Source organism: Primulina eburnea, chromosome 6 (assembly GCF_022965805.1).
Source record: "Primulina eburnea isolate SZY01 chromosome 6, ASM2296580v1, whole genome shotgun sequence".
Lineage (NCBI taxonomy): Eukaryota > Viridiplantae > Streptophyta > Magnoliopsida > Lamiales > Gesneriaceae > Primulina > Primulina eburnea.
Window position 1 is genome coordinate 17,462,010 of NC_133106.1, and position 72,089 is coordinate 17,534,098.

At 35.5% G+C, this 72,089-nt stretch overlaps 1 protein-coding gene and 1 long non-coding RNA gene across 4 annotated transcripts; both read right to left on the reverse strand.

Moving 5' to 3' along the window:
• Positions 1-34,615: 34,615 nt before the first annotated feature.
• On the reverse strand, positions 34,616-39,035 carry LOC140833833 (vacuole membrane protein KMS1-like). Of its 2 annotated transcripts, none has more exons than XM_073198274.1 (8): positions 38,598-39,035; positions 37,090-37,248; positions 36,851-36,929; positions 36,170-36,472; positions 35,621-35,778; positions 35,419-35,535; positions 35,138-35,317; positions 34,616-35,058 (listed from the first exon to the last, which is right to left on the reverse strand). In XM_073198274.1, exons 2-8 carry the CDS (start codon positions 37,156-37,158, stop codon positions 34,867-34,869), a joined length of 1,098 nt encoding a protein of 365 aa, XP_073054375.1. In that variant the 5' UTR covers positions 37,159-37,248; positions 38,598-39,035; the 3' UTR covers positions 34,616-34,866. The 2 variants fall into 2 exon arrangements, with proteins under 2 accessions (XP_073054375.1, XP_073054374.1); XM_073198273.1 differs by having other exon boundaries at positions 37,090-37,301.
• Positions 39,036-40,165: 1,130 nt separating this feature from the next.
• Positions 40,166-43,147, reverse strand: LOC140833834 (uncharacterized). 2 transcript variants are annotated; one of them, XR_012118581.1, is made up of 4 exons: positions 42,523-43,147; positions 41,310-41,415; positions 41,086-41,227; positions 40,166-40,422 (listed from the first exon to the last, which is right to left on the reverse strand). It is a non-coding gene; the product is annotated as an uncharacterized lncRNA (long non-coding RNA). The 2 variants fall into 2 exon arrangements; XR_012118582.1 differs by having other exon boundaries at positions 41,310-41,378; positions 42,523-43,146.
• Between the last annotated feature and the right edge of the window lie 28,942 nt (positions 43,148-72,089).

Here is a 72,089-nt window from a genome sequence, read left to right on the forward strand (position 1 = left end):
GTGCTAGCCATGCCATCTGGGCATGGAGATTTTGTGTTGTATACCGATGCATCTAAGCTCGGGTTAGGCGCAGTGTTGATGCAGCAGGGTCGGGTTATAGATTATGCTTCCAGGCAGTTGAAAGTGCATGAGAAGAATTATCCGACGCATGATCTTGAATTAGCCGCAGTCGTATTTGCGTTGAAGATTTGGAGACACTACTTGTATGGTGAGAAGTGTCAGATTTTTACTGACCACAAAAGTTTGAAATATTTCTTCACGCAGAAGGAGCTGAACATGAGGCAGAGACGGTGGTTGGAACTAGTGAAAGACTACGATTGCGAGATTAGCTACCATCCGTGAAAAGTTAATGTTGTGGCAGATGCCTTGAGCAGAAAGGTTGCAATCATAGCTCAAATAACAGTGCAGAGACCTCTTCAGTCTGAGATTTAGGGGTTTGGTTTGGAAGTTTATCGTATGGGCAGAGCACCAAGGCTGTCGAATCTGACAGTCCAGTCTTCTCTGCTAGACCGTATCCGGGCAGGTCAGCCTTCAGATGAGCAGTTACAGAAATGGAGGCTGAAGGATGAATCCAAGGGAAGTGTTCTCTACACATTGTCAGATGGTATTGTGAGATACAGAGGCAGAATGTGGGTGCCTAATGTTGAGTCGATCAGACAGGATATTCTGACAGAGGCACACGCATCTTCGTATTCTATTCACCCTGGAGGTACCAAGATGTATAAGGACCTACAGATTCTGTATTGGTGGCAAGGAATGAAGAGAGACATCCCCAGGTTTGTGTCCGAATGTCTCACTTTTCAGCAGGTGAAGGCAGAGCATCAGAGGCCAGCAGGATTCGTTAAGCCACTCCCCATCCCAGAGTGGAAATGGGAGAATGTTACCATGGACTTTGTGGTTGGATTACCGAGGTCAGTCAGAGGATTTAATTCTATTTGGGTTATCGTGGATCGACTCACGACGTCAGCGCACTTTTTTCCAGTGAAGACGAATTTCTCCATGATGCAGTATGCGGAGCTTTACATCAGGGAGATAGTCCGTTTACATGGGTTCCCAGTTTCGATTGTGTCCGCCAGGGACCCGAGGTTTACGTCATCCTTCTGGAAAAGCTTACATGCAGCCATGGGGACGAAGTTGCTTTTCAGTACAGCTTTTCACCCGCAGACAGATGGCCAGTCTGAGCGAGTGATTCAAATTTTGGAGGATTTACTGCGGGCCTGTATGATCGATTTCCAGGGAACTTGGGAATCAAATTTACCTCTAGTGGAGTTTACCTATAACAACAGTTTCCAATCATCTATAGGCATGGCCCCCTACGAGGCGTTGTACGGACGGAAGTGCAGATCACCAGTTCATTGGGATGAGGTTGGTCAAAGAGCAGAACTTGGTCCGGAGATAGTTCAGCAGACTGCAGATGTGGTGGTCAAGATTCGAGACAGAATGAAGACCGCCCAGAGTCGCCAAAAGAGCTATGCTGATAAGAGAAGGAGGGATCTCGAGTTTGCCGTTGGCGATCACGTATTCGTCAAGATAGCACCTATGAAGGGTGTAATGAGATTTGAGAAGAGAGGCAAGCTGAGTCCGAGGTTTATTGGGCGGTTTGAGGTTTTGGACAGAGTTGGGACATTAGCTTACCGTGTAGCCCTTCCGTCGAATCTGGCCGGGGTACACAATGTGTTCCACGTTTCTATGCTGAGGAAGTATCTAGCCAATCCTTCGCATATTCTGAGTTACGAGCCGTTGCAGCTTGCTCCAGACCATTCATATGAGGAGCGACCGATTCAAATTCTAGACAGGCAGGAGCGCAGACTCCGGAACAAGTTGACTAAGCTAGTCAAAGTCCAGTGGCTAAACCAATCAGTGGAAGAGGCCACCTGGGAGTCAGAGACAAATATGAGACTTCGCTACACGGAGTTGTTTGGTAAGATTTAATTTCGAGGATAATTTTTATAAGTGGGGAAGGAACTGTAGTGCACAAATTCGTTACACGTATAATCCATGTATTTGTTTAATTATTAAATCATTTAATTAATTTTAAATGAGTTTTAGCCATGCATAATTTATGAAAATGCATTTATTTAATTATTAAATCATTTATTTAATTTTAAAATGAGTCCTAGTAGTTCATGAATTATTTAAAAGCGTTATTTTAAATTAATTATGTTTATGCGATGCACGTTAAAATGTTTTTCGAGTTTCATGTTTCAGGCGATTATTCGAGTCGGGATCGAGGAAAAGACCGGGGACGATTCTTGGCAATTTGAAATGCGGTATTTTATCTTAAAATCTAGGAAGAGTCATTTTAAATAATTTATTTAGTTTATCATTCTAAAGCCTTATTTATGTGTTTAGTTATTTAAAAGTTTAAAACTTTTAAAATTAGCATTTTTGTGTGCATTATTTTAATTGATGGATTTTAGTAAAGTTTAAAGAGTGTTAGTATTTTAAATAGTTTTATTTATTATTTAATTAAGCAATTTTTTTCCCTAAATTACTAATCACACACACACTCTTTTACACACACCTAGAACCGATCAAAACACACACACACACACACACACACACACTTATTTCATTCAGTTTTATTACTTTTGAGAGGAGAATTACTAGGGTTCTTACTCCTAGAAGCAACCGCCCCATCCCTCTATATTTCCTAGCGAGTTTTCGTTGGTTTTCTTCAAGATTTTTAGCGCCACGTTCGTCCCGGATCAGTCCTCATGTCATCTCTGCTTCGGTATCGTCGTCACGGTATTTTTGAATATCAAAAGGCACATATAATCTCTCTTTTGCTGCGTCGATCATGTCATATTATGCGTTACGTTATTTTATGCGTAAAATTCATGTATGATATTCATAGTTTGTGCGGATAATTGACTGGATCGATTTTGGAGGAAAATTTTTAGATCTAAGTCACGCTTTTACTGTTCTTCTTAAAACTGAGAATTTTCGGCCATGAATCTGAGAAAACTTTCTACGTGAAAATTGTATAACTTTTTGATATCTTCGATTTGATATAAAATTCAAAACATTTGGATAAAAATTGAGTGACTTATGACGCTTTTCGTGGGACTGCTCAAACTGTGTTTTCAGAAAATTATGTATTGATGTGTTCTCGAGATTTTATTGTTGCAGGTTTCGTTGGGAATCGACAGGCGATTGTTGCTGCGTCTAGGTATGCCTAGTATGATGATGGGTTGTTATTTGACGTGTCGCTTAGTGTCGATAGGCACTCGAATACACTAGAAGCTGCAGGAAGTGTTTTGATGTTGAAATTTGAGTTTACGAATTTGTTGCTTTAGGTTGCGTTGATGTTTGAGACATTCTATGGTGTCGAGTATGGATCATAGTGTTCTAGGATGAGTTTCGAGGCGTTGATCACGGCAGGTGTAATCAAAATTTGGAGAGTATAAGTTTATGCGTCGCGGAGTCCAGTTTACTCGGCGCCCGAGCAGTAACTTTTTGCCGCCCGAGCGCCATTCTTTCTGTCCGAGTGTTTTTCACCGTAACCTCGGCGCTCGAGCGGAAGTTTTTTACCGCCCGAGCGCGGACCCTGGCGCCCGAGCGTTATAGTTTCACCGTCCGAGCGCCACCCCTTTTGTCCAAATATTTTGTTCCTGCTTCTTTTCTAGATTTAATAGTAAGTGTATGCCTTTTATTTTTAGTAAGAGCAGCATAAGAACCGGCTTTTGCTAATATTACCTTTGCCACGATATCAGCTAACAACTGAATTTCTGGTTTCAGTTCCTTCTTTGGATCGGAAACCTTGATTTTCCGTCCATCAGCAGATAATTGAGACTGCATTTCTTCAATGTCCTGAGTTTTTACTTCAGAAAAGCTGACATAACCATCAGTTGGCAAAGAGAATATTTCTCCGAAAGCTTCTTCAGAAAGGAGTAGCAACTGATCATTGATAGTCACAGAGATAGTGTCATTAGCAGTGATAAATCCCTTCCGATAGAATTCATTGACCTCCTTGAGGTATATCTTCTAAGAAGATTGTCCTAAGAACATCCTGAGACCTGCCGACTCAAGCTTTAGAAATACATTCTTAACGTCTGCTTCTTGAATCGATAGAACTGAGTTAAAATCGATGACCATCGCATTCAAAATATGGGCTGGGATCTGGTTTGCCATTTCGGAAAGTGTAGTGATCTGCAAATTGGCAAAATGCTTTTGTTCGTGACTGTTCAAATTCTGGACACGTGTCAGCCCGGGAAAAATTTTGAATAAAAATGTGTGCACGTGTGCTGTAATCGTGTGTATATAATAATGAGCGGTTTTAAAATATGCCACGTCATAAAAATTTAGTCACGTCATTTGATTTGGAATATAATAAGTTTTTTAATTGGTTAACTTATGTGAGAAGATTTGTAAAATTTTCAAACTGAACGATCAGTTGGGAAACTGATTCAAGTCAGTTGAGAATTCACAAACGATTGTCTTCTCAGTTAACTTCTTTAAAAACTGACATTCCCCCTAGATTGGTGCATATAATAATTAAAGTAGTGCTACAAAATAATTTTAAGAGTCAGAGAGGTTATTGGTTTGCTGAAACGTTGACGACTCTTCAGCTTTCTTGATATTCTGCTATAAATAGAAATGGCTCAATTACTTTTAGACATATAATCCAAAATATTAAAAAAATGTCTGATACGGGTGACTCAAGTCTTTCTCCCTTTTCTGTGGAGGCCAGGAAGGCTGAGATAGAAGACGAAGTCTTCTATGAAAGTCTGCATTACTGGGAGTGATTGCAGGAGCTTGAGCTTTTATACAACTCTGGGGAGGCCACCACTCCTGAATTGGTGGCAGAACTGAATCAAGTGCGAAAGCACATGAATATTGCTGTGTGGGTGGACGTCTTCAAGGACGGTCACATGTATCAGCTGATGCTCCGCAAGGAATTGAAGATCCTGAGGTGCATAGCTCATTCTCACAGCTTTCTCATGACTGCTCCTTCTTCTCTATCTGTTTGGCTGAAATTTTGGATAATTGTTGTGGAGAAGAAGTATGATGATGTAATCCAGACCAACATTTATAAGTAATGAAATATTTATCTGGTTTTAACTCTGTTTTTCTGCAAATGATATATTTCATCAGTTGTGATATGTAAACAAATGAACTGATGAGAGACTAACTGTCATAAGTTGATCATGAACTGGGACTATTTAAATAACTATTAATAGAATTCAAATGGTGTCAATTGACAATGAACAACTGATAACTTAAAGTCCTTGGTAAATGTGAAAGACGCTTTGATTGACTTGAGACTCTTCAGCTTCTCCAACGTCATTTTCCTATAAATAAGATGATAGTGATAAAAATGTGATGCAATATCAGTTCAAAAATATTTCAATATGTCTGATTCTGATGCATGCAGCAGCATTCATGTTCATATTACTGAGCAGTCAACCCCTCGTTTAAAAGATATCAAGAGAAAGATGGAGATATATGTTTTTCAGAAGGTGATGTCAACATGGGAAAAGATTCATGAGTTGAAGAGGGTGAGTGACAGTGGTGCTATTCCTACTCGTGCTCAGGAGGCAAGAGCACTGAAATACTTTGAACGTTTTGAAGTTAGGCATGTTAGGGATTTGGTTGAAGACAAATGTCTTTTGGAGGCGATGCTATGGAAGGAGTGGCATGTTGTTGATAAGATTTCAAAATCTAGGGCATTTGATAGAGTTCAAATTTATGAGTTAAATGATTGGGTTAGGGCATGGCTAGATTCAGTTGATTCCATGATATCTTCTGTAAAATGGGAACGTTGGTATTCTTAATGAAGTGTTATTTTCAATTTGTTGTGTTCTTATTTTCTGCATATAAATTCTGTTAATGAAGCAATATTACTAATAATTTCTAAGATAAATCAATTAAACCAAGAATATTTCGAAAGTAAGAAAACTTAGCCTCGGGTAATGGTTTTGTGAAGATGTCAGCTGCTTGCTGTTCAGTTGAAATATATTCTAGTCGAATATCCTTCTTTAACGCATGATCCCTAATGAAGTGATGCCTGACATCTATATGCTTGGTCCTTGAGTGAAGAACTGGATTATAAGTGATGGCAATTGTGCTGGTTTTATCACAAAATATGGGCGATTCAGTTGACGTTACTCCATAATCCTTCAGTTGTTGCTGAACCCAGATCAGTTGTGCACAACAGCTACCAGCAGCAAGATATTCTGCTTCTGTTGTTGAGGTAGCTATGGATGTCTGCTTCTTACTGAACCAAGAGATCAGTCTGTCTCCTAAGAACTGACAAGGTCCACTTGTACTTTTGCGATCAAGCTTACATCCTACATAATCTGCGTCTGAATATCCAACTAAATTGAAGGTGGAGTCTTTGGAATACCATAGCCCAACATTTTTCGTGTCCTTAAGATATCTCAGAATTCTTTTAGCAGCTGAGAAATGTGATTGTTTAGGATTTGCTTAAAATCTGGCACCCATACAGACAGCAAAAACAATATCAGGTCGACTGGCTGTTAGGTACAACAATGAACCTATTAATCCTCTATATAATGTCGCCTCTACTGATATTCCCCCTTCGTCAGTATCTAGTTTAACTGATGAGCTCATGGGAGTAGTTGCAGCTGAGCATGATTCCATACCAAATTTCTTTAGCAACTCCTTTTTATATTTTGTTTGACTTATGAATATACCAGTTTCCAGTTGCTTCACTTGCAGTCCAAGAAAAAATGTCAGTTCACCCATCATGCTCATTTCAAACTTGTTCTGCATTAACTTAGCAAACTTTTCGCACAATTTGGGGTTAGTTGACCCAAATATTATATCATCAACATAAATTTGAACTAATAGAATATGATTATTTTTAGTAAATTTGAACAAGGTCTTATCAACTGATCCGACTGTAAAGTCATGATCAGTTAGGAATTTTGAAAGAGTTTCGTACCAAGCCCTGGGAGCTTGTTTAAGACCATATAATGCTTTGTTCAAATAGTATACATGATCAGGAAGTTTGTGATTTACAAAACCTGGAGGTTGTTCAACATATACTTCTTCTTGTAATTGACCGTTTAGGAATGTACTCTTCACATCCATCTGGTAAACTTTCAAGTTTTTGTGAGATGCATAAGCAAGAAATATTCTGATTGCTTCCAATCTTGCAACTGGAGCATACGTCTCATCATAGTCAATTCCTTCTTCTTGCCTATATCTTTGTGCTACTAGTCTTGCTTTGTTGCGTATAACTGAACCGTCCTCGTTTAGTTTATTCCTGTACACCCATTTTGTACCTATAATGGTTTTTGAAGTTGGTCTTGGAACTAAGTTCCAGACGTTATTGTGAGTGAACTGATTCAGCTCTTCTTGCATAGCATTTACCCAGTTAGGATCAGCAAGAGCTTCATCAGTTTTCTTTGGTTCCATTTGTGAGACAAAGGCTGAATGAATAAATAAATTTGACATTTGATTGCGAGTTCTTACTAGATCAGATGGATTTCCTATTACCAGTTGTGGTGGATGTGATTTTCTCCATCTGTAAGCTGCATTTGTTGCATCAGCAACTTCTTCAAATGGTAACTGAATGCAGTTTTCAGCTTCAGTTGATGTCTCGTCAACTGGTATTTGAATGTTATCAGTTTGCTTTAATAACTGATTGTCAGCATTGACTTCCTGCTCATTTAATTGATCTAATATATCTGGTTCTGGTGTTTGAAAGATGTTTTGATTATTATGACTTTCATCTTTGTCATCATCTTCCAAACTGATATCTGTAAATCGATCAGCTAGCTCAACTTGATCAGTTGGCTTATCAGTCAGTACAGTTTCATCAAAATCAACATTCGCAGATTCTTCAACATTTAAAGTTTTCTTATTAAAGACTCTATAAGCTATACTAACTGATGAATATCCAAAGAATATTCCTTCTGCAGATTTGGCATTGAATGCTTTTAAGTAATTTTTACCATTATCATGAATAAAACATCTACAGTCGAATATTTTGAAATAAGTGATTATACTTTTTCTTCCATGCCAGATCTCATATGGTGTTTTCATATGATTCTTATTAATCATTGATATGTTCTGAGTATAACATGCAGTGTTTACTGCCTCTGCCCAAAATCTTTGAGAAACACCAGAATCAGCAAGCATTGTTCTAGCAGCTTCTTTAAGGGTTCGATTTCTTCTCTCATCTACACCGTTTTGCTGAGGAGTTCTTGCTGCTGAGAGCTCATGCTTGATTCCAGCATTTTCTAGAAAGCTTGAAAGTGTTTGATTGATGAATTCAGTTCCTCGATCAGATCTGATTCGATCAATCCCAACTGATTTTTCATTTAAAAGTCTTTTAAAGAGTCTAATCAGTTGTGCAGCCGTATGGTCTTTGGATTTGAGAAATATAACCCAAATAAATCTTGAAAAATCATCTACGACCACCAAGGTGTATTTCATTCCCCCTAAGCTCATGACTGGTATTGGACCGAAGAGATCTATGTGCAATAGTTCTGATCATCAGGATGAAGATTTACAGCCCTTGTTTTTGAAAGAAGATCGTACTTGTTTTCCATACTGACATGCTGAGCAAAGTTTTTCTTTTGAAAAATTTATTTTGGGCAAACTAGTTACAAGTTCATGTTTACTCAGATAGGCAATGGATTTAAAGTTTAAATGATTTAACCTTTTATGCCACAACCAATTTTGAGATGATTTTGAAGCAATAAAGCAGACTGGTGCATGAGGTTGTTCATTCCAACTGACTTTATATGTGTTTCCACATCATTTGCCAGTTAGTATGATTTCATCAGTTGATGTTTTAACTGAGCATGAGTTTTTATCAAATTGTACCGAGAATCCATTGTCGCATAACTGAATGATGCTAATCAATTTATACTTCAGATTCTCTACTAATAAAACATCTTTAATAGTAAAGTTACCATGGATAAGCTTACCCTTACCCACGGTTTTACCTTTGGAATTATCTCCGAAACTGATGTTTGGACCATTATATTTGGTCAGTTGAGATTGCATACTTGCATCTCCTGTCACATGTCGTGAGCAGCCGCTGTCCAAATACCATATTGAATTTTTATCTGTATCTGTTACCTGCAAGCACACACATAATATGATTTGGTACCCATATCTATTTGGGTCCAAAACTTATTAGTCCCTTTGGAACCCATACTTGGATTAGTCAAACTGACTTTCCAGTAGCTGTATTCCAAATGGCTTTTCTCGGCTTTTGTGTGCTTGGTGAGTAGTGTACAGATGATACAGTATGTGTTTTAGTCTTATTCAACTGATTGTTCAATCTGTATCTCTTCTGAACTGGCTTGCAGTTATAGTAATTGACATAGCCATTCGAATAGTTTTTGTGAAATCTTTTTGATGACCCGCTTTGTGAATCAGTTGAAAGCTTTTGGATATAGCCAATCCCATATCTTCTAGCCTTGTTCAACTTCTCAGTAGGTTGTTCAATCAGTTTACTGGGCTCAATTTGTTCTTGTACCACTGCTGATTTGACAAAGTGAATGTACTTCCCTTTGTTCATTGTCAGCTTTGGTTGAGTATCATTTGAAAACGTTTCTCCTTGATTACTGAACCCTAAACCAGTTTTATCAGAAACTGATTTTTGTGAATTCTGCATCTCATTCAGTGCAGTAGACGACTTATTCCAAGATTGAATGAGTTCAGTCTGTTTTGAATTTTCAAGGATCAATTTCTGGATCAGTGACTGATCTTTCTTTCTCTCTGCTTTTAACTCAGCAATTTCCCTTTTTAGACTCAACCCATCAACTGATTCATCAGTTTTGGTCTTATTGTCCATGGGATCATTTTGCTTTGACTTCATTTCCTCAAATGATGATGCAAGTTTCTGGTACTCATTTACCATTTCATGCAATGTTAAAATGAGTTCTTCTCGTGTAAAATCAGTTGAACTAAAATCAAATACCTGTTGACTTGTAGATTCTGCTTCTGTATGATTGGCCATTAGACATTTGACTTCCTCTTCATCACTTGAGCTATATGAGCTTTCTGGTTCTGATTCGTCACTATCAGTTTCTGCCCATTTGGATTTATTCTCTTCAGCTAATAGAACCTCATGTTTCTTTCTGTAGGTTTTCTTATCATCTCTGGGTCTTCTCTTATGCTCATATGATTTCTTTCTTCTGTCAGTTGATCCTTGACTGTCCTTTTTAGGTTTAGGACAGTCAGCAATATAATGACCTGTTTTGCCACAATTGTAGCAAGCATTTATTTCTTCTTTGGAATTGTTTTTCTGGTATTGCTTCTGAAAGTTTCCTTGGTTCTTTCTCATGAACCTCCCAAACTTTTTGATGAATAATGACATAGCATCATTGCTTAACTGATCGGCAGATTTCTCGACTGAACTAGTTGATTCAGTTCTTACAGTTGCTAGAGCAGTTGTAGCTGTAGGAGTAAATGGTTCTCCTTCTCTGCTCTGCAATTCAAATTCATAGGCCTTTAAATCAGCAAATAGTTCATGAAGTTCGATCTGGTTCAAGTCTTTATATTCTCTCATAGCCATAGTTTTGGCATCCCATTCCTTTGGAAGACCTCTCATCACTTTTAGTGCAACCTCTTTGTTAGTAAACACTTTTCCGAGTGCATTTAATTCATTTACAATACTGCTCACCCTTTCATCATACTCATTCATTGATTCTCCAACCTTCATTTTGATATTGTCAAATTTCTGGACAGCAACAGAGAGTTTATTTTCTTTTGTTTGGTCATTTCCTTCATATAATTGAATCAACTTTTCCCAAATTTCTTTTGCTGTTTTGCACTTCTTTATTTTGTTGAATGTTGCTTTGTCCAGTGTTTTGTATAGAGTATCTTTGGCCACATTGTCAAGATTGGCTTTTCTTTTGTTCTCAGTTGTCCACTCTTCTCTAGGCTTTTGAATTCTCTGTGGTGCCCCTTCAGTTATGGCAATTGCTGTATTTGATTTTAGAATCTTCATGGGTCCGTCTGTTATGACATACCACATGTCATCATCTTGTGCAGCTAAGTGAGCCTGCATTCTGATTTTCCAGTCATCGAAATCTTCTCTTGAGAACATAGGAATTTTATTGAATGAAGTCATGCTAGCAGATTTATAGATCAGAAGTATTCAAGAACAAGATTCAACTGCTCTGATACCACTTAATAGTATCGATTGACGTGTCAAGAGTGTTTAGAAGAGGGGGGTTGAATAAACACTCTCAATTAATATTGGTCTTTTCGAATTTTTTGAGTTCAGTTTGGTGAAAAACTGATTCTCGGAATCTTGTTGGTCAATATCAATCAGTTAAACTGAGGTAATTGCGGAAGGTAACTGACTGACAGATAGAATACAGAACTGAAATAAAATACGCAAGGATTGTTTCTGGATGTTCGGAGAATTCAATTACTCCTACGTCACCCCTTCTATCACAAGGATAGGATTTCCACTGAAAGACTTTGATCCAATACAACACTTGTACAGACCCACTTCAGTTAGGACTTACCCACTGCCTAAACTGAAACTCTTAGTATTACAAAGTGATCTCTGTGCGTAACTGATCTTAGCACTATCAAATTAACAAATATTACAGAGTGCTAGTTTGCTCAACTTGTAGCCTTGATTGCTACGAATAAATCAAGTAAGAGTGAGCTGAGATTTTGACAGAGTAATAGCAAGTTTTGAATGGTGTATCGTTACTTCTTCTTTTTTTTCTGCCATATTTATACTCTTCTTTTCCAACGGTAATCTTGAGATAAATTTGAATCTTTGTATCCGTTGGTTTCCACTTGATTATTCCTTCGATATTTTTTGCTTCATTTATTGTAATTCGGCGTCTTAATTGCTTTGTCCGGAATGCGTTGTTTTAAGTAGTCTTGGTTGTTGTGCGGCGCTCTTGTAATCTGTTATGTCTTCTTTGTTCTTTACTGAGACATCTTCAGTTGAGAGACTTTAAGGCATTCGGCTGAATGTTTTAACTGATCAGTTTACTCTGTATCATTGTATCAGCTGATTTCAGTTGATAAGTTCAGTTGCCGAATTTGCTTGCGCGTATCAGTTGATTCATATTTTGTTAATCGATTGATTCATGTTTTTTCAAACTCCAGAATCTAGTTTCCAACAGCACGTCTATGTATGTATGCAAGTTCAATTTCATTTCAAAGCCAAGCTTCAAGTATGTATGTCATATTTTAAAGTTGCATGTGGTTTTATTATGTAGTACTCGTTACTTCCAGTTTATACGTGTTGAGTCTTTAGACTCACTAGACTTGATCGATGCAGGTGAGGATGTCTATGAGGAGACAGGAGGTGGCGACCAAGGATCAGGCTTGGACTGAGCAGAAGGCTAGACCCGAGGACCGCCCACGTTATTTTAAGATTTTTAGCATGAAAATATTAATACTCTGATTTTATGTTTTGTTGCGAGATGTGTTGAGCAAGCTTTTCTTTTAGCAAAAATTTTATTGGTGATGTTTGATTTCAAATATTCTTTTTATGAACGATGAGTGACGATCGTATGGATTTTTATTTTCGTATTCAAGAAATTTTTAATTTTTACGCAAATTTTAAGTATGAAAAGTATAGTACGTTACATTTGTGTTCCTTGATAAACTCTAGCTCAAGAATCTATTGACCAGGTTCTTTTCCTGAAATTCTTTTGATATTGTATCTCCTTTATCCGAGCTACTACAAAACAGACTAATAAACATCGAAAATTTAAATTTGATAACAACAATTAAACAACGAAAACCAAATAACTTAATCATCTTACAATCCAAACGAAAACATAACAATAATTTCAGTGTTAAACGTTTATACAACTATATCGAAAACATAATTCTACACGAAATATTAGAAATCATATAAAACCTCCACTGGATCACCACCGAAATTCCAAGTTCTCTAGCCATTGTCCTACCAGTTCGAACCGTCCAACCTAAGACATGTCCTGTGGAATGGAGGCTCAAGATGAAAACAAGGACGTGATCGACAATCGCTCAATACGAGAATATACGAGTATACAATCTAATATAATGCATGTGAAATGAAATATGCTCGGATATCACGAATCAAGTCAAGAATCTCATGCTCATTCTAGAGATGTCTGAGTGTGTGGTCTCTGATTTGCCCTAGGTATGTTTTAACTCCCACACTCATCATCAAGATGTGGACCTACAATGTCCATGGTCATCAGATCCCACGGGTCATGTTGGACACTATAGCTCTCAATGCCCAATCGTCTACAATACAGAACAGGGCTGAGCGGGCCCAACAAACGAGATATATCTCAAAAGATATCAGACCCAACGTGATATTTCATGCATAGTATACAAAAGTAGTAAAATATATATCATGAAACAACTAAATATGCAGTATTTGATTGTCTATACTATGCTTGGATATCACAGTCAGTATAGCACGTACCTCACTAAAACAATCTGACAGAAAGTGTACTCGTCTGAACCTAGACAGTGGTAATGTAATGAAATCACTATCAATCCAAATCTTAAATTACCAAAGAGGTTTAGTACTAGTTAAGCTTCCATTTATAGGCTGCATCCATACTAGTTCAGAAGATTCAAAATCAATCCTATCTGCCACGTGTTATAATCTCATTCGTCTAGTTGGATTTCTCGGGATAATTTAATCTGAAGTAGATTGGGTGGTCTATTTTAAATTTAATGGATCCCACAGGTTGATGAAGAATTATTAATTCCTTAATAATACTTAATTAACAACTCTTTAATTATCTCTTAATTAGTACTTCATTCAAAATGAGTATTCGAATCATTACTTCCTCCCATCCTTACAAAGATTGTCCTCGAAATCATAACTAGAGTACATAGACTACTGAATAAAATACAATTTAGAACAAAAGCGGATACTTTGAGCACATATGACTCTCTAACTCCCAAGTATACTCTGCAGTACCTCGACGTTGCCTTTGCAATAGAACAAGTGGAATTACCTTGTTTCTGAGCTTCTTCTCTTTTCTACCTTGGATTAAGAGCGGTTGCTCGACATAAGTCAAATCTTCTTCAAGTTGAACATTTGTTGGTGTCTACGCTTGGTATTCGCATAACTCGATTGATGATCTTGTGCAGTTTTAATTCTCTTCTTGATCAGTTCCACTTGGTCAATCGCTTGTTGCACTAATTTATGTCCTTGTACTTTTCGTTATCCTACTTCGTCCCAAAACAATGGAGTATGGCAACGTGTACCATACAATGCTTTGAACAGAGCCATATCGATGTTGTTTCGGTAGCTATTGTTATATGCAAACTCCACAAGTGGCACATGATCATGTCATGATGGTCCAAAATCCATATCACAAGCACGTAACACGTCCTTGAGTAATTGAATAGTCCTCTCAGATTGACCAACGGTCTCTGGACAATAGACAGTACTCAGACTCAATATCGTTCCCAAACTTCCTAGAACCTTGAGGTAAAGTTTGAGTCTCTGACACTGATTGTACTTGTTGGACCCCGTGCCCGGGTCCGTGTATGAGTCCGTGTAGGTGCGCAAAAGAATGTTTGGAATGAAGTAGGGACACGGACCCCTTGCTAGGGTCCGTCTAAGGGTCTGTGTAGACTCTGTTTGTTGACACTTCGGGGAAAACTAAGGCACGGACCCCGTGTAAGGGTCCGTGTAGCCCCGGTAGGAGAAAACCCCACTAACCACATGCATGCATGAAAAATGTATTTGAAATTTATTTAAATGAGTGATCTATAAGCATGTTTAAGTATTGGCATGATTTATTGGTTATTTAACCGAATGTTATGAATGTAAACTTTCTACATTTGAATAAACGATGTACGGCAAAAGGCGAGAGAACCGGGGACGATTTTGATAAGGTTTCTATTTTTAGAAACTTGGGACTCAGTAATCCAAATTAGAAAAGTGGCAAGTTTATTTATAGTAAGGGACAAACTTAATCGGTAGCAAACTTTTGCTATAAAATAAGAAGTTTCGGATTTACGATGATAGAAACAAGTGGCACCAAATATTTTAAATATTGTTGGGACTTTTTAGTGGATTAATAATTAATTCCTTATGGGCCTGGATTAGTAAGGATTTAGTTAAAATAAATAAGGTCCTTAACTATACCTAAAGTCCACTTAGCAACCTAATAACTTAATTAAATAAAACCTACCCACCCCTACTCCATAAAATCATGCCACTTTCACCTTCATCATACACAACTCGCACACACTAGGACTCTAGGGGGCCGAGCTCTTGAAGAAGGAAGGAAAGGGAGAAAGCTTTGTCTCCCCTTGGTCTCCCGTAGCACCGTCTTTTTTATTTCGTAAGAATAAAGGAACAAGACATGTTTTCAAACCTTTTTTCATGCACCATTCAATCCATAATATTTCATGTATGCTGATTTTGTGTGAAAAGCTTGCAAGGATGATGGTTTCCAATTTCATCTTAACGTTTTGTGAATTTTTGAAGGAGGGATGCAAACCAAGGTATTAAAGGGCTGGTATAGATGTTTAAGAAGAGGATTGAAAGGAGAAAAAGATGAACCAAGGAGACGCATCAGGCTGTCCAGCCTTGCACGCAAACGCATGCAGGGGTCGGCTTGGGTTATATTGGCCATGGGGGCAGTATGGGACCCTATCCGTGGTCCTGAGGGAAGGATACATGTCCTAGGATGGTCTAGGGAGGGTTCGGTCAGGGCTTGGTTAGGTTGGTTGAGTGCTAGAACCGAAACTCCACAAACATGCAATTGTGGGTTGTTTTGAAGCGTGAGTTTCCTAGGGCTTAGGGGTCGGTGAAAGGGCTAGACCAGGGGCTGCAAAAATGCCTTAGGGTCCTGCTGAGGTGCTGGAGTGAGCCAAGGGCCAAGCCAATGGCTGCAACAGCTGCAGGTGTGTGTAAGGGCCGGGGCTGTGCAAGGGTGCATACAACGTGCTGTCGGTGCATAGATTCTAGGGCTTAGGTCGTTGGGTTTGTGTCAAGGGCCTGGCCATGGTATTTTTTATGGTCTAAGGAAGGGGTCTAGGGCCCGGTTCGGGGTCATTTCAAGACGTGGTCCGTTCGGAGTCGTAAATTGCCGGAACGTGTCAAAAAAAGGGCGAATTGAGCATAGGTTAAAAATGTAATCCATGTTTCGGTTTTGGCTGGGGTTTGGGACTTCCAACAGCTTATTTTGAGTTTTGGGATCTTACTAAAGGTCTGGTCTCGGGTTGGTTCGAGACATAAGGGAAGTTTGGTAATTTGTTTAATAGAAAATGCAAAAACGGTGGTAAACGAGTCATCTGGTAAGCGAATTGAGTTGTTTTTGAAACTTAGGTCCTAAGATTGAATTTCTATCAAGCTACGGGATATTTTTGGTGTTTTCAAAGTTTTAAAATTGAGTCGTTTTCGTTAAGTCAAGGTCCGGGGTCGTTCGGGTACGTATAACGTTGAATCGTGTGTAGTCGGTTCGAAGAAAGTCGAGGGCGGTTGGAAACTTCCTAAAACAATTCCACATAATGTAAAAGGTTATTTTTAGAAGTTAAAGAATATGCATTATATATGCTGTTTTTATAAGTTTTAACGTATGTGCACGTATATGCTATTTTTAACAATTTCGACGTATACGAATGATATGAGCCATTTTTGGAAATTTTAAAGAATATGGAAATTTATGAATGTTTTATGAAATATTAAAGTAAAGAAAATATTTTTTAGGAATGTGAATCGATCGTGACGTAAAAGTAGCAAGGGATCTGTTGAAAATAGGGACAATGAATTTGCAATGACAAAGGGAGTGAACCGTAAAAAACGGGGTTATGAATCTCAATGTAATGGATCCGTTGAAAAAGAACGGTGAAGTTATTTTTATGATATTCGGTGGAATCGTCGAAGAAGTGGGCGTTAAACCCGACGACCTAGTACTATGGTTTATAGATTGATCAATCGAATGAATGTTGTCACTTTCGAGGATCAGACTTCACCTAAAAATTATAATTTTAAATGGAAAATGTTAATATCTATGCATGATTTCAAAAGTTGCATATTTTGAATGTTTCATGTTTGCTTGAAAGAGACTATTTTTAGTAAAAGTAAATTTTATGCTTGTGATTGTATATGTATGTACTTTCTATATTAGGTTTGAGCATGCTGAGTCATTTGGCGTACTAAGTTTGATTGGTTGCAGTGATGAAGAATTTGAGTCGTGAGGTGCAGTCTATCGAGTCATCCGGGAGGCGCAGTGCATACACGAGACCTAGAAATTCCGCATATGTTAAATACTTTTGATGATTTTATGGATTTTCGTTTTTATTTATAAACTTTTAAGATGCTAGGATTTATTGAGTTGAATTTTAGACTTTTATTGCTTTATTTACTTATTTGGATGAATGATTTTGTATATTATGGAATTCATTTATTGGATTATTTATTCTAGTTTAGTTATGATGAATTAATTATGCATGTCTAGAAAAAAACTAGTGTAAATTAAATGAATTTAGAAGTAGGGTCGTTTCATGGGGTGCCAAGATGAAAACAAGGACATTGGTGATAACCTCCCAATACGAGAATGTACGAGTATACAAATTGATATGATGCATTTGAAATGCAATATGCTCGGATATTAAGGATCAAGTCAAGAATCTCATGTCAGTCCAGAGGCGCTGAGTGTGTAGTATCTTATCTGTCCTAGGCATGTTTTGGCTCTCACACTCATCATCAAGACATGGACCTATAATGTCCAAGGTCATCAGATCCCACGGGTCCATCGGATATTGTAGCTCTCAATGCCCAACCATCCACAATACAGAACAGGGCTGAGCGGCCCCAAAAAACGAGATATATTTGAAAAGATATCAGGCCCAACGTAATATGTCACGCATAGTATGCAAAAGAAGTAAAACATGTATCATGCAACAGAAAAATATGCTGCATATAAGTGTGTTTACTACGCTTGGATATCTCTGTTAGTACATCATGTCTCTCACAAAAACAATCTGACAGAAAGTTTACTCGTCTGAACCTAGACAATATCAACATAATGAAATCACTATTAAGCCAGATCCTAAAATAACAAATATGCTTCGAATTTCTTCCTATTGATCCTTAAATCACTATTTAAGGCTTTAGGATTATACATGTACTCGTCGTCAACCCGATGATGTTGTATCGATTTGTGTGTCACAGTTCACCGACCCCTCCTCGAGTGAAACTAGCACCAAAGCTTCCCATTATTAAACTACCCTAGAAACTGGCTAGGAGACCTAAGGTATAGGGCTAGAATTGAAGAGAGAGTAGCTAAGAGAAAGCGGTGTAGGAAACATATGAAATCAACTTATATTTATAGGCTGCATCCAGAATAGCTCTGTTAGGATTTGTTAATGATGATGATGTGTTTAGAAGGGGAGTTTAATAAACAATTCGATTTTGAAAGCTTTTTCGGGTATAAATCAATTTTTAAGGAACTAATTTAGGAATCTTGTATGTCGATATCAATAAGTTAACAAATAGTAGAAGTGAGAAAATAAACTGAAAGATAGATTGAATATATTTAGATAAGGTATTGATAACGTAATGAATAGAATGATGAACACAAAGAATTTTCGGATGTTTGGAGTCTTCAACTGCTCATACGTCATCTCTTCTATCTCAAAGATAGGATTTCAGTAAAATACTTTGATTGATTACAAAGATTTGTAATAACCCACTTTAGTTGGACTCATCTCTGCTTAGACTGCCGACCAATTAATTGATGATTTGGAAGCTTTTGTTCATAATCATGATCCGATGATAACAAAGATCAATTGGTCGCAATCAAGCAGTAAGAAAAGAAAGTTAGATCATTGATTCAAAAGTCATGTATTGGTTTGCATTTGTTTCAGTTTGTTATCTTCAATAAAATTTCAGGTGATATCTCTTTCATTATGTACTCTTTATTAATAGTATTTTGACATTAGGAACAATGTCATATTCTGATTAGGGGAGGGGGGTGGAGAACAAATTTATTAAAAAAATTATAAAAAATAATAATATTATTATTATTTTAAAATAAAACTATGTTTATTGTTTATATCTTAGTAATTTTTGCAAAAATAACATACATTACATGTTTGAAATATTTTAATTATAAAATGTATTAATATATCTAAGGATTACTTTTTTTTGAAAAAAAAGTCAACTTTAATATTCTGATCACTATAAAAATATGATTTATGAAATCTTTTTGAATGATTAATCATTGTGATAAAATCAGTTATTAAAGTATATGGCCCAAGATATATCTGATAAAAATGTCTAAAATTTTTAAACTCATACATATTTTTTGAGTGAGTAGAGAGGATTGAGAAAACAACTTACGAGCCTTTATTGATCATGAGAGATGCTATCTATTGTTTAGATCTTGAGTTCTTATTTTGAAAAAAAAAATGATATTTCCTGAAAACAAAACGAGAAAAAAAAAAGAAATATTTGGAGATCTATGTAATTTTAAAATGCTACGATCCATTTATCTATCACATAAAAATGCTACGATCCATTTATCTATTATATAAAAAAAGAAGAAGAAAAAGAGAAAAAAAATTAGAAAGAGAGAAATTTATTGTACAAATTAAATAAACATGTGATCAAGGAGTTTAAACTTAGTCTGATTCCGTGATATTATGAAAAAAGAAGATCAGGAAAAAAAATATATAATAAGAATAACTAGATTTTGAGTCAATGGATTTCCTATCTTTTGATTAATTTGGCTCGTTTGTCTGTCTGCATTATGTAAACCATTTTCCTGAGCATTTATCTGTATTCCAACTCCACGAGAGAAATCGTTCCCATGAATTGAAACATTTATTAACCTGTGAGGATATGAAGTTGAGACTCTTACTAGGAATTTTTGAAGGTCGTGTATATTTAATTACCTGAAAATAAGCTTTGAATTGATCATCTCAGATTATTTCATAAATCATAATTATGATGATCTTAATATAACTTTGACATTTTTGAAATTTAAGTTAAACACTTGTATAATTCCGATTACATTTATATTTAAATTAATCAATATGTTTTGTATTGCTATTAACGCTTAAATTGCTAGGGACTAGTAATAAGCTGGTTGGGGGTGTGATAAACATAAAAATTGTACATTAATTAAATGTTTTATAATATAAATTTGTAGCTTTTGTTTTATTAAATGTCTAAATATTATATGTTTTATATTAAAGTATATAAAAAATAAGTTGTTGTGTAATTATAAGTTTTTACTGTTTTTACAGGTTCGATAAAACAATAATAACATTAGCATTGCAAATGATATTAAGATGATTCTTGGACCTGTAGAAAGTTGATTTTAATATCTACAATATTGGTGGCAAGCATGAGATAAAAATCTTCTTACAACTGGGATCAAATTAATCAACAAATAAAGTTACCAAAGAAGTTGAAGAGACTACTGAGCTGGTAGTCAAGATTCGTGAGAGAATGAAGACTGCACAAAGCCGACAAAAGAGTTATGCGGACAAGATACGAAGAGACTTAAAGTTTGCAGTGGGAGATCATGTATTTGTGAAAATAGCACATATGAAAGGTGTTATTCGATTTGGTAAGAAGGGAAAGCTTAGTCCAAGATTTATTGGTCCATTTGAGATATTGGAGAGGATTGGACTCTAGCTTATAAAGTGGCGTTGCCACCAATGCTTTCTGGAGTTCACAATGTGTTCTATATTTTGATGCTGCGGAAGTACATGTCGAATCCATCACATGTGCTAAATTATGAACCTCTACAATTGACTCCAAATATGACATGAAGAAAGACCTGTCCAAATCTTGGCAAGACAAGAAAGGAGACTGCGAAACAAAGTCATTCCAATGGTCAAGGTCAAGTGGCTGAATAACTCGGAAGAAGAAGCTACTTGGGAAACCGAGAGGGACTTGAAGAGTCGCTATCCAGAATTATTCGGTAAGTTCTAATTTCGAGGACGAAATTTTATTTAAGGGGGGAGGAATTGTAAGGTCCAAAAATTAAGACAGCGTAACCCAACTGCATGCAAATCTAGGAAATATGAAAAATAAGTAATTAATTGATTTAATTTCTTAATTGATTATGTGACACGCATGATTATATGTTAAATAGGATTTAATTGTCATTATGCATAAAACTGTATTTTTAAAGGATTATTCGAGTTGCTATCGAGGAATAGAGACCGATGGCTGAAAAACGTAAAATATTTTTTATTAAATAATTGTTTTTAATTATTTAAAACATGGTTGATAGTTTTTCATATTTTTGAAAATAAGGGGTTTTGAGGTGATTTTATACGACGGGACGTAAATTTTATCGATTTCAACAAAAATACGAACTTTTTTTGGCAACCCGGCTAATAAATTGGCAAACTTATTTTGACAAAAACAATTTTAATATTTTAATTAAATCCTAATCAAGACTAATGGGCCTAAATTGTTAGCTTAATAGGTCTAAGCCTTATTTAGAGATTTAGTTAGTATATAATATATGTAAACCACCCCAAACCCTCAGCAATTTCCCACGCCACTTTTCTGAAAAATTGGACACCATATTCACGGCACTTACACACCAAGTTGAAGGAAAAGTCGAGATTTTTCAAGGATTTCAAGCCAAGGTTCTTGCCCCGTTCTCCACCATCGTCAACGGATAATCATGCGTTAAATACGCAAAAGCACGCCTATTCTTTCCTTCAAACATCATCAAACCATATTATGATTTACTGCATGTTTTGAATGAAAAATCAAAGGCCATGATAATTATTTTCGAAATTGCATGCACATGGGTTCTAAACTTGAGTTTTTGTTTACCAAAATCATGTATTTGTATTGGGTAAGGGGTTGCCATGATATAGGGTATGATCAAACAATGTTTTACATGATTTTAGAGCCTTAGAATATGACTAAAAACACTGCTCATTATCAAGGGATACAAGATGTACACGTTTCTGTCATGGTGAGTTGGAAGGGTTCGGTTTTGATCTTGATGGCTTGGCTTGGCTTGGCTTGGCTTGGTCTTGGCTTGGTTCCAGAGCTAGCCAGAGCCATGGGGGAGTCAAGGGTAGGGTCCTAGCTAGGCTAGGATTTGAGATAAGTGGGCTGGGAAGAGTTATATCCATCAAGGACTCCTACCCTAGAAGTGCAGCAAGTCGCGCACAGGTCCAAGCAGGCGTGCAGGGAGTCAAGGTCTTGGCCTGGGGTTCAAGGGCTGGGCTAGGGCACGTCCTTAGGGTCCTAGGTGAGTGCACAATATGTTGGTTCAGGGGCTAGGTCGGTTGGCTAAGTCCTAAGAAAGCATGAAGAGTCTTACATCTAAGGGAGTTCTCGGCCATGCTCATAGCTGTGTTTAGGTCTTCGTTCTTGAGTTAGGTTCGGTTTATTTGGTTGCCTAGGGTCCAGTGGGGTGCCTAAGGGTTTTGGTCAGGGTTTGGTTCAACATGGCTCGAGGTTGGCTCGAGGAATTCGAGACATGGCTAGGTGGAACCTTCAAGGGTCAAGTTAGGATTTTAATTGCTAATTTAAGCGAAACACGGCTCACGGGGGTCGAGTCATGGTTTACAAGGGTTAAAATAATATAAAAATACTAATTTTTGAATTTAGGAATTTTATATTAAAGTTTGGGTTTTTTCGAGATTAAAACACCGTCAAAACGACTAATTACGAATTAATTAAAATCTTAGTATTTAAACTAAATAAAATTATGGGAATTTTAATTTAAGCTTAAATAAATATTTGAGATATGTTAGAGTCAAAGAAATTTAGAAAAGTCAAAAGCGTGAAATTTTATGTCTAGGGGTAAAACGATCTTTTTACACCTAAAAATTAGTAAACGTCATGGCAGTGTCCTAAATGCTACTTAATATGTTAATATGATTATTTTCAATGATTATGAATGTTTATGAATTTTTATATGTTCAATCGTGATTTTTAAATGTTCATGGATTTTTATGGATTAATTATTGAGCATTTAAAAGAAATGTTGCATGCTTGGTTTCACAAAATAAAAAAACGATACGTATATGCATGATTTTTATTAAGTGATGATAATATGTTGAAGGACGTGAGAGGATTTTGACTAATATGATGATACGTTGGAGATATCGTGAGGGTTATGATCCCAGTGGGAGCCTGACGATCGTATTTTCTTGGATACAGATATGAACACATTTACGATGATATGTTAATACATGAGGCTAAGGGCCAGTTGATCGGTAAGAGTGTTGCTGGTGTCCCCGCCTCCTAGTACTGTTGTTACATGTAGATGGATCTATCGTCCAACACATATACGAACACGAAAGTCACAATCAGCGATCTGAATTCAAAAAAACAGGAACATGAATATGGATATGTATATGTATATGTTGATGATGATATGTATATGTTAATGATAATATGAAAAAGTTTATGGATTTACATGTTTATTTAAATGTTATTTTAAGTATAAGTATTTTTCACTATTGTATGTGAACAGTATTACGTATTACTCGTTATGAAGGATATGATATGTTGAGTCTTTAAAGTCACTAGGTGTGTTTGATGCAGGTGAGTTTGATAGAGAGTTTGATGGTTGACCTGACTGGACTGAAGGTGCACATAACCCGAGGACCAGCGCTTCTACTTTCCGCATTTAGTTTATGATTTACATTAAAGATTTTAAGACTCTTTATTTATACTTTTTGAGATATTTTTGAGAGGTTTAGTATATGCTATACTTTTCATGTTTATTGCTTTTTAAGTTGGGTAAAACGTTTGATGATTTTACGATTTAAAATATTTTCCTTTGGTTTTGAAATGTTAGTTGATTGTTTATTTTTAAAATGGTACAAGGTATTTTCAAAGTATTTATATATTTATGTAAGAAAAAAAATTTCTAGTACCTTTTAAGCAAAACGAAAAGCAGATGTTTCAGTTGGTATTAGAGCCGACTTCTCTTAGTACAGTGTGTTTCGGGGACAAACCAAGCGGAAGCTGGTGGGCATGTGAGGCCCGGGGACGAAGAGGGCACGGGGTGATCGCCGGTTCCATGAGGTTGCACGAACAATGAGCAGCTCCTGGCAGGTTTCTAGGTGGAGGGAACATGAATGAACCGATCCCAAACCAGAATGAGAGGGATTCCAAGACTGTTCAATGTAATGGACTGTACAGTTGAAGAGAACTTAAAAGATTTGATATGTACTATTCATATCAAGAAGGTGCATCGTCTTTACTGTAGCTCATCACATAAGAACTTCAAAGTTAAGCGTGCTTGACTTGAGATAATTCTGAAATGTGTGGCACCCTGGAAAGTTTCCTAGAGTGCGTGTCAGTGAGGACATAAGCACACTGGAAAGACTCGTCTTGGTACAGTGAGGACAATCGTCAAATCTGAGGCGTTACAAAAATCTTCTTACAAGTGGGATCAAATTAAGCAACAAATAAAGTTACCAAAGAAGTGGCAGTTTTACCATGCTCTAGAATTTTGACCATATCTATCAAATTACTTGGTCAAATGGTTTAAAAAATTACCACAATTCAAACAACTCAATTATCTACATGTTTTATTTTATGTGGAAAAGAAAATTTGGATGGGAAGATTTTCAAAAGTGATGTGTATTAAAATATAATTTCTTAGAACACCAATGAAGATTTATGTGTAAAAAAATAATATTTTATTTGTGGTTGTCTCCCCAAATTTGGCTATAAATAAGGGGTGCATTGTAATGAATTGAGATATCCCTCATTTTATGAATAAACCTTTGAGTTCATAATATTTCTCTCTTTGTTTTTCCTTTATTTCTTCATTTAAATATAATTAGCATGTTAATTTCATATTCAAAGTTTTACACTTTGAATAATGAGTAGTTAACTTCCCAAAGTTCAGATGAAAAAGTGAAACTCTTGGCATGATAATAAGGTTATTAAAATGTAAGAATCTATGTTTTATATTATTTAATCATTATTTATTTTTTATGTTATATTTATTTCTCTAAGCATTATTATATTCTACTTATAAGTGAGAGTTATGATTTATTGTTGCTATATGTTACACTAAATTATTGGTACCATTTAAATGTTAGTCTGGTTTTACCAACCATTTAAAGTTGGAACCTTGATTTAGTGTTTACAAATATATATATATATATATATATATATATATATATATATATATATATATATATATATATATATATATATATATATATAAATACTTGACGACTTTTATAAGTTTTGGTATATATATTTATAAAACAATAATATATAACATAATATAAATATTAGAACCATTTTATTAAGTGGATTTCAATAATATTCATTAATGTTAAATTTATTAAAATATCAAGAGTGGATCCTTTAATCTCAACTACTTAAATTAAAATTTGAACAATTAAAAGAAAAAAAAAACTAAAACTAAAACAGAAAGACATTGTAGTGGACTTGTAATTACCTTAGCTTCCATGTGGATACGATATTCGGACTCACCGAATTATATTACTTGTGGACAACCTGCTTGTAATGCTCGAGATTTTATATCGTGTTAAATTACGATTATTGATTTTAATCGAGACAATTATGAAATGACTAACCGAGACACAAAATGAGAGTGCGTGTGAGTTTAGAATGTGCGAGGAATAAGCCCTCGCGCATATGCGCGACCCAGCCGGGCGCTTATGCACGAGATGGGCAGAGAACCTCGCGCATATGCGCGAAGAGTGCGCGTGCATATGTGCGAGTGTGTGTACTTGGAGATGCTCGAGGCAGTAAGTCTCGCGCATATGCGCGAGAAATGTTGTCCAAGGATTTCAAGTCCAGAGAGTTGGGCGCATATGCGCGGAGATGCGTCGCATATGCGCTAGCAGTTGAAAAGCTAAGCGCTGAGACTGTAGGTCTCGCGCATATGCGTGAGAATAGAACGCGCATATGCGCGAGAGGCTATGAACGAAATTTGAAGAAGACACGTATCATTTACATGCAACGAATATATATACATATACATGAGTCTTGTGAAGATTCAGAAGAGAGGAAGCGAGAAGCTAAGAGGAAAAGCAACTTCAGATTTTAGATTTTGATTTGCAAACGATCCGCCCGTCCAAATTTAAATCCGAGTACGACACCGTGTTCCTAGCAATGGCAGCTACTACAGGACATTTAACATTGACAGACTTTGAGTCGAGACTGCGATTGTATCAGAGCGACAGAACGAAAGGTATAAATAAATGTCGATTCGGGATTGCACAACTCGAGTGAGGTTTGACTTGAGTTTCCCAAAATCACATACTTTATTTCATTGCATTGATATTTGCAAATTATCAGATTGATATGTTTAGTCTATTGAATTATAGCAGAGCAAGAGTTCGAGTCTAGGGCAGATCAGCCTAGCTAGGGCAGAACCGCTAAGACCCTAGACTTGTGGTATATCGATCAGGTTAGAAGTAGATCGACTTCTATTGTAGATATTCGATATAGAATGCCAAAGTCTAAATTAGATCGGGATCCCTAGATTAGAAATGAGTTGAGATGAGATGACGAGTCATTGATTTAAATACAGATTTGTATTGATTCATGTAGTCATATTGGATACATGTTTTGATGTTTGTTTGTGCTTTTATATATGCTTTATATGATTGCATTGATACATTGTTTATACTGAGATTTTATTCTCACCGAAGTTATCCGGCTGTTGTCGTGTTTGTATGTGTGCATGGCAACAGGTGGGACAGGTTCAGGGTCACAGAGGTGAAGAAAGATCGAGATTAGAGTGGAGACTACGGACTTGGACTAGAGATAAGGTTTAAACACTTGCTATATAGTTGTTAAACATTAGTTGAGACTTATTGTATATAGTGCAAGACTTGTACTTTTAATACTGACATATATATTAAGATGTATGCCATTACGTTCCGCCTTTGATAATGTACTTTTAAAAAAAAATTAGACCCTGTTTATTATAATTGATTAAATTAGTCCCAATGACGATTAAGAACATGATTAGCGTCCGAGTCCCCACACTGCTCTTGTGAATGCAACAGTCAAAGTCGCAACAGTGGAATACGCAACGGTATCTTGCTTGGAACTTTTCAAAGAAACATCCGCACCATCGAGCATGAATACAAAACCAGAGGTTGATTTTGAATCATCTATGTCACATTGGAAGCTAGAATTAGTGTAGCCTTCCAATTTCAATTCTCTATCTCCGTAGACCATGAACTAGTTCTTAGCCATTCTCAAGTACTTAAGAATATCTTTCAAGGCCTTTTAATGCATTGGACCAGGGTTCGCTTGATATCAGCTTGTAACACTCAGAGCATAAGCAACATCAGGACGCGTTGATATCATACTATACATGGTACTTCCAATGGCTGACGCATATGCAACACATGTCATCATCTCTATATCTTCATCAGTTTTGGGAAACATAGCTTTAGATAGAGTAACACCATGACACATGGTAAGTATCCTCTTTTGGACTCTTCCATAGAGCATCGCTTCAGAATGATATCGATATAAGTGGCTTAGGTGAGTCCCAGCATCCTTTTTGATCTATCTCTTATAGATTTGTATTCCCAATACATAGGATGCTTCACCCATGTCTTTCATGGAGAATTTACTTGCTAACCATACTTTAATTGATTACAGTAATCCTACATCATTCCCAATGAGTAGGATGTCATCAATATAAAGTACTAGGAATGTCACTACACTCCCACTAACTTTCTTGTACACGCATGGTTCCTCAAGATTCTTAGCAAAATCAAATTCCTTGATAATGCTATCAATATGAGGTTCCAACTTCTTGATGCCTGCTGGAGACAATATATTGATCTCTGAAGTTTTCATACATTATGCTCACTTCCCACTGATGTATATCCATTAGTTTGAGACATATAAATTTCTTCTTTGATGTCTCCATTGACGAATACAGTCTTTACATCCATTTGCCATATCTCATAGTCATTCCATGCTACTATGGCTATCAGTATTCTAATGGACTTAAATATAGCAACTGGTGAAAAAGTTTCCTCATAGTCAATTCCTTGCCTTTGAGTATATTCTTTTGTAACCAGTCTTGCTTTGAAGGTCAGTACCTTCCCATCCACCTCAAACTTTCTTTTGTAGATCCATGTGCATCCTATGGGAAGGATCCCCTCGGGTGGATCCACCAATATCCAGAATTGGTTTGAATACATAGAGTCCATTTCAGACTGCATGGCCATTTGGATGAATCAGTATCAGATATTGCTTCTTTAAAGTTCATTGGATCACATCCAACACAAGGCTCGTCATGACCTTGTTCATGAAGAATCTTATATCTTGCAGGTGGTTTGATAACTCTATCAGACCTTGTAGGAGCGTGCACTTCAACTACTGGTTGTTGAGGATTAGGTTCAATTTCTATAGTTGAGGGAGTGTCTTGAATTTCTTCAAGTTCTATCATATTGTCTTTTCTATCTAACAGAAAGCCTTCCCAGAAAGGTGTAATTTCTTGAAACAAACACTTTTGTTTCATAGGGGAGATAGAAATAATACCCCACAGAATTTTTTGGATATCCTACAAAGTAGATCTACTATCCATTTTTTCTCTCATTGTCTGCTTCACGTAAGCAGGACATCCCCATATTTTGAAGTACGAATATTTTGGAGTTTTTTCCATCCATATCTCATTTGGTGTTTTATCTACTGCCTTTGTATGGACATTATTCAACAACATTGCCGTAATTTCAAGCGCAAAGCCATAAAACGATGTAGTCAATTAAGTGGATCCCATCATGGATCGAACAATGTCCATCAAGGTTCGATTACGAAGCCCAGAAACACCATTCAATTGTGGTGTTCCTGGTGGAGTCCACTGTGAGAGAATCTTATTCTCTTTTAGATAACCCAAAAATTCAACACTCAAATATTCTCCACCTCGAGCAGATCGCAGTGTCTTAATACTCTTTTCTAGCTGGTTTTCTTCTTCAGATCTAAATTTTTTCAACCTTTCACATGTTTCAGATTTGTGTTTCATCAAATAAACATACCCATACCTCGAATGGTCATCATCAAATAAACATACACAAACATTCATTCTTGTATAAATTGCAAAAATCTTTAGCAAAAACACAAGAATAACCATCCCTATCAGACACAGAAATATAAACAATGTTTGTAACTAATTCAGGAACATATAAAATGTCTCTAAAAAATAACTTAAAATCATTGTCTAAAATTAAAGTACCATCTCCAATGGCAGTGACAGCAACCCTTGCTCCATTTCCTAGTCTTAGAAATGTCTCACCATCTCTAAACCTCTTGTTTTTCCCATCACCTGCAAATCATTGCATAGATGAGAACCACATTGGTATCCAATACCCAAGAAGAGTAATTAATAGAAACACCAACTTCAATGTAAAACATATCATGGCCAGAATGCTTCTGGGCAAGATACTCTGTGCAATTACGCCTCCAATGTCCAGGCTTGTTGTAGTGGAAACAGACATGTTCCGACTTGTCATGCTTTGATGGCCCCAGAGTTGATTTATTGTTTGGCTTGTTCTTCTTTGGTGGGGCATAACGCTTTTTGCCTTTATTTTGGGCACCCTTTTTCGTGCTGGATGATGATCCCATTAGAAGAACATGTTTTTCTTTCTTGATAGTGACCTCATAATTAGTAATCATGTTGACCAACTCTTCAATGGTGGCCTCGAGCTTATTCATATTAAAATTAACCACAAATACATCGAACGAGGAGGGCAGTGAGAGCAAGAGAATATCAGTTGAGAGCTCACTAGCAATAACCACGTCGAGCCCCACCAATTTCTCAATGAGCCCAATTATCCTAACACCATACTCATGGACCGAAGTCCCATCTCGCAAGCGTGTAGTCATGAGTTCTTTAACAGTATCATGTCTCTCTGAACGAGTTTGTACATCGTACAATTCTTCCAGATGAAGGTGAATGTCAGCAGCATTCACCGCCTCCTCGAACCTCCTCTGAAGTTCATTCGACATAGAAGCCAACATGTAGCACTTAGCTTGAAGATGAAATGAATAAATGATTCATACTCTGTTTAGAGATTTCATGTACAATTATTTCATCAGACTACACGGGATATTCACACCCGTAGGTGATCGGTGAATATTCGACTACAATACACTGGCTCCTACATGTGTCGCAACTGTACCCAATCTCGCTACCTGATGACCCTCCTGGAGTCGGTAAACGAGTCAGAGCACAACCCTAGCATATAGAGCCTCGGTGTTGTCCCGGGTTCATAAGGAATAATGGTGTACAATCACAACTATCCTCTCGATGAATGATAACTACTTTGAAAGTCATAGGGAGGGCAGTTCGGTATAATCATCATATGACTACCCATCTGCGTGATTGGATATCTCTATGTCCTTACCAAGAAACTCGGTACACAACATCACAGATGCTAGTCTCGAGCTCAAGCGACATTTATACATGTTTTAGGCGGCTGAATCGACTAAGAACGAATTTAGATTATATATTATTTACAAATGAGTTTCAACATCGAATTACGATTCATTTATATTAAAATATAATCAAAGTCTTTATCTATGTTGATCATATGATAATACAGATAAAGAAATAACTAATCACGAAATAATGCATTATATTAAAATAAAGATTTTTTTATTACAATCGAGTCAATAAAATCACTAGTCAACAGTTGGCTTACAAGATATCTACTCTAACACGACTACCCATATTGCCATTGGGCCTGATAATTGTAATGAGAGGCGTTGAATAACGACTCTCTACACCAATCTGTAATTTTTTTTAATTTCAATGTAGTCCAATTTTTTTTATTAAAAATAGATGTTCATTTGTTAGTTGATATTGCAAATTCTAAAATTCTCTCAACTCCAATTCTCTTATTTTTAGATTCAAAGTTCTAACCATTCTTGCAATTTTATAATGTTTAATTTAGGTATTCAATTCAATCGTCTCTCCAATTTTATACCATATAATTATTTCTTTTGTATATTAAAATTCATTTCCTATCTTTTGTGATGACCTCTTCTTCAAGCCGCGGTGTTCGTAAAATTATTGCTAATTTTGCAAGATTCTCGAGTTTGAAGATAATTTAATTTGAACTTCAAGAACTATATTGGTGATGATTTTAATGGACAAGATGAAGAAGAACATTTGGACGACGATGACGGGGGCATTGGAGATGCAATTGGTTCGATTGGGACTGCCCCCACGGTTGAGACTAGGGCATCTAGTCCTGCAAAACAAAGAAAAATTTAAGATCGCTTTGAAATCTAACAAAAACAAGGTACTAATATTTTATTGTAATTTTTAAAATATGAAGATCTTATTCATATAAAACGGGTGGTTATGGTGGTGGCACCTGAACATTCAAAAAACACTTGGTTAAAAAACATAATTTTGATGAACAAACTTTGCAACTACGTGGTAAAAGAACCAATTCAACAACAACTAAATCTTATAACTTGATCAAATTTTGTATTAACTTCTGAAATTTTTCATAGAGATCTTACTAGAGTTATGGCTAGATGTGAACAACATTTTCTTATTTTTGAGCATGTTAGTTATGTCGAATTTATCACCAATGTTTTTTTTAATATTTCCATACATACACTTGGGAAATATTGTCATGAAACTTATAAGTAATATAAAAAAAAAATCATTAGTTATTCATCTTTCGAATCGTATGGTGTTAATTTGATAATCGATATTTGGACTAATGTTAAAAATGAATCTTATCTTGTCATTATATGTCGTTGGATTGATGATACTTAGTGTTTGCAAAAAAAAAAAAAAAAAAAAGCCTAAAATGTTTAGATAAAACACACATTGGTTATAGAATTCCTAGATACATCATAAATATTTGTAGATAGTATCATATTGAGAATAAAATTATGTTCATCACATTAGATAATGCATCAAATAATAATAATGTAATAAGACAATTAAAGACCATTCTAATATCGATGTTAAATGGTGAATTATTTCATATTAGATGTACATATCATATAATTAATTAGTTTACCCGTTAAAGATAATTTCAATGATAATAGTTGTAATACGATAGAAATATTCAAATGTTATATTAAATTGATTTGTCAACAAAGATATGGTAAAAAATTTAAATATTTATGTGAAAGTAATGGTGTTAGACATAAAATTTTTCTACTATTGTTGAAACTTGTTGAAATTATTTTTACCATTTCCTTATACAATATTATCGTATAAAAATATGCTCAATCCGTTTTATAATTTTATTGTTGTATATTTTTTTCAACTTGAAAAAAAATGATTGATATTTTATTACTAAATGTATTGCTTTATTAGAAATATTTAAAACCACAGATGAAAGATTTTCTGGCATTCATTACCCTACCATATCTTATTATCGATATATTTTATAAATTTGCTGAATATAGAGATGATTAGAATTTTAAAATTTGTTTCAAGCATAGAAAATAAATTTAAAAATGTTTGGGAGGTAACCTCACATGTGCATTGTCTAGCAACTTTATTAGACCCAATTCAAAGTGAGGACATTAGAATTCTTTTTTTGAATATTATGGCAAATTTTTGGACAAGTGTGTTGACGATCAGAGAACGTTTGTGATGCAATCTCTTCAGAAAATATTTCAACTGTATTATAGTGAACAGGGATCGGAGAAGGAGCCATTCGGTTGAGAAATCATTGGAATTAGCTTTCTACAAACTTTAAGACGTCATAAATATAAATAAAAAAAAGTGTTCAGAAGCTCATCAACAACTTTTTTTGAATCAGATTTTTCAAATGAAAGATACCTTGGATATTTTATAATAATTTAAAGAAAATTCAAGACAATATGTAATCTTATCATCAATTACAATAGACGTATTCGCATTTCAATGCTCAAGTGTAGCATCCGAGTTGACGTTCTCAACATGCAATCGAGTAATTGGAAATAATAAATACAATATTTTCTCAGAGTCTATTATCATGTTTCTATTACTACAAGATTGGTTTAACGCTAAAAAAAGAATAGGACGATAGTCACTATCGATGAATTTGCTAGTCAAATTTATGCAGTAGAAGATTGAGATGTAATTTTTTTTAGCTAAAGTTGAAAATATATTTTAAGTTGAAATTTCAATAAATGAATAGCTATTTTTGTTATTGTTTGCAATTTTTAATATAGCATGTTGGAATTGTTGGGCATAATGAATTGAATTTAGCCATGAAAATCAAGAAAGACTCCAACGAAAGCAACACAAGAAACAAATATTGCTTCAAAAATATCCCAGCATGTGGGCTCGAAACCGGTCTGAACCAAACCGAAAACTGTCCAACGATACTGAATTGAAATTTCCGTTAAAATTGGTTATGAGGTTTTACCTTATAACCGGAACCGAAACCGATTTTTCAACCAGTTTTTTCCTGTTCTTGGACCTCTGGAACAGGAACCGATCGAAACAGGACCGAAACCGGAGAACTCTTAAGCATGCCTAGTGAAACCAAAGAAGTTTGTTGTTTACGGGTCTACGTCTACGTAGACTCGTTTATGAACAGTCGTCTATGGTTACTTTGACATGTTAACGAGCTAGTTTATGAGCAAATCAGATCTTAATACTTTGGTCTACGACTATCTAGACTCGTTTACGAGCTAATCGAATCTTCATACTTCGATCTACGTAATTTGAACAATTACATTTGTTTACACATTCGGTGTGTGTATATATATATATATATATATATATAGTGGATATTTGTCACATTAATTGCATGTCAAGAAATGATTAATATTTAAATAAATAGTGGGAGCATAATGTTTGTCAAAACCAGACAAGAAGACTGTTTACAAAGAAAAAATTTGTCAAAACCAGACAACTGTTTACAGAGAACAAAGTTCTATATTTCTGTAACAGATAAATGAAGAGTCATGAATGGTGAATTTTCATATCTATTTATTATTTATATTGGACTTACTTTGGATTCAATGATGACCTGACCCACCTGTACCATATTGGTCCCACGTTAGTTTTTCAGTGGCATGGTCCCACAGCCTATTATAACATGGGGTATGGCCCAATTGACATACGCCAAAATTATCGAAGATAAATAAAGATTCTGGTTTAATATTTTGGTAATTGAAATTCAAATTAGAAGAATAACAAGTTGAATCAAGTCAAGTCAAATTTTATGTTCATCCTAAATTACAGAAGATTATTAGTTTAAAATACCGTTATGGCACATAAACTCTACTCAATCAGATACAATTATTTTTCTTTCCAAAAAAATAGAAGAGTGAAAAGAAAGTCATGGAAAGAAGTATTTAGTACAAACCACAAGTTGGATTAAACAAAGTCAAATTTTGGCTGGCGAGACACTTGGAATATTGCATTGTAAAAAGCCATTTCATCTCATATTACATACATAATCTTATTCCAAGATTTCATTAGACATTGTCACATTGATAATGAATGCCACAAATGAAATGCATACCTACATACACCAAATATGCAAGAAAACATCTCTTGTTGACGACAGCGAAATAGATTTCGAACCAGCCCATCAACTACAGTTTTTTCACCAAGCCGAATCGAACCATACCAAATTTGTTTTCTGATTTTGAGATTTTGGTTTGCAGGCATAATGTTGAGTGCAAAATCAGTAACAAAGAAAATGATGGTTTCAAAAAGAAAAAAAAAAGGCTTGACAAGCCAAAAACCAAGTGTTCATAGTCAACTGTAAGCAATGGTATAAATTAACTTGAGTGAAAAAAATAATGCGTCCTCTGATGTTTCACAGAATAAACAATTCCATCAATTTCAGTTCTTTCTGCAAATTCCTCGCACATAAACCCTTACAAATTCATGTGTTTTCCGAGTGGGTTCCAAGGGTCACTGCTGACGCCCAGATTTCTAACACCTGTATTCTTAACTTAGAGTTGTAAGAAAAGACACGAAATAATTTAGAATGAGAGGTTCATCTAGATGAACTATCAGAGTCGTCAGAATACTTGGGTGACTTGTTCCTTAATGCAGCAATTTCCTCATCTTGCTGTTTCTTTAGATATCGTTGTGCAGTTGCATTAACAATCTTGACAAAGAAGTTCATTAGCATGAACCAAACCACCGTATTCCAGATGAAAGCCAGTGAAAAATCCCACTTTTTAAGCTGATATATTAATTAATTATATACTGTAAGAAATGGAGATATATACCGATAGTTACATGAATCTTGAAATGTTTGGTACCTCGATATTTGAAGGGACATGGGGTTTGGTGGCCAAGTACTTGGCTTTCATAGAGTGAAGCTTGGCAGTTAGGTCGGGTAAGATAGAGTTGAAACCAGGTATGAGGCTAAGAACCCAAATTAGTTCGTTCTCGATCCAGTCAAGAAGTTGATTGTTGCATACAGAAATTATAAAAACCGTCTGCAGATAAATTGATGTATGGTGAGAGAATATTCATGTAAATATTTCCGGTTCAAGATGTTGACAAAACCCTTAATTAAAACTTCAGGTCAGTTACCGACCTGGATGTGAGTCTTAATGATCGCTTTGCCTATCATTGTTGCGAGAAAGAACTCCCAGAAGGGAATTCCGAATTGTCCACACATAATGCCCGCAAGATCAAACAAAGGATTTGGTACCTAAAAATTATTTGTAATAAAAAGGAAAATGTGAAAAAATAATCCTATTCATGCAAGAAGGGATAGAATGAGGAATGGCACTGACCGAAGCAAGAATCAAAATTGTGACAAAGTTTAAATATTGAGCATGTGATAAGAACCAGCGTTTGATTTGATTTAACTGTGCAGATATAAACCCGACATCTTCTGTTGAGGAAGCATCCAATTTTTTCATAGCATCGACTCTGTTACCTGATAAGCTTGCTGTCTCATGAAGAAGATATATGTAAGGTTCCTAAGTTGATAAATCCAGGCATTAACTAACTTCCAAAAAAATGGAAACAAGAATTTTCATGATTCAGGACAGAATCAAAATAATATGGTCACGTCATCTAAATAGTTCAACAGTAGATAACTAATATTGTCCAAGCAACAGATAGTATAGCGTAAAGAATAGTAGTAGAAGTCATGATTGGAGAATTTTGCAATAAACAGAAATAACCTTTTGTTCAATCGTCTCACGCAACTTAGTTGATGTTTATATCATCCTAGGAATCATGTCTCTCGCCTGTTCTTATAACTATAGTTTGCTTTAAAACTGACTCAACAAAGGCATTTACTCAACGATACAGATAAAACAATAAATGTCTCTTACCAGCCCGTGAAATGAAATAAGGGGGGAGTTCTCCAAGAGCAGTCCCAAGGCCCCACAGCATGGCCTCCAACTGTACCTGCGGTAATATGCTGCCTAGAGGAACCCTTATAATACCATCTGAGGATTGAAAGATCGGGGGTCCAAATTCAGCACAGTCCTTGCCAAGCCATGATGGGCTTCTTTTTAGTTGTATTGTATCATATGGAGCACTCTTGATGTCTATTCGGCCACATTGCATTACTTTTATGGTGAACAAGGCAATATGAGGTCCCAGATACAGAACAAAAGTGTGCAATCCAGATCCTATGTGAAAACAGAGGAGGAAATAGTTCAATAAAATAACAGGGGAAGATGCAACCTGATACAGCAAGTATATACTTTGTTATAATTTCAGAAGGTTAAATAGTTAGTCTGGTTTTTTTTTCCTTTTTTTGTTGAGAGAGTTATTTTGGTTTTTATATTTATGTATTCAGATGCATGTTCAACACAAAGAGCTAACGAAATGCGCAAACAATGACCATTTGACAGGCAAGATCACGCAACATTAAACGCAGAAAATGTGAACACCTCAGTGACATTCTCATGGTATCTCTTCATCAGCTATAAATTTTTTTCCAGGATTAATCGATCATCACAATCAATATTAGAATGACCGTGCTGATTCAAGCTGATTTTGCTTACCAAGTCCAATGGAGGATGCAACACCAAGAGCCACCCACCATAGTCCAAATCGGATATATCTCATAACTTCCTCGACATGCTGCATTTTAGATTAAAGTAGCACTGTTTTATAAAGAATATCCTAACATGTTTCGACCACTAACAAAACAATTAACACAAACAAATGTGGGAAAATTCATATCATTCATGATTAACCACTGTTCGATTATTCAAAACTATCATAGCAAATACTCCATTACCTTCTCATGAGGACCATCGACAGTCACAAGCAGTACCCCAGAAATCACAGGTAAGGTACTCAACAGCATAAGCCATACGCCATGGGATAGAAGATATGCCACTGATCGTTTGAGATATAGTATGACGGCCAAATTGAAAAGTTTTAGTGTCTTGAATGGCTGCGAGGTCAGAGTCAAATTATCTAAATCATGTTGATGTTTTATCTGAAGTCCTGCAGAAAAACACGGTTTTTTTTCACTTCCAAATAACATAAGATAGAAACCCTCATGCATCATTTGGTTCGTTGGATTGGATAAGGAATAATGTATAACATATGAATGATAAATCAATATACATGAATAACAAAATGTTGTAAGACTCTAATCATTCATAGAATTTGAGTTAAATGTTGAATAAAACAAGCATGTATAATTATTTAATATCTTCTCATTTGTACCGAACGATATCTTACATGAAAATCACCAATGGAGCTAGTACGACGTTGTTTGCATCGTTATTTAAAATCCACAAGATGTGCCTCTATGCTCAACGTGCAGAAGACCCAGCCTTTGCACCTAGAGTGAATAAGGAGCACAGCACAGAGCTAAAGCACACATCTTGATTCACCTTAATGGCCCAAGGTGCATTTAAGCGTGCCTCGAATGAAAAGATTGCATATTTTCAAATTTAAATGGCATCCAATGTTATGGTCATTCATATTGTTTGCATACTAAATAATATTTGTTTAGTTGATATTTCAAGGCTCGTACATTTTATATCAGATGCTGGGTAATATATTTTTAACTCACGCATCTAACATGTAAATACCATTATTATTCAGCGTGAGTCACTCCAAAAATGTTTTCGGCCTCGATTTAGGCATCAAGCCCATGCCCCAAGGGAATTTTTGTCTTTGCGTGCTTAGTATTATTGACAACTATGCACTAGAGTAAAACTGATGGTGACTTTTTTAACCAATCTTACACAAGATGATCAAACTCTTTCACTGCCTCAGGTTTAAAATCCATGATAATCAAGAAAACAGATTCTGAGATGCCTCACATTTCATTGACCAACATGCCAATAGCCCAATACTACATTCACAAAAAGCAACTACCTTCCTAAAGAAACACTCCAACCCTGTAGGTTTGAATCCCTAGATAATGACTCCTAATAAGGTTCATGCCCATGCTCGTGCAATAAGTAAAAACCCGTATGACTGCTGTAGTCGTAGTCAAAAGTAAACACACTATGGCACTATGCTAACCAAACTGGCAAAAAGCCTAAAAAGTAGTAATAAACAGTTAGCCTTTGCAACAAAAATCATTCTCCTTCCAAACAAAAAGCTCTCATATTCACAACATCCAATTGAAATTTCGTATTAATATTAACACCCATAACATCACAACATACACACGAATCAACACTGAAATTTTCCCCCATCTCATAACACAAACCCACCTTTCACAAAAAGAAATTCCAAATCAAATTTAAGTCCTAAAAATCAATATCAAAGAAAAACACTTACCAGAGATCAGCACGCCCCTGTCGCGAGAACTCTTACGGGACTTCGACTTTTTCTTGGATCCCATTTTTTATGCTCTTTCACATGCCATCTCGCGCGCGCGCGCGCACTTTCCCGAGGCGTCCAATTGTTTTGCTGAAATGTATCTATGAATCCAACACCGTTGGATTACAGACGAAGAGGGATGGAAGAAGTCTTGATTGTGAGTGAATCAAACAACAAAAGATGGAATTTTTTAGAGAGATCTGAGGGGTGTGAATTGATCGTGGGTAGCGCACTTTCCCGAGGCGTGCAATTGTTTTGCTGAAATGTATCTACCAATCCAAGACCGTTGGATTACAAACGAAAAGTGATGTAAGAATTCTTGTTTGTGAGTAAAAACCACAACTTCTCACGGATTTGAGGTCCGCCAGAAAAATCCGAAACAATGACGGGTTATCTCGATTTCTTCGGGTTTGGATTCGAGTTCAGAGATTTTTTATTGGTTCGAGATGTCTTATGAAATTAATATCTTGAGTCCAAACCCGTACTGAAAGTAATATCAATTATAAAATTATGATTTTATTAGTATTAATAATATTAATATATTATTAACACTAATAATAATAGATAATAATAAGTTTTGATTTGAGAAAATACTTGAACTCGTCTTCGTCTTGGCCCATCAATATTTTAGAAATGGGGATGAGAAGTTGATCCCCGCAGTTTCAGGTTCGAGAATTTCACGAACCCGAAAAAGCGGGGATCGAGACGGGTATGAGGGTGTGCATGGAATTCGGAGACAAGGATGGAGATGGCAAACCCCGCCCCGCCCGATTGTCATCCCTATTTGTGAATGAATCAAACAAAAAAAGATGTAATTTTTCTGAGAGATCTAAGGGGTGTGAATCTGTTGGATCTCGGTTTTCTCATGCCCAAACGCAGCGGAAGTTTTAAATGTTTTAGATCTTGACATTCAAGATATTTTTGAAGACTCGTATGGTTTTAAAAATAAACATTCAGAGGATGTTAAAGAATTATACCTTTGGTGAATAATTTCTAGTAGAATTTATATGATTTACTTCGCATATTCAACGAAGTCATAGGTAGATAGTTGTCGAAGTAGATACACGTGAAGTAATAGGGTACCATTTTACTTCACATTATAACTGAAGTCGTATCCAAGAATTAGCGAAACCTTTGTCGGTTCAATGAGAGAAAACCGATCCATAAATAAACCGATGTCGAAATAAAACAACGTCTTTTATTTCATCTATTTCGTAAAGTGCAGAAGTAATAGCTTATTTATAACTTCATAGTTTACATTGACTGACGAAGTAAATGTTTTTTTATAACTTCACATGTTTTGTATTTGTTGAAGTATTTGATATTTTGTTACTTCACATTTAAATTTATTGACGAAGTAATCGATTTAAAATACTTCATTTTTTTTTTATTACAGTGAAGTAATTAAAGAAGAACGACTTCACAATTATTGAGTAGTGAGGAAGTATATTTTTTCTTTAACTTAGACACAATTTTAATATGAGGAATTATTTTGTATTTTATTACTTCATCATTGAGTTTAGTGATAAAGTAAATAATCATATTTTATTGCAAAACTGTATATTCACAAGTATATACACAAAACCAAAAGTGTATATCCAAAAATATATCTACAAATATGTCCACAAAAAGAAAAGTGTACATCCAAAAGTATATAAAATGCACAATGACACAAATAATCCATTTAAGCACCTACACAAGAGTAGACGAATTCGCTCCATTCACTTCTGACTTCATCATATTGAGATTGATTGTAATAATGGTTCTTAATTGATCCTGCAAACTGAAATGTAAAAAATACAAGATGCAGTAGATTAATAAGATCATTCATCCAAAATAAATGAAAATATATATCCACAAATGAGAATGCATTATTCGGAGCAATTTTCAGGATATATTTCATCTTAATTTTTAGGAGATTCTGTACTTCAAAATAAAGAGCAAAACAACATATCAATTATCATAAAATGCATATTAAACCATTAATTCTAATAACAAAAATTCTAGAATTAATAATTATATAAATTTCATGTGCACATATCCCAATGACAACAGTTTATCTCCATAATAAACCAGAGCATGTAGTAAAAAATTGTGTCAAGGACTCAAGAATTCAATTGAGGGACTGAGAGGGGGGGGGATCCAAATTAAGATAATGATTCAATTTTCATTCCTTGTGATGCCTAAGCAAAATTGGTATTCTCAAAATGATTACTCATTAAATCTGAAGTTTTTTTGTTTAAGATGACGACTATATCTACTCATCCCTCGATAGGTTTGTCTTGTGTAAACAAAAGCCAATGAGGTTATTTTCATACTTCAAACTAGTATCATCAGCTAAGTTTAAGCTGCACCATAAATTGGCAAAAATCTACTTAACTTTTAACTAATTGTGCTCGAGTTATTAACATAACAACAAGCTCAAGAACGAATAAGAAGAGTGTACCTGTTATTATAACACATCCACACAAGTCAAGAGCTCTGAGGCTAGGGCAACCACGTGCTAAACTCTTTACCCCTTCGTCACAAACACGATCACACCATCCAAGAGTCAATGATTGCAAATTATTACAGTTGGATCCAATCGCCTGCACAAAATAGACACGCAGAATTCAGAGCCAAATTCAACATCATAAGATTAGTGGGTACAAAATTCTAAATATATTATACCTTCAAAGCCCTATCAGATGCTGCCTTCACACATCCACAAAGATTCAAAGATTTCAACTTCCAGCAGAACTGGTGATAGAACAAGATCATTCATGTCTTTCTTGCACTTAATAGGAAAAAATCCAGTTAACCTAGTTGTTCTTAATCAAAACTACGATAATGTTCATGTTGTTCTTTTCTATAAAGCGGAAATAAAAGATTATCGAGACATGAAAAGTTTACGAAAATCGCATCGGACATTAATTATGAAATTAAAACATATTTAAAACATGTATATGCTGTATCCACTAAAAAAAATATGAAATTTGTTTCATCCTGTTATTCTTGTGGATGAACTTAAATTCATCCCCACAACTGCTAATAGCACTTGTTAACTGACAAAAACGAAAGAAAATGATATCTACCAATCGAATACCAATTTCTTAGCTGCACACAAATGCTCGGTGTAAAAGGGGTTATGAATTCTCCACTTCAAAGATAACAATAACAAACAAGTTTGATCTGATACTAGACTGGTGGCAAGTATTCGGTAGAACAAATTTACAGTCCACAAACATGAACTAAAACAGAGGAACTCCATCTCAACTCTCAGATTGGTCTGATAAGTGATATGTATAATATACAACTGTTAATTGGAAACAACCTCATTATACTAACGGGGTTTCGAAACACGTCCCCGATATTAGATATGCACTAATATATTACTAACGTATTTATGTTCTACAAGCAAAAATCATTCAAACCTCGTACAACCAGCAACAAATTTCTCTACTCTCTTTTCTTGTTACCCCATTACGAGACTCAGTCTACCCATATATGATATAGCCACATTTCATCACAATTTGCACTGAAAAAATTGAATGCTGCGAGATAGAATTTTTAACAAATCCACAAACAATACAAGTTCAACTCTCAGAACAGCGATATAATTGTTTGTAACCTTGATTAAAATTGATATGTTTTTAACCGTCTAAAAGTATTCTTGCAATCTTGAATGAATTCATTTCATCATGACTTGTATCCGTACAGAACAAGATCCCACACAAGTTCATCAACCTAAGGAAAATGTGAGCAGATTTGTTATCTTCTTCGATTTACTAGGCCCAAAAACTTAATAGTCTCTGATCTACAAACCCACCATCACCATCCATATTCTAACCATGTTTAAATCAAATATTTACTGATACAATAATTACGACATTTTCGTACTTACAGAGGTGGATTCCAATATGGCGATTCCTTATCCAGCAATATTCGAATCAAACCTATTCGAGTAGATTCGTCACCCGCCCAACATCCGGATTCGGATTTAGTTCCAGGAGATTCTCCTTGCATAGTTTCTCGAACATCTTGGCCCTAAAATCCCTAACAGATTCGACCCTTTGCATCACCGGAACTGCCTCCTCCCATGCGTCAAAATAGCTAATCTCAGTTCGGGTCAAGATCCAGGTTGGAGTCGTTGGGAGCCTGAAGTTCTCGGATCTTGTCAAGTGCGTCCTCGGAGAAGAATTTCCACCCATCCATGAATGAGGCATGGACTTCACTTTTCTCAACTACAGCTGGCGCATGGAAGACATCATATCGTTGGCCGAGATGCTCATCGGAGACATCGGGGGCGACTCGGCCAGCTTCTGCTGCTTTGCACAGTGATATTGCAATTCTTGTTGATGGCGTAGTAGAGGCCGTAAGCGGGAATTTTATCGGAGAAGCGCTGGTCAATTTCGGAGGAGTCAAAGCCAAAACAGAGATCTATGCAGGCGGCGACGCGGCTTGAAGAGAAAGGGAGAAGGGGCGACTGGTTTGGGGTTTGGGATGTTTGTGTGTGTATTTTGTGTATATAGGCGCTACAATTTAAAATCTTAAGAGATTAAATGTTAATTATAGGTTCATCTTTTACAAATTAATTAAAGAAATTAAAAGTTAAGTATGATAATTTTTTTACTTCACTAAATATAAATTTTAATTTTTTTTAATTTTTTACTTCATCAAAACTACTCTGTCGAAGTAAAATGTTACAAAAAATTAGAAGTAAAGCCCGTATTTTTTAAATTTTGAAGTAAAAAATAATGTTTTACTTCGCCGATGTTATTACCGAAATTGATCGATATATACTACTTCATCATTAATAATCATCGAAGTAACCAGTGGTGAAGTAAAAACCAAAAATTCTACTAGTTATATAATTGGCACCAACTACTCCGTTATTAGCGGACGTAGCTCTTGTTGTAAATCCTTACGAACGTTCTTCGATCAATTTCTTTAATCTATGAATCAGGACCACGATCGGATTACTTGTTTCTCTTCTAACTTACACTAGAAAGTATAGAAGAGATTTTGCGTAGAGATAGAACACAAAAATTTTTGTTCAAAACCTTTGAGAGTATTAATATTGGAATAAGCCGAATACTCTCTTGCAATTCCTCCCAAAAGTCACGAATGAATCTTGTGCAAAAATTGAGAATAAAGAAATCTAAATCTTTCTTTAATTATCATTTACTTAATTAATTAAGTAAACTAAATATTTGGAGGATTATGGTTGTGATTCTCAAAATCTCACAATCCAAATTAGTTCAGGCTCTCATTTTAGGTCAAAAAAAATTTCATAACCTAATTAACATTAATGGACTTGATTAATTAATTGGGTTAGTCCAAATAGTTTAATTAATTAATCAAAATCCATTAAGAACTTTAATTATTTAGTGTTGGACTTGTACTCCTACAAGCCCATAAAACATATTTTTCACTATATTTAATTTAATATTTAATAAATTCAGCTTTTGAGTTTAATAAATTAATCCTTAAATTTTATAAATTCAACTCTTTGGATTTATTCTCTCCAAATTTCATAAATTCAACTTCTTGAATTTACTATCTCATAAATTTAACTCCTTGAATTTATTTTTTCAAAATTTGATTATCATAAATTCAACTCCTTAAATTTACTATATCATAATATAAATTCAACTTCTTGAATTTATTCTCTCAACGGGAACAAATGACCCAGAGCTTGTGTGACTCTCAATGGTTCAAGGATACAGCTAGTCCTGGGTTCACAATTCTTTGTGATTCAGGATATAATATTTTATTCGCGCTTATCCTAACTTGCCCCATTCTATGTATCAACAATTGATAATGAGAATTTCAGAAATCATATTTCTGATTAAACCCATCGAATCATGGTAAGAGCGTCTAGTAGCATCGTCCCATGATTCCCTAGGTATCACTGATAGTGCCTGCAGAACCAGTCGATTATGATTAACGTACAGTATGGTCCCTTCATCTCATATATCTCGATCGAATCTGCAACCATTGGTTCATCGAGAGTTCCATAATAATTCGATAACTATGTGACACATCTTTGAGAATAAATAGTAGCATCGCATGTACAATTGGAGAACTCTTTCTCTAACGTACATCTCATACTTTGGCCAGATATTTCATTTACTATTTTTTCATCAGATCACATAGGACATCCACACCTTAGGTGGGCGGTGAATTCCCGACTACAATGCACTGGCTCCTACATGTGTCGCAACTGTACCCAGTCTCGCCACCTGATGACTCTCCTGGAGTTGGTAAACGAGTCAAAACACAGCCCTAGCATATAGAGCCTCAGTGTTGTCTCGGGTCGTAAGGACTAATGGTGTACAAACATAACCACAGACTTATCCTCTCGATGAATGATAACTACTTGAAAAGTTCGAGGCAGGGTAGTTCGGTATGATCATCATATGACTACCCTGCTGCATGCTTGGACATCTCTATGCCCTTACCAAGAAACACGGATCACATATGCTAGTCTCGAGCTCAAGCGACTTTTATCCATGTTTTGGGCGGCTAAATCGACTAGGAACGAATATAGATTATACAGTATTTACAAATGAGTTTCAACATCAAATTACGATTCATTTGTATTAATATATAATCAAGGTCTTTATCTATATTGTTCACATGGGTATACAGATAAAGAAATAACAAACCATGAAATAATGAATTATATTAAAACAAAGATTGTTTATTACAACTGAGTCAATAAATTCACTAGCCAATAGTTGGCTTACATGGTATCTACTCTAACAATCTCTCACTTGCCCTAGAGCCAACTACCCATAAACTTTAATCCATTGCTTCGCGATGCTTCTCAAACAATGGTCCTTGCAAGGGCTTTGTAAGTGGATCAGCAACATTATCTGTAGAGGGGACCCTTTCGACTGATATATCTCCTCTTCCCACAATCTTCCGGATGATGTGGAACTTTCTCAGTATATATTTGGATCTTTGATGAGACCATGGTTCCTTTGCTTGCGCAACGGCGCCAGTGTTGTCGCAGTACACTGGGACTGGATCAACTCCATTAGGAATGACGCCCAACTCTTGGACAAAATTCCTCATCCATACTGCCTCTTTGGCTGCAGCAGATGCAGTAATGTATTCAGCTTCAGTGGTGCAATCCGCAATGGTGTTTTGCTTAGAACTTTTCCAAGAGACAGCCACACCATTTAGCATGAATACAAAACCAGAGTGTTGGAAACTTAATTCCGGTGTTTTGACAAAAGATTAACCAACTGAACTAAGCAACTGAACTGATCGCCAACCGAACACGTCATCAGCTGAATTCAGTTAACTGATCGATACAACTGAAGTTCATCCTCGCCAACTGATTCTTTACCAGCTGATCTCTCAGCTGTACACGTCATCAGTTGAAAGCGACAACTGACAAATAGTACAATTACCTGCAACTGGTAGTGGAACTCCGCATTTCAGAAAATCAGTGTACGACTGTCAGAGTATATCGACGTGGCAATCAACGGTTAGAATATTCAAATATCCTTTAATGTTACCGTTGAGAGAGAAGCCTATAAATAATCGAAGATAGCAGCCGAAGAAACAACAACTGATCTTAGCTATCTCATTCTACTTGCTGTTACGCTGCTAAAATATACTCAGAAGCCAAAAGCTCTCGCTTACTAGTTTTATCAGTAGCATTCAAGGCTACATTCTCGAGCTTAAATAACACTTTGTAATCTTTGATAGATTTTCTAAGTTGTGCTAACATCAGTTACCATCTGTAAAAGTGTTATATACTAAGAGTTTCAGTTGTGGCAAAGTGATAAGTCCAAACTGAAGTGGGTCAATGCAATATCTTGTATTTGATCAAAGTCTTTTAGTGGATATCCTATCTTCGTGATAGAAGGGGTGACGTAGGAGTTATTCAAGTCTCCGAACATCCAGAAATATATTGTGTTATCTTTACTTCAGTCATTATTTTCAGTTAGATACTTTATCTTTCAGTCAGTTCATTTTCCGCAACTGTTTTGTTCAGTTTAATTGACTGTCATTGACCGACGGGATATTTAGTTTCAGTTTATAACATAACTGAACTCATATTGTTGAAGAATACTTAAATTCGAGAAGTGTTTATTCAACCCCCCTTCTAAACACTCTTTATTAGTTTAACCGATCATTTCAAGTGGTATCAGAGCAGTTATATCTCGTCTCAGAATATCTATACTCAAATTGTTCATTATGTCTTCATTCAACAAGATTCCTATGTTCTCTAGAGAAGACTTCGATGATTGGATGATCAGGATGCAGGCTCACCTAGCTGCACAAGATGATGATATGTGGTACGTTATAACTGACGGACCCATGAGATTTTGAAAGCAAACACAGCTGTTGCCATTACTGATGGGGCACCTCATCGTATAGAAAAGCCCAGAGAAGAATAGACCACAGAGGATAAAAGAAAAGCCAACTTGGATAATGTGGCAAAGGATATACTATACAAGACGCTGGATAAAGTAACTTTCAGCAAAATCAAAATGTGCAAGACAACCAAAGAAATTTGGGAGAAGCTGATCCAGCTCTACGAAGAACAAACCAAAGAAAACAAACTTTCTGTTGCTGTTCAGAAGTTTGATAATATCAAAATGAGAGTTGGTGAAACGATGCATGATTATGATGAAAGAACCAGCTGCATCATCAATGAACTAAATGCACTTGAAAAAGTGTACTCAAACAAAGAAGTTGCATTGAAGATAATCAGAGGTCTTCCCAAGGAGTGGGATGTGAAGACCATGGCAATGAGGGAATCCAAGGATCTGAACAAAGTTGAGCTTCATGATCTATTTGCTGATTTGAAAGCCTACGAGTTTGAGTTGCAAACTCGAGAAGGAGAATCTTCTACTCCAGCAGTCACAACTGCCTTAGCTGCTGTTAGAACATAACCAACTGGCTCAGTTGAAAAAGCTGCTGATCAACTAAGCAATGATGCCATGTCATTATTCATCAAAAAGTTTGGAAGATTTATGAGGAAAATTCAAGGAAACTTTCAAAATAGATATCAAATAAGCAATTCCAAGGAAGAATCAAACGCTTGCTACAACTGTGGCAAACTAGGTCACTTCATTGCTGACTGTACCAAACCAAAGAAAGACAGTCAGGGCTCAACTGAAAGAAGAAAGAAACCATATGATCACAAAAAGAGATCCAAAGATGATAAGAAGTTTGATAAACATAAAAATTGTACATTAATTAAATGTTTTATAATATAAATATATAGTTTTTGTTTTATTAAATGTTTAAATATTATATGTTTTATAATAAATTGTATAAAATATAAGTTGTTGTGTAATTACAAGTTTTTACTATTTTTTACAGGTTCGATAAAACAAGAATAAACTTGGAGTTTCAGATGGGATTAAATTGATTCTTGGACCTGTAGAAAGTTGATGTTAATATCTACAATATTGATGGCAAGATGAGATAAAAATCTTCTCATAAGTGAGATCAAATTAAGCAACAAATAAAGTTACCAAAAGAGTGACAGTTTTACCATGCTCTAGTATTTTGACCATATCTCTCAAATTCCTTGGTCAAATGGTTTGAAAAAAATACCACAACTAGACAACTCAATTATCCACATGTTTCTTTTTATGTGAAGAAGCAAATTCGGAGAAGAAAATTTTCAAAAGTGATGTGTAATATAATATAATATAATATCTTGGAACACCAATGAAGACTTTTGTGTAAAACAATAATATTTTACTTGTGGTTGTCTCCGCAAATTTGGCTATAAATAGAGGTGTATTGTAATGTATTGAGATATCCCTCACTCTATGAACAAACCTTTGAGTTCATAATATTTCTCTCTATATTCCTTTATTTCTTCATTTAAATATAATTAGCATGATAATTTCATATTCAAAGTTTTACACTTTGAATAATGAATAGCTAACTTCCTAAAGTTGAGATGAAAATGTGAAACTCTTGGCATGATAATAAGGTTACTAAAAGGTAAGAATCTATATTTTATATTATTTAATCATTATTTATTGTTTATGTTATATTTATTTCTTTAAGTATTTTTATACCCTACTTATAAGTGGGAGTTTTGATTTATTGTTGCTATATGTTACACTAAATTCTTGGAACCATTTAAATGTTAGTTTGGTTTTACCAAACATTTAAAGTGGATGCCTTGATTTATTATATATATTAATATATCATAATATTAATTTCTTGGTACCATTTAAATGTTAGTTTGGTTTTACCAACCATTTAAAGTGGGAACCTTGATTTAGTGTTTACAAATATATATAGCACAATAAATATTTGATCACATTTATAAGTTTTGGTATATATTATATACTTATAAGATAATAATATATGATATAATATAAATATGATTATTTAATATATTGGAACCATTTTATTAAGTGGATTTCAATATTGTTCGTTAATGTTAATTTTATTAAAATACCAAGAGTGGATCCTTTAATCTCAACTACTTAAATTAAAATTTGAACAATTAAAATTTACCCATTAAATATTCAAACAATTAAAATTAAAAAGAAACAAAAACAAAACAAAACAAAAATACATTTTAGTGGACTTGTAATTGTCTTAGCTTCCCTGTAGATACGATATCGGACTCACCGAATTATACTACTTGTGGACAACCTGCTCTTGGGAGTGCAACAATCAGAGTCGCAACAAGTTTTTGGCGCCGTTGCCGGGGAAGTATAATTTAATTTCAAGTCTACTTAATTTCTTGTATAGTTTATTTTTCTTTATTTGAATTTTTATTGCTTTTGTGTGTTTTTATTCATTTGCATTTGCATTTGCATTTGCATGAGCATTTGGTCACGTACACTTAGTGGTCGACTCATTCGAAATAACCCTTTATTTTTACAAAACATGGCGGAAGAACCCATCCAAGAAAATGAAGATGAAATTCAATCTCAACATGATCATGATAGACGAAGAACACTTAGAGATCACATGAATCCTACACGTACTAGTGCACCTTCATGTCTAGTTTTTCCCCCTGATGCATCTCATTTCAATTTTAAGCCTGGTATTATCCAACTTTTACCCAACTTTCACGGCTTAGATTCTGAAAATCCATACATGCATTTACGAGAGTTTGAAGAAGTGTGCAACACATATAATGATCTAAATTGTAGCATGAACACCATTCAACTTAAACTTTTTCATTTTTCTTTAAAAGATAAAGCTAAAACTTGGCTACAAAATCTTAGATCGAGATCCATTCGAACTTGGGATGAATTGTAACAACAATTTTTGAAAAAGTTTTTTCCATCGCATAGAACAAATTCTTTCAAAAGACAAATCATCACTTTCACTCAAAAACAAGGAGGAACTTTTTATCAGTGTTGGGATAGATACAAAGAATTGCTTAATCTTTGTCCACATCATGGTTTTGAAATTTGGAGGGTTGTTTCTCAATTTTATGAAGGCTTAACACCTAAAGATAGGCAAATGGTTGAATTTATGTGTAATGGAACATTTGAAGATAAAGATCCAAACGAGGCAATTGAGTATCTCGATTCATTAGCTGAAAATGCTCAAAATTGGGACATTATAGGTACAATCGAACCATCAAACAAGATTCAATTTCCTACATCTGGTGGAGGTATGTACACTCTCAAAGATGAACATGATCTTCAAGCTAGATTTACCTCTTTGGCAAGAAAAGTTGAGGCACTTGAATTGAAAAAGAATGGTCAATTAAAATCTGTTCAAGAAATTGTGTGTCACATCTGTGATACAAGTGATCATTTTAAAAAAGATTGTCCCACTTTGCCCTCTTTTAAAGAATGTCTCCATGAACAAGCCAATGTTTTGAACAATTTCAAAAGGCCAAATTTTTGAACCATTTTCTCAAAATTACAATCCAGGTTGGCGAAATCATCCAAATTTTAGTTGGAGGAATGATAATGCTGCACAATTTCCGCAACCACATTTTCAAAATCAACAAAATTTTCAAAATTATGCACCATATGGTCCTTCACCTAAAAGGAATTTGGAAGATTTATTGAATTCTTTCATTGCAAAGCAAGAGTCTATCAATACTCAAACTGCTCAAACCATGACAGATTTGAAAGATACTCTTGCTAAATTTGCATATGCACTTAATGTTCATGAAAAAGGTAAATTTCCTTCACAACCTCTGCCTAATCCCAAGGATCATCATTCACAAACTGGAACTTCTGGAACTCAACTGATGGATCAGGCAAAATCTGTTATTACCCTTCGAAGTGGTAAGGTTGTGGAAAAATTCATTCTTGAACCTTGTGAAGATGATGATAAATCAACTTCAAAGGGTAAGGAAGTGGAACCCATAACTTGCGGAGAGGAGGTTCAACAGACAGTGTCACCACCATTCCTTCATGCATTGAAAAATACAAAAAAAATCAAATTTGAATTCTGATATATATGATATTTTTAAATAAGTAAAATTTAATATTCCTTTATTAGATGCAATAAAACAGGTACCATCATATGCCAAATTTTTGAAAGACTTGTGCACTGTGAAAAAAAAATTGAATGTGAAAAAGAAAGCATTTTTAGCCGAACAAGTAAGTGCAATCATTCAAAATAATAATACTTTGAAATAGAAAGACCCAGGTTGTCCTACTATTTCTTGTATTATTGGAGAACGAAAATTAAAAAAGCATTGCTTGACCTTGGAGCTAGTGTGAATTTACTTCCATATTCAGTTTATCAAGAACTCAATCTAGGCGAGTTAAAACCTACTTCGGTAACACTTTTACTTGCCGATAGATCTGTTAAAGTGCCAAGAGGTATGGTAGAAGACATGTTGGTCCAAGTTGATAACTTTGTATATCCTGTCGATTTCATAGTTTTAGATACACAACCTATTGAAGCTTGTAATGCAATTCCTGTAATTTTAGGTCGTCCATTTTTAGCAACTTCTAATGCTCTTATAAATTGCAGGAATGGAATAATAAAGTTGTCATTTGGTAACATGACCTTGGAGCATAATGTGTTTAATCTTTGTAAGCAACCACATGACAAAGGAGATGAAAGTGAAGATGAAAATCTTATTGAAACTCTTGTGGAAGAAAACATTCAAGAAGGGAGTACTCGTGACCAATTAGATATTTGTTCAATCGATACTGTTAAAGAAAATATTGAAATTGATCTTGATGATTTTATTATGTATCACCCGTTACCAAGATCAGAAAAAGAATTTGAGGCAAAATATGAGAACAAAGACGAACCACCCATATTGGAGTTAAAACCCTTGCCAGAAGAATTGAAGTATGCATTTCTTGGAGAAGATGAAACATATCCGGTGGCAATTTCTTCCAAACTATCAAGTAATCAAGAAGGTAAATTAGTTGATATGCTTAAAAGACATAAAAATGCAATTGGTTGGACAATAAAAGATCTTAAGGGCATTAATCCACTAATTTGCACTCACAAAATTCACTTAGAAGAAAATGCTAAAATATCTCAACAACCACAAAGGAGATTAAATCCACACATGAAAGATGTTGTGAAAACTGAAGTTCTCAAACTACTCGATGTTGGGATTATCTACCCTATTTCTGATAGTAAGTGGGTAAGCCCAACACAAGTAGTTCCAAAAAAATCTGGCATCACAGTGATAAAAAATGAAAAAGGTGAATTGTTAACAAGTCGAGTCCCATCTAGTTGGCGGATGTGTACTGATTATAGAAAATTAAATGACGCCACTAGAAAAGATCATTTTCCATTACCATTTTTGGATCAAATTTTAGAAAGAGTAGCAGGTAATCCATACTACTGTTTTCTTGATGGATATTCAGGTTATTATCAAATTCCCATTGCACTCGAAGATCAAGATAAAACTACATTCACATGTCCTTTTGGAACATTTGCATTTAGAAGGATGCCATTTGGATTATGCAATGCCCCAACAACATTTCAAAGATGTATGCTAAGCATTTTTTGCGACATGGTTGAAAATTGTTTGGAAATTTTCATGGATGATTTAACTGTCTTTGGGAATACATTTGATAATTGTCTTGAAAATTTGGAAAAAGTTTTAAAAAGATGCGAGGAAAAAGGTCGTATTTTAAATTGGGAAAAATGTCATTACATGATTACTTCTGGAATTGTTTTGGGACATGTCGTGTCATCTCATGGAATTGAAGTTGATAAAGCAAAAGTTGATGTCATTGCCAATTTACCCCCTCCAAAAACCATTAAAGAAATTCGCTCATTTTTGGGACATGCTGGATTTTATAGGAGGTTTATAAAGGACTTTAGTTTAATCTCTAAACCCATTTTTAACCTCTTAACAAAAGACACTGCATTTGAGTGGACTCAAGAATGTCAAAATGCTTTTGATAAAATCATTCGACATTTAACATCAGCTCCTATCATGCAACCTCCTGACTGGTCTTTACCATTTGAAATCATGTGCGATGCGAGTGATTATGCAGTCGGTGGAGTACTGGGTCAAAGAAGAAACGGTAAGCCTTATGTGATATATTATGCAAGTAGAACTTTAAAGAATGCTCAAATGAATTACTCCACAACTGAAAAAGAACTACTTGCTGAAATATTTGCATTAGATAAATTTCGTTCTTATTTGATTGGATCAACGACTATTGTGTTTACTGATCATTCTGCTATTAGATATTTGTTGACCAAACAGGATGCAAAGCCACGACTGATACGATGGATTTTGTTGCTCCAAGAATTGACATTGTGATCAAAGATAAAAAAGGAACCGAGAATGTCGTAGCCGATCATTTATCGAGACTAGTAACAGGATCATCTTGTGAAATGACACCAATTAACGATAATTTTCCTGATGAACATCTATTTTCAGTTACTACTACACCTTGGTTTGCTAACATAGTAAATTTTCTTGTGACAGGAAAAATGCCACCGCAATGGAGTTCCCAAGATAAAAGAAAATTTTTGAATGAGGTAAAAAACTTTTATTGGGATGATCCGTATCTGTTCAAGTATTGTCCAGATAAAATTTTTCGACGTTGCATACCCGACAATGAGGTAAGTAGTGTCATTAAATTTTGTCATTCAGAAGCATGCGGAGGACATTTTTCTTCAAAGAAAACGGCTGCAAAAATCTTGCAGTGTGGATTTTATTGGCCCACTTTGTTTAAAGATACCCACGAAATCTGCAAGATCTGTGAAAATTGTCAAAAATTGGGTGCGATTTCAAAAAGAAACATGATGCCTTTGAATCCTATCATTGAAATTGAAATCTTTGACTGTTGGGGAATTGATTTTATGGGACCTTTTCCACCGTCGTTTGGATACTTGTATGTTTTAGTTGCAGTTGATTATGTTTCCAAATAGATAGAGGCAATTCCATGTCGAACAAATGATCATAAAATCGTCATCAAATTTTTAAAAGAAAATATTTTTAGTAGATTTGTAATTCCTCGAGCCATGATAAGTGATGGGGGAACTCACTTTGTTAATAAACCATTTGCTTCATTAATGAAAAAATATGGTATTACTCATAAAGTAACTACTCCTTATCATCCTCAAACAAATGGACAAGTTGAATTAGCTAATAGGGAGATAAAGCAAATTTTGGAAAAAAACTGTTAACTCAAATAGAAAAGATTGGTCTCTGCGACTTAGTGATGCACTTTGGGCATATCGAACAGCTTTTAAAACATCATTGAATATGTCTCCCTATAGGTTGGTTTATGGAAAACATTGTCATTTGCCTGTGGAATTGGAACATAAAGCTTATTGGGCGATCAAACTTTAAATTCAAGCATGGATGATGCCAACAAATTGCGTAAATTGCAACTTAATGAACTTGATGAACTCAGAAATGACGCGTATGAGAATTCAAGGATTTATAAAGCAAAAATCAAGCCATTTCATGATAAAACAATTCTTAGAAAATCTTTTGAGATTGGTAAAAAAGTTTTGCTTTATAATTCTCGACTTCACATATTCCCAGGAAAATTACGATCAAGATGGACAAGCCCATATGTTGTAAAGCATGTATATCCTTATGGAGCTGTGGATATTGAAAATCCTAAAAATGGTGATGTTTTTAAAGTGAATGGACAAAGGCTTAAACCATTTTTGGAAAATGAAATCTTTCAAGAAGAGTTTATTTCCCTTTCTGATCCTTAAATTTTTATGTTGCATTTAATTTTGTTATTTTTTATTTCAAGTTTCTTTAATCTTTTTATTTCCCGGTTAAATGGCGGATAACGGTACTCCGTGACTCTCATAGTCGGTTAAATCAGTTTCCCACAATTGCTGATACAAAAATTAAAAAAAAATCATTTCTTTTCTTTTCAAAATGGATGAAATTCTCTCAAAAATTTGTAAATATTTTCCCTCTGTTTCTGAAAATGTTTTAAGAAAAATTTATGCAGGAAGGTGTGAAAGATTGAGATTGCTAATGCAAAAAGGAATTCCAGAAGATATTCTTCCTGTAATAGAAGCTAAGGTCCGATTAGGAGGAGAAGTTCCACAATCATTGCTCATTCGGTATTTGCCTGGATTAGGAAAAAGCACTTATGCGAAAAAACGAAGGGCCAAAAGTTTAGGGGTTTGTCATAAGTGTGCGAGATGGACTTGTGACAAACGATGCAGATCTTTGGGATGTGTTTCCAATAACAGAGAAGATAAAATTAGTTTCATTAAGAATGGGCTGAGTAAGGAGTCTTTAGATAACATCTTATTGACTCTTGAGACGCATTCTAGTGGACATGTGCATATTGAACTTCTCCGTTTATGGAAACAATTCCAAGATGAGCGTCATAGTCTTGGGAATCCGACTAAAAAAGACCCTGTTTGCCAATTTATAAGAAAATTGGATGGGAAGCATATCCTCGACTCATAGAAGGCGTTGACGTCGTTTCTGGACGTAAAACCAGAGGAAAATTGTGAGCCACAATCATACTACTGTTTATATGCATGTGTGTCATTATTGTTTTTACTATTTATTCTGTTTACAGCTGTGACCCATAGTTTTGTTATGATAACATATTACCCCTTTAAAATCTCTCATCTTTCTCTCTATTTTCGCAGACCAAAAAAGAAAGTAAAAACATGGCTGGATCCTCTTCACAAACATTGAAAAATATTTGTGTATTTTGTGGGTCGAGTCCTGGAAAAAATGAAGTGTTTGTAGAAGCAGCGAATAATCTTGGAAAGATATTGGCTGAGAGAAAAATTCACTTGGTATATGGGGGAGGTAATATTGGGTTAATGTGATCTGTTTCAACATATGCTCATCTTGGAGGTAGTCAGGTTTTGGGTATTATTCCTACAGCTTTAGCTGAAGGAAATATTACAGGTGTTACGATTGAGGAGGAATTAAAAGTTTCTTCTATGTATGAAAGAATCACTCAAATGATTGAAAATTCTGATGCTTTTATCGCACTACCAGGTGATTTTGGTACATTAGAAGAAATTTTTCACAATGTTTCTTGGGCACAACTTAATGTCCATAATAAACCTGTGGGCTTGTTGAATATCAATAATTATTATGACAGTTTGTTGACATTTCTTGATAAAGCTGTGGAACAAAAATTCATTTCAGAAAATTCACGACGGATGTTCATCTGTGCTTCGACTGCCGACCAATTAATTGATAATTTGGAAGCTTTTTTTCATAAGCATGATCCGATGATAACAAAGATCAATTGGTCGCAATCAAGCAGTAAGAAAAGAAAGTTGGATCATTGATTCAAAAGTCATGGATTGGTTTGCGTTTGTTTCAGTTTGTTATCTTCAATAAAATTCCAAGTGATATCTCTTTCATTATGTACTCTTTATTAATAGTTATTTTGACATTAGGGACAATGTCATATTTTGATTGGGGGGAGAACAAACATATAAAAAAAATTAAAAAAATAATAAAATCATGTTTATTGCTTGTATCTTTGTAATTTTTGCAAAAATATCATACATTACATATTTGAAAGGATTAAATTAGAAAATGTATTAATCTATCTAAGGATGTTTAATTTTTATTTGAAAAAAAAAATCAATTTTAATATTTTGATCAATACAAAAATATGATTTATGAAATCTTTTTGAGTGATTAACCATTGTGATAAAATCAGGTATTAAAGTATATGGTCCAAGATATACCTTATAAGAGTGCCTAAAATTTTAAACTCACACATATTTTGTGAGTGAGTGGAGAGGACTGAGAAAACAGCTTTCGAGCTTTTACTGATCATGAGAGAGACTATCTATTGTTTAGATCTTGAGTTCTTATTTTGAAAAAAAAAATGATATTTCCTGAAAAAAAAGAGGAGAAAAATACAAAAAGAAAGATATTGAAGATCTATGTAATTTTTAAGTTATATGCTACGACCCATATATCTCTCATAAAAAAATAAAAAAAAAAAGAAAGAGAGAAATTTATTGTACAAATTAAATAAATATGTAGTCAAGAAGCATAAACTTAGTCTGATTCCATGATGTTATGAAAAAAAATATATATATCAGGAAAAAAATATATAATAAGAACAACTAGATTTTGAATCAATGGATTTTCTATCGTTTGATTAGTTTGGCTCGTCTGTCTGTCTGCATTCTGTAAACCATTTTTCTGAGCATTTATCTGTATTTCAACTCCATGAGAGAAATCGTTGCCATAAATTGAAACATTTATTAACCTGTGAGGATATGGAGTTGAGACTCTTACTATGAATTTCTGAAGGCCGTGTACATTTAATTACCTGAAATAAGCTTTGAATTGATCATCTCAAATTATTTCATAAATTATAATTATGATAATCTTGATATAAATTTGACAGTTTTCAAATTTAATTTAAACACTTAGATAGTTCTGATTGCATTTCTATTTAAATTAATCAATATGTTTTGTATTGCTATTAACGCTTAAATTGCTAGGGACTAGCAATAAACTGGTTGGGAGGTGTGATAAACATAAAAATTGTACATTAATTAAATGTTTTATAATATAAATATATAGTTTTTGTTTTATTAAATGTTTAAATATTTTATGTTTTATAATAAATTGTAGAAAATATAAGTTGTTGTGTAATTACAAGTTTTTACTATTTTTTACAGGTTCGATAAAACAAGAATAAATTGATTCTTGGACCTGTAGAAAGTTGATGTTAATATCTACAATATTGATGGCAAGCATGAGATAAAAATCTTCTCACAAGTGGGATCAAATTAAGCAACAAATAAAGTTACCAAAGGAGTGGCAGTTTTATCATGCTCTAGTATTTTGACCATATATCTCAAATTACTTGGTCAAATGGTTTGAAAAAAATACCACAACTAGACAACTCAATTATCCACATGTTTCTTTTTATGTGAAGAAGCAAATTCGGAGAAGAAGATTTTCAAAAGTGATGTGTAATATAATATAATATCTTGGAACACCAATGAAGACTTTTGTGTAAAAAAATAATATTTTACTTGTGGTTGTCTCCCCAAATTTGGCTATAAATAGGGGTGCATTGTACTGTATTGAGATATCCCTCATTCTATGAACAAACCTTTGAGTTCATAATATTTCTCTCTATATTCCTTTATTTCTTCATTTAAATATAATTAGCATGATAATTTCATATTCAAAGTTTTACACTTTGAATAATGAATAGCTAACTTCCTAAAGTTGAGATGAAAAAGTGAAACTCTTGGCATGATTATAATGTTACTAAAAGGTAAGAATCTATGTTTTATATTATTTAATCATTATTTATTATTTATGTTATATTTATTTCTTTAAGTATTTTTATACCCTAATTATAAGTGAGAGTTTTGATTTATTGTTGCTATATGTTACACTAAATTCTTGGAACCATTTAAATGTTAGTTTGGTTTTACCAACCATTTAAAGTGGATGTCTTGATTTATTATATATGAATATATCATAATATTAATTTCTTGGTATCATTTAAATGTTAGTTTGGTTTTACCAACCATTTAAAGTAGGAACCTTGATTTAGTGTTTCCAAATATATATAGCACAATAAATACTTGATCACATTTATAAGTTTTGGTATATATTATATACTTATAAGATAATAATACATAATATAATATAAATATGATTATTTAATATATTGGAACCATTTTATTAAGTGGATTTCAATATTGTTCGTTAATGTTAACTTTATTAAAATACCAAGAGTGGATCCTTTAATTTCAACTACTTAAATTAAAATTTGAACAATTAAAATTTACCCATTAAAGATTCAAACAATTAAAATTAAAAAGAAACAAAAACAAAACAAAACAAAAAGACATTGTATTGGACTTGTAATTACCTTAGCTTCCCTGTGGGTACGATATCGGACTCATCGAATTATACTACTTGTGGACAACCTGCTCTTGGGAGTGCAACGATCAGAGTCGCAACAAAGTTTTCCAGGAAGAGCATGAAGTGCTCTTGGCTGAAGAGAGCAAATCAAAGTGGGCAGACACTGACAGCGAGGAGTCAGAACCAGAAACTTCATGCAGTTCTAGTGACAATGAAGAAGAAGTGAAATGTCTGATGGCTGATGATACAGAACTGGAGTCCAGCAGCCAACAGGTATTTGAATTTATCTCAACTGATTTTACGAGAGAAGAACTTATTTCAACATTGCATGATATGGTTAGTGAGTATCAAAAGCTTGGCTTATCATTTGAAAAGGCCAGAGCAAAGCAAACTGATCCTATAGACAATAAGACTACAACTGATGAATCAGTTGACATGTTGAGTCTGAAAAAGGAGATTGCTGAACTCAATACTGAAAGAAGCAAGGATCAGTTAATGATTAAAAAGTTGATGCTTGAAAATTCAAATCAAACTGAGCTTATTCTGGCTTGGAACAAATCATCTGTTGCATTGACTGATATACAGAACTCACAAAAATCAGTTACTGATAAAACTGGCTTAGGGTTCAGTAACTAAGATGAAATTTTACTTCTCAACGGGATCTAGAAAGCTAGTACTTGTGTGGCCATCAATGGTTCATTGATACAACTAGCCGTGGGTTCACATCTCCATGTGATTCGGACTAAACATGTCCTTATATGAGCATACCCCAATTGCTCCATTCTTAATTATCAACTCCTTGATAACAAGAACGTCGGAACTCAAGTCTGATAGTACCCAACCAATCATGTTAAACGCCTAGCAGCATCACTTACATGATTCCCTAGGTATCAAATGATAGTGCCTGTAAGAACCATTCAATTATGGTTAGCGTACAGTACGGTCCCTTCAACTCATATATCCCGACCGATTCGACAACCATTGGTTTATCGAGAGTTGTCAATGAATCGATACTATGTGTCATGTTGCGGTTGCATCGATGGTGTAATCTATGAAACCCCTTTCATAATTACCATCATACTCTGATCAGAGATTTCAACCCACACATACATGAGAACACATAGGATATCCATACCCAAAGGTAAGCGGTGAATCCCGGACTACAATGCATCGACTCCTATATGTTTCGCCGTAACACCCAACCTTGACACCTGATGACCCTATAAGAGTCGGTAAACAAGTCAAAGTGAAACGCTAGCACATAGAGTCTCAATGTTGTCCCGGGTCATAAGGACTAATGGTGTACAACCATAAACTAGGACTTTTCCACTCGATAAGTGAGAACCACTTGGAAAGTCCTTTATAGAGGGTTGTTCAGTGCACTCTACCAGGAGCACCTATCTGCATGCTCGGACATCACAATGTCCCTTACCAATGAAACATGGTACTCACATCGCAGATACTAGTCTTTAACTCGAGCGGCCTATATCTTTCTTAGCGGCGGCTGAATCGACTAGGAACTGTTTAGAATATACAGTATTCCAAATATGAGTTTCATGATACTCATCATATGAGCATCTCATATTATTTCTACTATTTGTATATTCAAGGACTTTATCTATGCAACTAGCATGGGTATACAGATAAAGAAGTGCCAAAATGATAATTTCAAATATTATTAAAATAAAGATCATTTATACATAGAGTTTCATTGTGAACACTCGGCCAACACTTGGCTCGACGGGCACCTACTCTAACAATCTCCCACTTGAACTAGAGCAAACTTCCCATATGCTTCAAACCCTATCGATTCGCGATGCTTCTCGAACAATGGTCTACTTAAAGGCTTAGTTAGCGGATCAGCAACATTATCTGCGGAGTCGACTTTGTCAATCATGACATCTCCTCTTTCCACGATCTCTCTGAGGATGTGGTACTTTCTCAATACGTGTTTGGACTTCTGATGAGACCTCGGCTCTTTTGTTTGAGCAATGGCTCTCGTGTTGTCACAAAACACCGGGACAGGAGAAACCCATTAGGAATGACGCCCAACTCTTGGACGAAATTCCTTATCCAAACAGCCTCCTTTGCTGCAGCTGATGCAGCAATATATTCTGCCTCTGTGCTGGAATCCGCAGTATTGTCTTGCTTGGAACTCTTCCAAGAGACAGCAGTACCATTGAGCATGAATACAAACCCAGAGGTTGACTTCGAGTCATCGATATCGCTTTGGAAGCTAGAGTCGGTAAAGCCTTCCAATTTCAGTTCTCCACCCCATAGACCAAGAACAACTTATTGGTCCTTCTCAAATACTTGAGGATGTCTTTCACAGCTATCCAGTGTGGAAGACCAGGGTTCGATTGATATCTACTCACTACACTTAGTGCGAAAGCCACGTCAGGACGTGTAGATATCATCTCATACATGATGCTACCTAATCGCAGATGCATAAGGAATGCTTGTCATCGCCGCTATCTCTGCATCAGTCTTGGGAGACATAGACTTGGATAGGGACATGCCATGACATATTGGTAGATGTCCTCTCTTGGACTCATCCATCGAGAACCGCTTCACGATGATATCAATGTATGTGGACTGGGTGAGACCAAGCAATCTTTTTGATCTATCTCTATAGATCTGTATTCCCAATAAAAAAGATGCTTCACCCAATTCCTGCATCGAGAACTTACTCGCTAACCATATCTTAGTTGATTGCAACATTCCTACATCATTCCCAATGAGTAGAATGCCATCAACATAAAGCACAAGGAATGTCACAGCACTCCCACTGACCTTCTTATACACACAGGGTTCCTCAGGATTCTTAGAAAAACCAAACTCTTTGATTGTACTGTCGAATCTCAGGTTCCAACTCCTAGATGCCTGCTTTAGACCATAAATAGATCTTTGAAGTTTGCATACCATATGCTCACTTCCGACAGATGTAAACCCTTAAGGTTGAGACATGTAAATCTCTTCCTTAATATCCCTATTAAGAAAGGCTGTCTTGACATCCATCTGCCATATCTCATAGTCATACCATGCAGCTATGGCTAGCAATATCCTTATAGACTTGAACATTGCAACTGGAGAAAAGGTTTCCTCAAAGTCAACTCCTTGTCTTTGAGTATATACTTTTGCCACCAATCGCGCCTTGAAGGTCAAAACCTTCCAATCCGCCCCAAGTTTCCTCTTGTAAATCCATTTACACCCTATGGGAAAAATTCTCTCAGGTGGATCCACGAGATTCCACATTTGGTTCGAATGCATGGAATTTATCTCAGATTCCATCGCTTCAAGCCACTTGGATGAATCGGCATCAGATAATGCTTCCTTGAAGGTCCTTGGATCACATCCATAGATAGGCTCATCATGGCCCTCTTCAACAAGCAGACCATACCTCATAGGTGGTCTCGAGACTCTCTCGGATCTTCTAGGAGCTTGTATCTCCTCTCTTGGCTCTTCGGGTGTGGGTTCTATAATGGTGGGTGTCTCTCGAACCTCTTCGAGTTCTATCATCTTCCCTTTTCTATCCAATAGAAATTCCTTTTCCAAAAAAGGTTGCATTCCTAGAAACAAACACATTTGTTTTTTGGGGATGATAGAAGTAGTATCCAACCGAATTCTTTGGATATCTTATAAAGTAACATAAAATGGATCGACTATTCAATTTATCTCCCACTACCCGCTTCACATAAGCAGGGCACCCCCATATTCTAAGATAAGAATACTTGGGAGGCTTACCCATCCATATCTCATATGGTGTCTTATCAACTGCCTTTGAATGGACATTGTTCAACAACAGTGCCGCTGACTCAAGCGCATATCCCCAATAGGATGGCGGCAACTCCGTGAACCCCATTATAGACCGAACCATGTCCATCAAAGTCCGGTTACGACGCTCCAAAACACCATCAACTGCGGTGTAGCGGGCGGAGTCCACTGCGAGAGAATCCCATTCTCCCTAAGATACTCTTGGAACTTGGCACTCAAGTACTCACCACCTCGATCCGATCAAAGTGACTTGATGCTTCGTTCCAACTGTTTCTCTACTTCACTTCTAAATTCTTTGAACCTTTCAAAGGCTTCAGACTTGTATTTCATCAAATACACATACCCATACCTCGAAAAGTCATCGGTAAAGGTGATGAATTAGGCAAGTCCATGCTTAGTGGTGATGCTAAGCGGACCGCACACATCGGTATGGATCAAATCCAATAACCCTTTGGCTCGCTTCACATGGCCCTTAAAGGGAATTTTTGTCATCTTTCCTTTTAGACAGGATTCACAAGTCGTGAGAGCATTAATATCAGACATATCAAACATGCCCACTCCCACTATCTTTTTCATCCTTCTTAGGGAAATATGTCCTTAATCGTGCATGCCACAATTGTGCCGAATTTAGAGTATCTTGTTTTCGCTTGTTTGTTGTTGTTATAGCTTGGACATTGTTTAGTAGGAATATCTTTCAATTTTAAGTTATAGAGATCGTTTTCAAGTTCTCCAGTACCAATTAAAAATTCATTCTTGTAAATGTTGCAAACATTTTTGCTAAATAAACAAGAATATCCATTTTTATCAAGCATAGAAATGGAAACAATGTTTTTCACCAATTCAGGTACAAACAAAACATCTCTTAAAATTAACTTAAATCATTGTTCAATAGCAAGTAAACATCTCCTATGGCCTTGGCAGCAACTCTTGCTCCATTGCCCATCCTCAAGAAGGTCTCACCTTCCCTAAGCCTTCTATTTCTTCCCATCACCTGTAACTCATTACAGAGATGTGAGCCACAACCGGTATCCAATACCCAAGAAGTAGAGTTAATTGAAATGTTTACTTCAATGTAGAACATAACATATCCAGAACCTTTCTGGGCAAGATATTCTCTGCAGTTACGCCTCCAATGTCCAGGCTTCTTGCAGTAATGACATATGTCAACAGTCTTGTCAGCTTTAACTGGTATAGCTGCCACAACGGGACTCGGAGCTTGCCTCTTCAAGGGCACGTTCTTCTTGGGACGTTGGAAAAAACGCTTCTTTCCCTTCCAATGTGGACCAATCTTCGTACCAGATGAAAATCCACATAAAAAACCGACTTCTCATCATTCATGGAAGCCTGCATATAACACTTGGCTTTCAAGTCATGGTCATACCATTCCTTGTAAGCCTGCAATTCCTCAGGAGTGCAGTCAGTCGGAGCCTCAACAGGGGGTGACTCAGTCAGTGTATATGCTACTCTTTCCGAATTCAAGACGATTTTCAGGTTTCTTAGCCAAGTGAGGTAATTAGGTCCAGTTAATATGTGTTTGTCGAGTATTGAAGATATCGGATTGCGAATCGAAAACATTGTCAATTTGTACTGAAAAGTAAAAACAGATAAATGTTGATGACTATTTTAAAATATTTAGTAAGATATGAAGTTTGGACTTTTACTTCATAAATATTTGCTCCCACTGTTTTGAATCTTTCACTACCCTCTAGTGAAACAGGGAAACTCCTTTCCTCAGTAGGTACGTAAGGTCCAATTAGCGAATTATGATCCCGAATAATATCAGCCAGTCACAATTCCTAAAAAGTAGTTTCCAATTGCATCTCCATGCAACCATCTACGTAAACTTTTGTCTCACGTTTGATTAGGACCCAATAATATGACGTCGTTCATCTTTACGTGTCAAGCCTTACCCATCGATGTTGAACCTTAATGGACGGTCGCCATGAGTTCCCTCAATAATATGAGCCGAAATCATGGGAGTTCCACGTAGTTCACATCACCATGTCAATGGATGTCACAGTTTTCCGGCACCCAGAGCTCCCCCAATAATATGAGCCGAGCCCTGAGTACGGGTAGCGTTCATCATGCACCCATTGTCGATGGAAGACATGGAAATTAGAAACAAATTTATAATTCCCATTTTCGGGCTTGATATTAATTTTGAATCTTATTCAAAATGAGGGTTTTTAATTTTGAAAGGTCTCATCATTATTTTTATTTAAAAGCTCGCCATGCTTGATCGTATGTTTGCTGGATTCATGCAACTTTGTTATTATCATAATAATAACGCACATACTCATTATTTATAACATATCATGCATATATTATAAAACAATAAACAAAACAAGGATGATCAATCGCCCCAATACTAATGGCCCGTGTGAGCTAAGCACGGGCCTAGGTCCAATCCTAGGGAAATGCATGGGATGCCAATGCAACTATTACATTAGCTTCCAATATTTACATGTCTTCGATCTTCATAATCATCATGGCCACCATCTTCCAATCTTGATCTTCCACTATACTAATATTTACAAATAAATATCCATGGCAAATAGGGATACATCTCATGAGGTGGGAACGGGCCATAAACCAAGCCCACTTTAAATTTGATAATTATTACAATCATCAACACAAAATATCCTAGCATACACCTAGCAAATTGGGCTTGGGCTTTTGATCATCATTCATGCATAATATCACATATCATACACCATCAATTAATTATCACAATAATTAATTGATCCAATATTATATATCTTGATCCAATCACTAACCGCCACGATTATAAACTAAATTAACAAAGTATACAAACACTTTGTCTACTTTCCAATTAATTTATTTACAACCGAATTTCTTATAAATCACAATTTACTATAAATAATTAAAGTCCAACTTCAATTATTTATTTTATGAGAAAATATTTGCAACTTTTGTAATTTTAAACTTAATGGTCCCAAAAAACTCATTTTTCACCAAAAACATTTTTGGCCCATTTAAAATTCACAAATATGTTAGTCATCCAATGGCCCAAAAATTCAAGGCCCATGACACTTTGATAATCCAAAACACTTTTGGAAACCCTAGTCGTCATCACCGTCACCGGAGCTCCGTAGCTGTATTCCGGCCAACATGCCAATTTTTTTTATTTTAAAAATAGGGGCTTGTTCGGGCAGCCCCTCGGGCTGCCCTTGCTGCCCGAAATTGGCAGCCCCTCGGGCAGCCTGAGCTGCCCGAAATTGCCCAAAAGATGGCCTCGATTTTTGTTGCAAACACTCATCTCATGCGGTTAGAAATCTACCTCAATATAATATCATGTATATGCTACAAAAACTAGTGCCCTTAGCTCTGATACCACTTGAAAGGGATCGATTTTAGGTGACCGAAAACGCAACGGAAACAACAAAAATTTTCGAAAAACACATGAAAAATTCGGCCACCTAGTACTAGGTGTAGCATATACAAAATCTCAATTTTGTCATACATAGGGTGTTGAGAAATAGTTACCTGTCAACCTCTTGAGGTTGATGATGGCTCCAACTAAGATGTAAACACCTTAGCTTTTCAATGGCAAGACAATCTTCAAGCTTCCCTTTGAGCCCACCTTGCTCAAATATTAAGCCCACCACCAACTAGCTAGAACCACTCTAATTTTGCACTAGAAAAATTAGAGCATTTTTCTTTGAGAAGTATTTTCTTTCTTCAACAATTGAAGAACAAAATGGAGAGAAAAATGAGTGTGAATTTTCGGCCAAGTGAGGAGTGGGATGAGGTTGGAAGAATTTTCTTGGTCCTTGAAAAAGTTGAGGCAAAAAGTTGTGCCAAGCCTTGGTTATACAAAAAGTTGTCTCCCAACTTTCACCTCCCATGCATGCAATGTTATTTGATTTTTAACAATTAAAAATCCATGGACTTATTTTAATTATCTCAAACATATTTGAGACTAATTAAACATTACTTGAATTTACTCAAGTCACTAGTTGAATAATTATTTTAATATTGGGCTCTTCAAGACCCAATATGATTTAATTAATTCAACACTTGAATTAATTTAATTATTTGGACTCTACTAGGCCCACTAGTGTTTAATTAATTCAACACTTGAATTAATTTAATTTAGTCCATAATAATGTTTATGAAAATCACAATTTTAAAATACAATATTTATTTGGCCAACTTTTAATATAGGAATACATTCATAAATTAAAAGTCACATTTCTCTCATATAAGTCACACTTCTATTTTATTTATGCTTATAAACTCATTTACAAGCCGATCAACACATTGAACAATTTTACTTCTCAACGGAATCTAGAAAGCTAGTACTTGTGTGGCCCTTAATGGTTCATTGATACAACTAGCCGTGGGTTCACATCTCCATGTGATTCGGACTAAACATGTCCTTATACGAGCATACCCCAATTGATCCATTCTTAATTATCAACTCCTTGATAACAAGAACGTAGGAACTCAAGTCTGATAGTACCCTAACCAATCATGTTAAACGCCTAGCAGCATCACTTACATGATTCCCTAGGTATCAAATGATAGTGCCTGCAAGAACCATTCAATTATGGTTAGCGTACAGTACGGTCCCTTCAACTCATATATCCCGACCGATTCGACAACCATTGGTTTATCGAGAGTTGTCAATGAATCGATACTATGTGTCATGTTGTAGTTGCATCGATGGTGTAATCTATGCAACCCCTTTTATAATTACCATCATACTCTGATCAGAGATTTCAACCCTACATACATGAGAACACATAGGATATCCATAGCCAAAGGTAAGCGGTGAATCTCCGACTACAATACATCGACTCCTATATGTTTTCGACAGTAACACCCAACCTTGCCACCTGATGACCCTATAAGAGTCGATAAACAAGTCAAAGTGAAACTCTAGCACATAGAGTCTCAATGTTGTCTCAGGTCATAAGAACTAATGGTGTACAACCATAAACTAGGACTTTTCCACTCGATAAGTGAGAACCACTTGGAAAGTCCTTTATAGAGGGTTGTTCAGTGCACTCTACCAGGAGCACCTATCTGCATGCTCGGACATCACAATGTCCCCTTACCAATGAAACATGGTACTCACATCGCAGATACTAGTCTCTAACTCGAGCGGCCTACTATCTTCTTAGCGGCGGCTGAATCAACTAGGAACTGTTTAGAATATACAGTATTCCTATTCCAAATATGAGTTTCATGATACTCATCATATGAGCATCTCATATTCTTCTACTATTTGTATATTCAAGGACTTTATCTATGCAACTAGCATAGGGTATACAGATAAAGAAGTGACAAAATGATAATTTCAAATATTATTAAAATAAAGATCGTTTATACATAGAGTTTCATTGTGAACACTCGGCCTACACTTGGCTCGACGGACACCTACTCTAACAATGTCTCCCAAGGATACTCGACCAAAACTGAATATGGATAAAGGGAATACATTCACTTTGTCAAATCAGTTATGGTACAAGAACAAGGTGAGCCAAGTAAACTGATTGAACAGCCAACTCAAAGTATGAACAAGGGCAAAAGATGTGGTATTGGTTATAGCCCAAAAGTTGCGACTGACTCACGAAGTTAGCCACCAAAAATTTTCAGCTAAAATTACTCAAATGGCTACTCAAATTACTATAACAGGAAGCCAGTTCAGAAGAGATACTAGCTGAACAACCAGTTGAAAAAGGGCAAATCACATGTTGTATCTTCTGCACACCATACACCAAGCACACACAGACCGGGAAAGACCATCTGGAACACAGCAACTAGACGGTCAGTTAGACTGATCCAAGTCTGGATTCCTAAAGGACTACTCAATTTTGGACCCAAATAGAGAAAGGGTACCAGAATCTTATCTTGTGTGTGATTGCAGGTAACATGTACAAGCATTGAATCTATATGGTACTTGGATAGTGGATGTTCACACCACATGACAGGAGATTCAAAATTATTATCTCAACTGGTTAAGTACACTGGACCAAACATCAGTTTTGGAGATAATTCTAAAGGTAAAACTGTGGGTAAGGGTAAGCTTATCCATGGTAACTTCACCATTAATGACGTATTATTAATTGAGAATCTCAAGTATAACTGATCAGCATCAGTCAATTATGCGATGATGGATTCTCAGTTCAGTTTGACAAACATTCCTGTTCAGTCAAAAGGTCAACTGAAAAGATCATCCTAACTGGCAAAAGGTGTGGAAACACTTATAAAGTCAGCTGGAATGATCAACCTTATGCACCAGTATGTTTTATTGCTTCAAAATCTTCTAAAAACTGGTTGTGGCATAAGAGATTAAACCACCTGAACTTCAAGTCTATTGCATATTTGAGTAACCACGATCTTGTTACTGGATTGCCCAAAATGGATTTTATCAAAGACAAAATTTGCTCAGCATGTCAGTTTGGTAAACAAATCAAATCTTTGTTTAAGAACAAGGGTCGTAAATCTTCTTCCCGATGCTTAGAGCTGTTACATATGGATCTATTTGGTCCAATACCAATCATGAGCTTAAGGGGAATGAAATACACTTTGGTGGTTGTAGATGATTTTTCTAGATTCACTTGGGTTATATTTCTCAAATCCAAAGACCAAACTGCTGCTCAACTGATTAAGCTTTTCAAAAGATTATTAAATGAAAAATCAGTTGGAATTGACAGAATCAGATCCGACCGAGGAACTGAATTTATCAATCAAATTCTTTCAAATTATTTAGAGAATACCGGAATCAAGCATGAGCTTTCAGCAGCTAGAACTCCTCAGCAAAATGGTGTAGCTGAAAGGAGAAATCGGACCCTCAAAGAGGCTGCTAGAACAATGCTTGCTGATTCTAGTATCTCTCAAAGGTTTTGGGCAGAGGTAGTGAACACTGCGTCTTACACTCAAAACAGATCAATGATTAATAAGAATCATATGAAAACACCTTATGAGATCTGGCATGGAAGAAAAAGTGTGGTTTTCTACTTCAAAATATTCGGCTGCAGATGTTTTATACTTGTCAATGGTAAAACACATTTAAAAGCCTTTGATGCTAAATCTGCAGAAGGAATATTTCTTGGTTATTCTTCAGTGAGTAAAGCTTATAGAGTATTCAACAAAAATACTTTAAATGTTGAGGAATCTATCCATGTTGTTTTTGATGAAACTGTACTAACTGATAAGCCAACTGATCAAGTTGAGCTAGCTGATAGATTTACAGATATAAGCTTGGATGATGATGATGAAGAAGACATCCATATCAATCAAAGCAACCTCCAAACACCTGAATCAGAAGTATTAGATCAACCAGAAAAACCAGAAGCTGTTCCTAATGATCAGTTAATAGAGCAACCAAATGAGAATCAGTTGCCAACTGATATAGCGTCAACAGAAACTGAAGACACTCAGTTACCTACTGAAGAAATTCCTGATATAGAAACAACAAATGCTGAACTCAGATGGAAGAAATCACACCCTCCAGAGTTGGTAATAGGTAATCCATCTGATCTAGTAAGAACAAGAAATCAGATGCTCAATCTATTCATTCATTCAGCTTTCGTATCACAACTAGAACCCAAGAAGACTGATGAAGTTCTTGCTGATCCAAACTGGATAAATGCAATGCAAGAGGAGCTAAATCAGTTTATCCATAACAATGTCTGGAACTTAGTTCCAAAACCAATTTCAAAAACTGTTATAGGTACAAAATGGGTGTACAGGAACAAACTGAACGAAGATGGTTCAGTTGTGCGCTACAAAGCAAGGCTAGTAGCACAAGGATATAGGCAAGAAGAAGGAATTGATTACGATGAAACATATGCACCAGTTGCAAGACTGGAGGCAATCAGGATATTCCTTGCCTATGCTTCATTCAAAAACTTCAAAGTCTATCAAATGGATGTAAAGAGTGCATTTCTGAATGGCCAGTTGCAGGAAGAAGTCTATGTTGAACAACCTCCAGGTTTTGTCAATCATCACCTTCCTGATCATGTCTACCATTTGAACAAAGCCTTATATGGTCTTAAACAAGCTCCAAGAGCTTGGTATGAAACTCTTTCAAAATTCCTAACTGAACACGATTTTTCTGTTGGATCAGTTGATAAGACATTGTTCAAATTTTCCAAGAATGATCATATTCTACTCGTTCAAATTTATGTTGATGACATTATTTTTGGGTCAACTAACCCCAAATTATGCGAGAAATTTGCTAAGCTAATGCAGGAGAAATTTGAAATGAGCATGATGAGTGAACTGACATTCTTTCTTGGATTACAAGTGAAGGAACTGGAGTCGGGCACTTTCATTAGTCAAACTAAATACACGAAGGAACTACTGAAGAAGTTTGGCATGGAATCGTGTTCAACTGCAAGTACTCCAATGAGCTCATCAGTAAAACTGGACACTGATCAAGGGGGAATATCAGTTGAGACGACACTTTACAGAGGTTTAATAGGTTCATTATTTTACCTAACTGCTAGTCGTCCTGATATTGTATTTGTTGTATGCATGTGTGCTAGATTTCAAGCAAATCCTATGCAATCACTTTTTACAGCTGCCAAGCGTATTTTGAAATATCTTAAGTGTGGGGACCCGGGCTCTAACTTTTTCTTTGGGATTCAATGGATCATTAATATAAAAGTGGGTCAAATTTTCGCTTTTCAACATTAAATCTAATGTATATAAACAAACATAAATTCTTTATTTAAATTACAAACATAATGTACAAACATAACGTACAACATGTCTTGTCCATCCATACTCAACAAACTAGTAATTAAATATAGTACATGCCAAAGGTACAATTACTAGTCCTTCTGCTAAGCCCGAGATCACCACGCTATGTCCACCTCTCATCCTCTGCGTGACCCAGATCCTGCCCCACCTGTTGTTATGCACACATACAGACATAACAACAGCCGGAAACTCCGGTGAGAACAAATCCCAGTATAAACATGTATACATGCATATAATCAATTAAACATGAAACATGCTATCATGAATGACATCATATGCACATGCAATGCAATGCGAATCAAACCATGTCTGGACTCGACTCGACTAGAACTCTAGGGATCCCGGTGTGAATAAGACGTCAATGGCTGTCACCTACCCTCCACTCGGGGTGACTGTACGTCTTATTCCTAGACTTCGGTCTGAGCTGTATCAACGGCTGCAATAGGAGTCGAAGCTGCTCCTAAGCTGAGATACACCGAACATCTAGATATTTGACAATGGCTGTCAAAGACTCTCCTATCTTAGATGCAATGAACATCAATCTGTAAACAAAGTATAATCATATTCATATCTGAATATCACGATGATCATACATGCTTGAATACAATTCTGAAATCACAGCATAAACATGTTACAAGATTGAATATAATTCTATAAACAATTCATAAATATGTTACAATACATACAAC

Coding starts and splice junctions, on each gene's coding strand:
- LOC140833833 (XM_073198273.1), bottom strand. CDS start 38,661: ATGGGATCCAAGAAAAAGTCGAAGTCCCGTAAGAGTTCTCGCGACAGG. Junction 35,536..35,620: donor CAATTTTGATTCTTGCTTCG/GTCAGTGCCATT, acceptor AATAATTTTTAG/GTACCAAATCCTTTGTTTGA. Junction 35,318..35,418: donor TCATTAAGACTCACATCCAG/GTCGGTAACTGA, acceptor ATTTATCTGCAG/ACGGTTTTTATAATTTCTGT.